The 72,089-nt window shown below is 30.7% G+C and overlaps 5 protein-coding genes across 5 annotated transcripts; 4 read left to right on the forward strand and 1 right to left on the reverse strand.

Moving 5' to 3' along the window:
* Nucleotides 1-11,040: 11,040 nt before the first annotated feature.
* Nucleotides 11,041-21,393, forward strand: LOC129320124 (uncharacterized). Its single transcript, XM_054965333.1, has 7 exons — nucleotides 11,041-11,085; nucleotides 17,421-17,603; nucleotides 17,706-17,825; nucleotides 18,077-18,114; nucleotides 18,862-19,033; nucleotides 19,457-20,887; nucleotides 21,127-21,393. Exons 1-7 carry the CDS (start codon nucleotides 11,041-11,043, stop codon nucleotides 21,172-21,174), a joined length of 2,037 nt encoding a protein of 678 aa, XP_054821308.1. The 3' UTR covers nucleotides 21,175-21,393.
* A 552-nt stretch (nucleotides 21,394-21,945) lies between these two features.
* On the reverse strand, nucleotides 21,946-26,247 carry LOC129303205 (uncharacterized). Its single transcript, XM_054942354.1, has 6 exons — nucleotides 25,407-26,247; nucleotides 25,124-25,314; nucleotides 24,934-24,979; nucleotides 23,620-23,702; nucleotides 23,413-23,529; nucleotides 21,946-22,302 (listed from the first exon to the last, which is right to left on the reverse strand). The coding sequence occupies exons 1-6, from the start codon at nucleotides 25,594-25,596 to the stop codon at nucleotides 22,231-22,233; spliced, it is 699 nt and encodes a 232-aa protein (XP_054798329.1). The 5' UTR covers nucleotides 25,597-26,247; the 3' UTR covers nucleotides 21,946-22,230.
* Nucleotides 26,248-48,115: 21,868 nt separating this feature from the next.
* On the forward strand, nucleotides 48,116-54,772 carry LOC129285672 (protein BTR1). The gene is made up of 8 exons (XM_054921445.1): nucleotides 48,116-48,467; nucleotides 50,302-50,540; nucleotides 50,626-50,732; nucleotides 51,155-51,348; nucleotides 52,547-52,671; nucleotides 53,986-54,081; nucleotides 54,164-54,225; nucleotides 54,333-54,772. The coding sequence occupies exons 1-8, from the start codon at nucleotides 48,383-48,385 to the stop codon at nucleotides 54,427-54,429; spliced, it is 1,005 nt and encodes a 334-aa protein (XP_054777420.1). The 5' UTR covers nucleotides 48,116-48,382; the 3' UTR covers nucleotides 54,430-54,772.
* Nucleotides 54,773-57,484: 2,712 nt separating this feature from the next.
* LOC129320148 (putative glycine-rich cell wall structural protein 1) lies at nucleotides 57,485-59,766 on the forward strand. The gene is made up of 2 exons (XM_054965374.1): nucleotides 57,485-57,740; nucleotides 59,666-59,766. Exons 1-2 carry the CDS (start codon nucleotides 57,485-57,487, stop codon nucleotides 59,764-59,766), a joined length of 357 nt encoding a protein of 118 aa, XP_054821349.1.
* Nucleotides 59,767-63,358: 3,592 nt separating this feature from the next.
* Nucleotides 63,359-71,243, forward strand: LOC129320232 (uncharacterized). Its single transcript, XM_054965566.1, has 3 exons — nucleotides 63,359-63,748; nucleotides 68,963-69,689; nucleotides 71,041-71,243. The coding sequence occupies exons 1-3, from the start codon at nucleotides 63,359-63,361 to the stop codon at nucleotides 71,241-71,243; spliced, it is 1,320 nt and encodes a 439-aa protein (XP_054821541.1).
* The last annotated feature ends 846 nt before the right edge of the window (nucleotides 71,244-72,089 follow it).

The raw sequence follows: 72,089 nt of genomic DNA on the forward strand, positions 1-72,089 counted from the left end.
TCTATGAGAAGCAATAATCCATTCCAACATAATAACTCAATTAAGATAGTAAAAATACTTATAATAATAATAAATCCATAATAATTTCTAACAATAAGAAAAAAAATATTTTTGTTATAGTCTAAATATTTAAATTTATAAACTTAATAAAAACAGTACTCAAAAAATTCAACAACACTTATTACAATAACAATTTAGAACAAACTTAATAAATCTTATGCAATCATCTCCTTAGCATCAATTACACTTTAAACATTTGTCAAAATAAATTATTATAATATAATAAAAAAATTAATAGGACGGACTGGACCAAGTGGTCCGGATGCCTGGTCTCTTGTCCAGTCCAACCCGAAAAATAGTCTGGTCTTTTTAGTCCTTTTGGTCCTGAAGGACCAGTGACTATACAGACCGAACAAGACTGAGACCATCTCGGGTTGGATTGGACCAGACAGACTGGGAGACTTTTGCACAGCCCTACCCTCAACCAACAAAAAGAATCCCATAGCTGTTGAAATTACTCATAAGGACAAACACTGTTTTTTTTGGGCCAATTGCTCACAAGGGCCCATATATTTTGGTAAGATTAGTATTCCACTATTCCTATTAATTAGCTTTAACCTCCAATCCTCACATTAATCCAAACTGTCCATATTTTGCTGGTCAAAACAGAAAACTGCCACCATTTTTACATTTACATATATCCGGATTTCTTAGGATATTTAAATAATTATACTTATTATGATTAATTTTAATTCCTATAGTGCCCATATGCAAAAGTGTGTGAAATCATTTTAATTTCTTTTAAAAAAATTCACCCCTTAGCTTGTTGTATCTTAGTAGAATTTAGATTATTCTGTGAAATACCTATATATATATATATATATATATATAAAATAGAATTTACCTCTGGTTCTTCTCTCGCCGTCTTCACCTTCAAACGCACGCTTTCAAAGCTTTCGCTGGACTAAAGTCTAGCTTCCTCACCCACCTATATATACGCACATACAACACGTACCTCAGCCCCCCACCGTTTTTATTTTTATTTTCATTTTCTCGCTCAATTTTGTTACCATCAAACACGTTCTCTCTCCAATTCCCACCGCTATGTCCACAGATCTCCAGCTCCTCCACGATCTCTCCAAACCACGAGTCTCCTCCACCGCCTCCGCCGTCAAAATTGAGCTTACCGATCTCGACCATGCCGATCGCTTAGCCACATCGGCGGAGGCTGCGGCGGTCCACAGCGGCAGGGAGGAGGACGAGAGCTGTAGAACTCCGACGTCCAAGGAGAACAGAATTCCCGAGCTCTGACATGCCCGCCGGCCCCGAAGAAGCGAAACGCGCCTTTCCTGCAAGAGAAAGCTTCTGGAGGAGTTTCAGTTGTTTGAGAAGGTGAATAAGGACGAGATCGATGGATTCTTCCGATCGAATTTCCCGAAGAGGAGCTGCCGGTGTACATGATCATATCATAGCATGAACCTGTTCGTGCTATTCACGTGGCTGTTATGAGAGTTTAACAAAGCCAGTGAATTCGCCATTTCATCATCCTCATCTTCTTCTTCGTCGTCGTCTGCTCTCTCTCCTCTCAATTTCAACCTGTTCGATTCGTTTCCTTTTTTCTTTCTTTAATTTTTTTTTTTTAGCCTTACACGTTAATGTTTATATATCCAATTCGCATAATATATATTAATATATGTGAAAATATATTAGATCCTGAATCCAGTATGTTCATTAATTACATATATCAACGAATTGTTGATTCAACCCCAACTTTATGATCTTCTCATGATCGATCTTCCTTCTCCCTTAATTTACGGTTTCTCATCAGTGCCAATTAGACTGCAGGTTCAATTCTTTCCGGATTTTATTAATTATATGATTATGATTGTCATTTTGGGATGTTATTACGTGCCTACTCATCAGATGATTAATTATGGCCTATATGTTGAATAACTGGGAAAATTTTGTCAGTTTTCTGAGTTTTATGCTTTTTCCTGTATCTCTTTCTGGCTTCTTTTCATCACATGCCTAAAGCTGTAAATTCTCTCGGAACCGTGAACGAAAAAGTTGATCTAATAAAATTTAAGCTAATTGTTAAATGATCGATAGAAAAATATCAATTAAATTTCTTACAAATTATTCAAATCTCTCGCGATTTAACTGCAGAAACGGATCTACATTTATATTTTGGTTAACCTATTACAGTTAATTATCTTGAGTAAAATCTAAAATATAAAGCACACACACAAGTGTATCTTGGAAATTATTGAAATTCTAATGATAAAGTGAAAGTTTTTTTTTTCTCGGAAGAAAAAGATAAAATTATAGCTCTCATCACCACGTATTTCTGTAATTATTATAATGACTAGTAAGATGTCAATTTAATTTTTTTTTTTTTTTTTTTTTTTGCTCTTGGAAGGCGGAAGAGGTTAACTAGGGTATATGGGTTTGTTGGCCTGTTTAGGTATCCAAGTTAAACACATTATCATGTGAAGAATGAGCTAGGTTAACCGGTTGATTATTATTCTTGATATAATATGATATTATTGACAACTAGAATTGAATCTAGCAGAATAACTATATTTTACCAAAAAATAAAAAAATATTATTAATGAAAAATAGACATACATACATACATACATATATATATATATATATATTATTCAGATTAAAATGTAAGTCATTTTTTTAAAAGTTTTACTTGATTTAAAATAATATATTGGTAGGTGTTTATTTTTTTTTACAAATCTACCCTTATTTGTTGAATAATTAATGAGATATTTTGAATAAATAAAATGTTATATCAATTACTCCCTCTAGTCCACTATATTGATCACCTTTAAAAAGGTAAATGATTTACTTTATAAATTATTGGATTAATAATGATATTTATTTTAAATAAAATATCTAACTGTTTCTAAAAGTAAGAGAGAAAAAAAATATTATATAATTTTTTACTTTTTTAAGTTTATGTTCGTAATTTTATTAATTTTATTATTTATATTTTTTTTATCTTGATATTAATAAAATTGATAGAAATAATTTATAAATAAATGTGAAAGAGTACACTTTAAGATAGGATTGGAAAAGCTTGTAAATTTTTCGAAAATCGAATTCTAATTTTTTTTAAAAAAACGTAAATAGTTCGCAATACTCAGTAATTTTATCGTGTCCATAAAGTATACATTAAAAAAATTGTAAGATTGATGCGTCAAAGCGGTTGACAATTTTATGAATGAATGTGTGGAGGGGTTGAGTATTTGACACGGCTTTGGGATTGATGTAAGAACCTGCTTGATTTTCTGTGTAAGTAAGAAAGTAGGAGAGATAATAGATATAACGAAGGGATATGGGAGAATATAATTGTAAATTAATAAATTTTGAAGAGATCAACATAGAGATCCATATGGATGCGAATTCTATGTAATGTGATGTGCCTTGTTATTATCAAATTCTATTGCCACCTCTTTTGTCTTTTTCGACAAAAATCAATAAAAATTATCAAATACCCACATGGCGACTGGCTAGCTATAAGATTTGATTTTTTTGGTGACGCCAAATTTGAATTCTCTCATGTGTGTAGGTACAATTGGAATTTAATTTTCTAAATTTTAGTTGCAACAATATTGCATGTGACCAGCTATATATTTTAGATGTTCACATAAATCTTTGAGATCATATTCATTCATTATTTTAATTGATTATTCTTATTTTTCGTATAAATTTATCATAATTAGTTGTTACAAAAAAAACTGGCTTTTTAGATGGCAAGAGCCGTGAAGGACAGGATTTGAGACAGAAAGGAACCTATATAAGTTTGACAGGAAGTTGAAAGGGACCATTTTTATTTTACTTTCACGCTTCAATTATTGTGTTTGTTTGTGAATATATATATATATATATATATTCTCTCTATTTAAAAATATAAGATATTTTAACTAAATCTCACTCTCAATAAAATAGTTACCTATTTTTAAATTAATCTTATCTTTTAATATTTATTCTTATTAAACACTCCACAATAAATGTAAAATCATTCATCAATAGAGTACTTTTGAAAAAAAATAATGATTACACCTCAAAAGATTAAAAATCTTTCATTTTTGAATATTCACCTCCTCAAAAATACCTTATATTTTTTAATAGAGGGAATATATGTATCTATATATAAACATAAACAATTATAGTAATTTATAATAAAGTAAAATTAATCATAAGTTAAATTATATATTACTTTCCTGAACTTTAAATCATACACACATAACTTCCTTAACCTTTAAAATTTACAATAAACCCTCTCATATTATATATTTATACAGATAATTCTATTTAATTAATTTTATACATTCATTGTTTACACATAACTAAAAATTAAAATAAGTTATTATACATCAATCAAAGTTTGGAGACTTCAATGCATACAAAATTAAAATTTAAAGGGATTGTATAATTAATGGCTAGGATTCATATGCATAAACCTAAAAGCTCAAGGCAGTTTATTATTGAGTTTTAAACGTTAAAGGGTTTATTTGTAAATGCTTCAAAATTTAGGATAGTTGTGTGTAATTTAGCTTGATTATATATAACTTCAAAAGAAGATCAATTTTATCCCTCCTCTCTCTTTTAAGCTCTTGATTTTTAATTAAAGGCAATTAATTTGTTGCATATATGGATATAGAGACTGTACTCTGATAAGCTGAACGTGACATTAATATAATAACACACTACACCTTTATTTAATTATTTTTTAAAAGCTATTAAATCAATTACTGCATTTTAATTTATTGTCATCAACATGAATTACTTCAATGAATAATGTTTGTTATATAATTATAATCAAGTGACGATATATGGCTGTGATTCTGGATGCATGGTAGTTAGAAGAAGTGATCAGCATCAATTGATTATATTAATGTGCTAATATAAGGTTGGATCTGAGGCATTGGAAGGAATGTGATGGTTGAAATTAGTAGTCAGTGCACATCACCAAAGGTAATTATGTGATAATTAAATAACCCTAACATCAATTTTTAATATATATATATATATATATAATAATAATAATAAAGATGAAAGGAAAAAATGGTAAAGAGAAGGAATCATTATGCCAACAAAAGTTGATCCAGTTAGTGAGGATTTGGTGGGTCAAATCTGCTATCAATATGAGGGCTTTTATTAGTGGGCAATCCATTACCTCTCTAAGTACTATTTAATTTAAATCAAAAACATGTTTTAGTCCTGGTGAGTTTTTGAAACCCAACTCATTTAAATTTTCATTTGTGTCAAAAGAGAGAAGGAATCATGATCAGCAATGGAAGTAAAAGAAATTTTTTTGTGGCCACAAGAAGTAAAAGATTAATTAAGAATAAATAAAGGGGAGAGTGAAACAATTAATAATTATGGATTTGTGTGTGTGTGTGTGTTGGGGGGGGGAGTGTAGATCTAGAGAGCAAGGGGGCATAATATAAACAAGCAAGCAGCCTTTGGTGGAATAGACATGATTAATAATTGGCTTCAAGTCTACGTTTCTTTGTCTCCACTCTTTACAATGTGCTAAAAGCTGTGAATCCAATGATACATGCCTATAATATTATAGTAACTACAATATAATTTAATCAGAATCAGAGACAGTGATGATCCCATGAAGATGCATGAGGATACGTTTGGAGGCAGGTCAAGCATTCAAGAAAGAGGAGACGAGTCTTCAAGTATAAGACTCACTTTATATGATTCTGCTCACCAATGTCATATACTCAACCTTGATGGTTATCAAGTGTGTGGGATATGCATTTAGACAACAATGATTATAATACTCATGATCTCAATCCATTTATGCATTTATGTGTGTGTGATTAATATTGGAATTAATATAGGAGAGGGAATTAAATTTATATACTTTCTCCGGTGTTTTCTATATAGTACCATTGGAGAAATTTCCGATTCCTTTTACACGAGATATTTGTTACATATTACTCTTATTGCTCTTTTTTTTTCCCAAGTTTACACTATAAGAGTTTAAATGAAGGGAAAATATTTTTGGGGCCAAGTCATGCGAAATTGGGGAAGGGAACAGATGAACAATAAGAAATGGAAAATATTATATCTTAGTTAAAAAACTGAAGACTCAAGTCTATAGATTATTATTTTATTATATATTACTTATTTCCTTCATTTAGTATTATTTAATAAAATATTTTAATCGAATTACATGTATTCTTAATGAGTTATTTAATGTTTTTAGAACTACACACTTTTTTATGTTTATTCTTACTTAATAGAGTATTTTAATTAAAAAATTTTAGTAATTACACTCTTTAATTATAATTATTATTGAAGGAAAAAAATCTTATCAAGTGCACATTGAAAGATCTAAGATACCTTATATTTTGTAATATGGTAATTTTTAAAAATGCATTATAATAATATTATTGAAGGGGAAACATACATTAAGCCGAATACAACCCGAAATGGGGCTTTTCACTTTCATATACATTAACCCCAAGTTGGGTGACACCAAGACATGATAATATTTAGGAATAAAGTGAAAGTGCTGTGAAGAATTAAGGGAAAGAGAAGTAGATAGTGAATAGTAGTGGAGTGATAAGGCACAAGTTTCCAAGAGGATCGGTGACTTGTGAGAGCTTTGCAATGCGAAATACATTGGGTAGGAGGACGAAAGTGGAAAGGCAAAATTGAGAGATATGAATTTTGTGGTTGCAAAAACAATGACGAGCATAGGATGCGTCCTTCTCAAGAAATTCAACAAAAAGGATGTCACTCTCTCTCACGTGCTCCTTCCATTATTACTCTCTCTCTCTCCCTCCCCCTCACTCTCTCATTCTCATTTCCTCTTTTTTTTTTTTTTCCTTCTAAACAAGTATATTATTCTTAATTTCTCAATTTTTTTTTATCTTGGAGATATCCAAAAATTAACATGAAACAGCCACATGACGCTAGTTCAATTGGCAAGGGTCGGGCAGGGTATGGATGGGAATTGAAAATTCATAAATTTTATGAAAAGCTTTTCTTTTTTATTTAACAAAAGATTTTATACTTTGTAAAAAATTATTAAATGAGAAAAAGATACTGAAAAAATCTTAAAAAATTCGTGAATCTTAACATGAGGCAGGATTTACTCTCAGGCATGGATAAAGTTCAATGATTCAAACCTTCTTAATATATATATATATATATATAAACATGAAACCCCAATCTTTAACATGTCATAACTCATGCCCTTTTTTTGTGTGTGTGTTATAATTGGATAGTGGATTTCATGCCTTACATAAAGTATTAAAATGACTTACGCTGTTGATTAAAAAAATGTGTACTATACATGTTGATTGTATTTAGTAGTAATTAAATGAGCAAATTACTTTATAAACTTTAGGTTAAGTAACACCATAAATCTTGAATTTATTTATTATGTAAATTATTTTCTCAAATTTTGAAAATGATTTAATTAAGCCCCTGCTAATAATAAAAGTTAACTTTGATCGTTAGTTAACTAAAAATAATAAAAAAAAATTTAAAAATTATTAAAAATAGCTAACAATTATAATAAAGGATCCAAAAATTATTGACAAGGACCTAAAAATTATAGAAAATGATTAAAAGAAAAATTTGGTTTTTTTCTGGTAATTTTCAAGATCATTTTCAATATTTTTTGGTTAACTAACAGTCAAATCAATATTTTTTGGTTAACTAACAGTCAATGTTAACTTTTGTTAATAGTATAGACTAAATTGTATTATTTTTAAAAATTAAGAAAACTTTGTATAATAAACAAGTTCAAAATCTATAATACTATGTACTGAACCTAATGTTCAAGAAGTAATTTACTTATTTATCCTTTATTAATAATTGAAGCTAATATTAATAAGGTTGAACAAGATTATTAAACTCGTGATTTTAAATAAACTAGTGAAAAGAAATAAACTTGAAAAGTAGACTCAGATTGTAAACTTATAAGAGTTTACCTCTAATAATAAATAGTTTTTAAAAGTATAATATTAAATAATTAAAATATAAAATATGATCGTAATTTAATTTAAATATATTTCAAATTTAAATCATTAAAATTAAGTACATCTACATTCATAAATTATTATATTCAACATTGAAGTTTCAAAATAAAGCAACTTGTTTTTCCATTTTTTGTTTCTTTTTTATTAATATTAGTTTTTTTATTTTTTTTATTGAATCAGGTCCTACCACTTTTATGAACTAAGTTCTAAATAATATATACCTATCTTGATCAATAAATATATGAGTAAATTGATATGATTTTATCAGTTATAAATATAAAAATGGTAAATTTAAAGAGTCAACTCGTGAGTTTAATCGATTCTTATCTAGTCTGAATTTATAAACAAGTTAACACGATTTTATGAGCTAGAGAAGTAAAAATGATAAACTCAGAGAGTTAACTCGAAAGTTTAACAATAATAAGGTTGAATGTAGTTTTAGTTATTTCTATTCTTTGTTGGAGAATAATTTAATAGTGTATATTTTTTTCAACCAACAATGGTGCGTTTTTGTTTATTTTATTCCTTTTATTAATTGTTAATTGAAGTAATATTGTCTCTCTAAGTATTAAAGAAATTACATTAAAATTAAATAACTTAAAATAGAACAGTAGATCCACTAAGCTAGACAAAAATAGCATTCAGACAATGCTGTTCTGATTAAAATTATAATAATTCAAAGGCTTCATTGAATGTATATTAGAATGACTGAAAGTATATTTATAATTTCAAAATAATAATAATCACTTCCCACCATCCTAACTCTGTTAGTGGGAGGAGGTGGCGGTGGGTATAAGCATATATTTACTATTATGGAAAATGCCTTTAGTTATAATTATTAAATAAACCATTATATATATATATATATATATATTGTTTCAGAAATTGTTATTACTATGTTATATATATTATGATCCAGAAATATTTAATTACTTTCTCAAATGATGACTTTTTTTCTTTATCTAATAATCTGAGTGACTAACATTAATTTTTCCTTTTGTTGTTAATTAACGAAATTACGTAATCATGTCCCTCTGAGTTTTATAGTTATAAAACAATATAAAGACAGAACAGTTTAGCTCAATTCAAAAATGATTTTGAGTTTCCTTCTATTAATTTCTTTTTAAATTATTTTCAGATAATCTTTATCTAGGTGGGCAATATAATGTTATTCTAGAATAAAAAGAATTAAACTACTTCATTGAGCAAATGTTTGAATTCATGACGGAGAGTACTTGAAATTTTCAAAATAATAATAATTACTTCCATTAACATCCTCATAACTCAAGTTAGTGAGAGGATATGGGAGTGACTATAGTGTTTAAAAATTTAAGCCCTTCTTAAAATTTAATAAGGAAAGTATCATTAGAAAATTAAGTCCTTCTTTCAAACAAACAAAAAATTGATATATTTTTTTATCAGAAAAAAATTGATATTACTAGCTAGCTATAAGACATGCATTCGGCATCCCAGAAAGTCTCGTGAGCAGTGTAATTTGAAGATTAAGAACATGAATAGAACTTTACCACATGCGCCAAAAATAATTAATTTCTCAAATTAATTTTGAATGAATTCCGATGTTATAATATGATAATATAAATAAAATGGAACTACAAATTAAAATTTATCGATATTATATAATGAATCAAATACTGTCATTTTATTCGCACATATGTAATTAACAAAATATCTAATAAAGTAATAATAAGGTCAACTAACATGATTTATACTTTTTTTAAAAAAAAAAATTAATCATTGGTCATATAATTTAACTCAATTATAATTTAATTTCCTGAAGTTTGACTTGTTATAACTCAGTTATTATAATTTTGACTCAATTATAACTGAATTAAAATAATAAGAACTGAATTATAATGAGTTAAATTTAAGAATTAAGTTACACTAAATTAAAATTATTAAAAATAGATATTAGTTTCCCTGCATTGTTTTACCAAAAGTAAATGTTTACTCTATTGACTTTATATAAGATTCCATTCATTTTTAGAAAAAACACTGTTGCAATTGTGTCAAAAAAAAAAAGTCCTATATTGCTCAAATGAATGGAGGCCTTATACATATATACTAAGGTATGAGCTTGGGCAAGTAAATGGGCTTAGAGGAGAAGTTGGCTCATGCAAATACAATTACTCACACGCGAGCTAAATGTGATATCAAATAGATGGGCATTTTTTTTTAAGTTTTGAAAACTATTATGAGGAGTTACAAATTATTTGTATAAAATAGTTTTCAAGAAAATTTTCCTTCCTTTTGAAATATGTAGAGAATTGTTGAATATTATAGAATATCTTTAATATTTGAAAAGGAGTTCTATGAATTAAATTAGTATTAATTACCATAACCCCCCTACTTAAATATATTTATTTAACCTTTTTATTTTTTGTAACTATTTTTTTAATTGTTATTAAGATGGTTTTATTGCCCGAGATTATGAGATCTGCCTATAAAAGGCAGTGCTTGCCACAGGTGCAAAGAGAGCTTTGGTACTCTCAAACATTCTCTCCTCTTCTATCATTCATCGTTGATGGTCTAAGTATATTTTGTGAATTTTGATTAGTCTGTATCCCTACTTTTAATAGAAAGAGTCTGTTTAATTTTAAGAGCTACCCGTGTGTTCAACCTAGTGTAGCTGAATAGCTCAAAGACAGTATCCTTAAACATGACTCAGACTATAGTTTTTACTGATTGGTGCCAAAAAAACACTACTTTTGGTCTCTATAATTTCATGGCATTTTGATAGTAGTCCTCATGTTTTTTTTATTGTTCCCGGTCCTTATAGTTTTGCCGTCCAAAAACGTTAGTCCTCCAATTCTTAACGGTGTTAATTTGCTGAGGTGTAATTAACAACATTAAATTTTCCTAGTTAGTATGATGAGTCATCAGATGAGTTGAATTAAACACGTTAGTCATCAAGTTTTTTTATTTCCCCCTTTTTTCTCAACACAAAAGATAAATCACACACCGCAAGAAATGATGCTTCAAAGTCGCTAGACGCATGATCGCCATTGGAAGACTCATGGGAATAATGCAACAGGAAGAGGTTGCTGATGAACTTAGGAGGGGATGTTTGTGATGAAAATATTCTTCATCACCATTCTCTAAGTTTTGACAAAGAATCATCTGAACTACTTCCACTAACTTCCTCCCTTTTAGATTCAATTTTCTAACAACTCTCGTTCTCCATATGCATATTATACATATTGCAACAAATCATAGAATAGATTTTTTTTTTTAAAAAAAAAGAGCAAGCCAACCACGCAAATGGAGCAAAAGCCATAGCCACAACAACCATACCCAAAATAGATAAAAAATGAAAAAAATTAAAATTAAAATTAAAATGAACAATCAAGCCACATGCTTCACAGCACCAAGGATTCAAAGGGATAAAAAATAGGGTCAAGAGACGGAAAACAAGGTCACATGCTTTGATTTTCAAATTTTATAATGAATAATCTCTAACATTCATTCGATGGATTTAGAGCGACGAAAATCCAGAATCGTTGCCATAAGAGAATCGTCGGCAACCATGTCTCATATTCACTATTTTGGTGAGCCTTCATCACTGTTCGACTAGCTTTTTGATGTTCGACTCAGGACAACGCAAGGTTGGGTCTAATGCCTTAGTGCATCATAAAAGGTCAATGCTTTGTCGTTTGAGAAGAGGCGGATACTCACTGGTCAAATAATTTCCTTTTTTCAGCCTCATTTTGATTTTTTTAATCCAGCTCATTAGATGACTCATCATGCCAAATGGAAATTTAAAAATTTTAATTACACCTTAACAAAATTAACACCATAGGGACTGGAGGGACTAACATTTTGGATGACAGAACTATAAGGACCAGGAACAACAAAATCAATTATAGGGACTAAAAGCAAAATGTTGTGAAATTATAAGGATCAAAAGTAGTATTTTTCTTTTTATTTTTTTTGACAATAAGGAAAGGAAAGACAAAACAAATTAAGATTTTTTTTTACTTTCTTAATTTTATTAAACTCTTTAACTTTAATACTATTAGGTTCTGTTTGGTTGTTAGAAAGGATATTGTAGAATAGAGATTAAAAAAAATAAAAATAAAAATGAATAAATCACCCTTCCCCCTTCTCAATAAGTATGATAATCTCAATATTATATACTATAAATGTGAAGATTATCACATTTTTTAAAAAATATCATAAATTATGATTTCTAATTTCATGAATTAAAATTACCCTTCTCCCCTAAGAATATGGTTCACCCATTCCCATCCACATTTTTTGATAATTTTATTTTTATCTTTATTTTTTAAATTTAATTTCCATTCTAACAACCTGATGGGCCCTTAGTTTTTATTAATGAAAAATATTAATATAGAATTTTTAAATGTTGACTAGAAAACATTCTTGAATATCGCTGTATTAAGTTTAACATTGAAACTAAAAATTATTGTTTGAAACTAATGGTATTAGAGTTAGAAACATAAAATATTTTATAAAATTAAGGGATTGGATTGAAATCTATATAAAATTAGAGGATAAAAAATCTTTTTTTGCTAAATGTTTTGTAACCCCAAAATTAGTATTACTTACTGATCCAGGATATATCAAAGTTGTTTAGCAATTGAAAAGAGTATGAAAGAAGGTGAAGGAAAAGAAAGATTACAAAGGTACAAAGCAACAAGCAGGCATAATTAAGGGTTGAGGAAACTTGGTGTTAAAGCTGAGTATAATGGATTAATTAAGGAAATCGTATTGATCACACATTAATTAATTACTTTGGTCAAACTCTTATATATTCTTGCCGTCCTTGTGCTGACTGATACTAGCATGCATGTTGTTGATCCCTCTTTTTTGCCGAAAGAAGAAGGAATATATTATGAGCGAAGTATTAGACTAATTAAATAGGGTAAAGAAAGGAAAAGTTGAAAAGAACGAAGGCGAGAGAGGAGAGAGAGGGTAAAAAAGGCACTAATGGTAGGTATGCTTAGGAATGGAATGAAGGACAGATGATATGGGCAAAGTGAGAGAAAGGTTTCTCAAAACTTTCCATTTTGTACTTAAGATTGTTGCCTCCTTTTTTTTTGTAAATCTGAAGTGGGAGGTTACTCTTTTTTTTTTTTTTTATAGCATCCAATCCCTTGACATGTCTCATCTTGAATCAAGAGAACTTTAATGAGGCCCAAATATTTTAAATTTAGTCAGGTTAAGATCCTTTTGGGTGGAAACTCTTCCACCAATTTTGCTATATTGTAGGGCTACACATAATAGGTTCAAGTTGGATATCACCCTTCCCGTGCCTAGCCTGACGCCCAAGTGTTCAAGGGTTTGGTCTGACTTAAAAAGATTTAAAAAAAAAAACATTTTTTTGAAAAATATATACAAAATTTTTTTCGAAATAAGTATGATTATCACTATTTGAAATATATTCTTTATAAAAATAATATTAAAATTAAAAGTATTTTTTAAAAAATTATATATTATCAACAATTGTCAATTATTTTTACATAAAATTAAATTAGAAATAAATTTTAAAATTTGAAAGAGGTTTAAACATTGTAATGATGAGAAATCAAAGCTTGTAATTCAGGTCAACTCGACGAGTCAATCTGAATAAGTTTTGAAAAATTTTAGGGTTAGGCTTAGCATTTTGATAAATTCTCTCATAGTCAGGCTTATTTGAGAATTAGCTTGAACAAATTCGAGCTAAACCCCGCCCACCCAAATTATCAGCTCTATAAGAAATATCTAGAAAGATTATAAAAAGATAATGTAGCTAAAATATCATAAATAATGTTATTCACATTTTTTTTTTATAAAAATGCATATGTTTGGGCTAGGCTAGGGTTGACCACTACCTGGTGCCCCTCGGTTAGATGATCTTGAATGCTCGAGTAGGGCCAGGTTAACCAAGTTAGCTCACTATGCCAATGTATATAGCCTTATTGCATTCCCAGAGTCCAAAAAATTAATACTCTGATTAAACTGATACACCTTCTTCCTTAATTAGTTGACCCAAGAGTCCTTGTTGAAGGGAGAGATTACTCATTATTGTTAATATTGGTAGTCCTATTTATAAGTCAATTAGCTTCCAACATGTTCTGAAATGAAAAAAAAAAACTTCATAATTTTTTCTTTTTTTTGAAAATTTAATAAATTGTTAACTTTGTGTCCAAGGCAAATTATAAATTTAATAACATATTTTTTTCACTAACATTTAATAAGATTTAAAAGAAAAAAACTTGCAATAAAAAGTCAATAACACGTCATATAAAAAATAAAACAACATTGAGGAAGTAAATAAAGAAGTATGGAGTAGTTTATCATGAATATTGAGGATGATTCTGGAAATTGAGAACTCGAATTGTTGGGAAGAAAAATCTTGTACGTACTTGCATGATATGTGGATAATGCAAACTCGGAAAAATTAAATCAAAATTAAGATATCAAGACACGGTCCAGATTTTCTAAAATGTGCAAACACTTCTTACTCATCATCTCTTATCGTGATTGTTGTTGATCGGCTCTCCCATACATGTTCTTGATTTAATACAACATATAATAATATAATATATTATTATAGTACATTGTAATCTATTTGTTAAAGGAGCAATTTTGTTTTTTAAGAGTTGAATCTTGATAGCTTCAAATTATAATATGCGCGCGAATATGATATGCATGGTCCGTAGTAATAAATAAATGGTTTTTCGGCGCCGCTTGGAAGTTAAAAATTAAAATTGAGTATTCTATACTGTAATTATTTAATTGAAGGATCAACCTATTACCTACCTAACATGATGTTCCTACTCTTAGCTCTTTCGTTAGTACTTGTTGTCTTGTGCCACAATGTATGAATCAAGCTTATCCAGTCACATGTTGTAATTGGCTCTCTCTCTCTCTCTCTCTCTCTCCTCGCTCTCTCTCTCTCTCTCTGCTGTTTGATCTGGATCTAAGCTTGCTTTATTCCCATAATATACATGATTAATTATTACTCTCTTTGTTTTTTATTGTATTTCAAAGGTAAACTGCTGTTTATTTAATGAATCAATATGGCATGATTAATTATTTTTTTTCAGCAGACCTCCCTTTATCAATCCCATTTTCCCTTCTTTCTTATTAATTAATTTACTCCTTTGGAAATTGTATTCTATTAAATTATCAAATGAATTCATGTTGAAGTAATAGTTTTGTTGATGATATTGTTGTTCTAAACTGGAGGGAGAAAAAAATATAGTTTTTTTTCCCAACACAAAATATTGAGTGGTAGAGATTTTTTTTTTTAATATGACTATTTAGTTCAGTTAGATTCAAGCATTGTAGAACAAATAAACATGAATTTTCACCCCCAAAAATGTTTTAATAAATAAGTTCAACACATGACCTGCCACTGAATGCGTACTCTCTTTTTTTTTTGGCAGAATACAAATACTTAATTAATAGCAGTGTTGATGGCCTAAATATTAGACTCCTAGCTCATTAGATTGGAGCCAGGACATGTCACCATGATGTATGACTTAGTAATATTAGTCCCTGGGAAGAGTGTTGTTTTTTGTTTAGTAATAACTTGGGATTGGGCCAGGTTTTGGGCTTGAAACATTTCATTGGTACCAAGTTTTGGCCCAATATGAATTGTTACTGAAAAAAAAAAACATATGAATGAAAAAAATCGTATAACACCATTTAGATTCCACTAGAAACTATTTTTAGACCCATGAAAGGTACAACATTGGGTTCAAAGTTTTCAAAAGAAAATCTAAAAATTTGTAAAATAAACAAATGGTCCAAAGCTCATTGTGTCATGAGAAAACATAACATCCAAACCCAGCCGTCCCTCGCAGTAATTATTATCATATTCTTGGTTCAATTCCCCCATTTTTAATTAAAAATACATCACACATTAATTTACCATATATGTTTAAAATAAATTAAATATCATAGAATACTATAAGGAGCTCGCTAAAAGGTACTCTATATATATATATATATAATTAGTTAATTCGTTTGTTTATTTTCTGGGGACAATCCACGTGGAGGGACGTCCAAAGTTAAGGATACAAAATGATACAGTCAACTATATAATTAAAAAAATAATTATAGAGTGGATTTTGAATTGATCGGTGTGTGAGAATGAATTAATTAATTAATAATTATAAGAATAAACTAATAAGAGAAATTTAAAATAATTGGACCGACTTGACTGTGATCACTATCAGCAAATGATCGAGCTTCAATTCAAAGGATTTACTGTCTAATTAGAAACTGCAACAATCTAATCAATGAAGCAAACATTTTGTAATTAATTTGTGTGTGTGTGTGTGTGGTGTGTGTATGCGTTTATATATAATCTCAGTGTTGTAGGAACCCTATAATACAGAGATCTCTGCTTCATTCTCTTCTTGAAGTGGAATGTGATTATGGCCTTGCCAGGTACGTACGTATACAATGTCTACTTTTAACAATCTTCTTACTTACATCGATTATATTTTTCTTTTCTTTTTGTTATTGAATGTTTGTGTTATAAATAAATATGGATATTGATATGGAAATTATACATATAGAAGGTTAATGTTTTTTGCTCAAAAAAAAAAAAAAAGAAAGGTTAATGTCGGGTTAATTATTTTGCAGTGGAAGGAAGAAGAAAAGTGCGAGAAAGTTAATGAGAAAGAGAAGGAATATTGTGAGAATGATAGAAAAAGGAAGAAGAGTTTAGGAAGCATTGCAATCAATGACCAAACCTCACCACACACACTTGGTTCAAGCTCCTCAAGCTCTCACTTCCATGCCATCAAGGTCTCTCTCTCTCGCTCTCTCCTCCCCTCTCTCTCCTCGTCTCTCTCTCCTCTCTCGGTTAGATATCTACCAGAATTGGAAAAAAAAAAGTTATGAAATGTTTGGTATGTGAAAAAGTGTTTTTCTAAAAGTATTTTTTTTTTTTAAAACATAAGATAGGTATATTCTTTTTTTTTTGAAAAAAAAAACATGTTTTTAACCTAAAAACATTACAACTGCTAATAGTTGCTTCTTTTTAACCTTTTCAAATTTTACCTTTTAATTTAAAGTCTCTCTTTGCATAAAAGGGGGTCCATTCCTTTCCTCTTTTTTTTTCCCCCTTGATGAAAAAGTCATCTCTTTTATCAGTCTTCATTAATCTTTCCGCCGGGGATATACCTAAAAAGTTTTTTTTTCTTAGTCATTTTTCCTAGAATTTCAAACAAGTTCTTATAAAAAGGGACTAATTTCTCCAGTCCTAATTATAGAATAAAATTAACTGATTTAAGATTCTTAAAAAGTGGTAATTGATAGTTGATATCTTATACTTCTAAAAAATATGTGAATTTTCAATTTCGACATTTATTGAAATTGATTATCATAATAAATTACTCTGCCTTGTGTATGCAGGTGCCACTGGGGTGGAACAAGCTATTCATTTACATAACAAGTGCAGAAAATGGGAAAACAATCAGCAAATTGGGGAAAGCATCAGTGCAAAATGGAGTGTGTCATTGGGAAGACTCTATTTTCCACTCCATTTGGATTTCTCAACACACTAATAATCATCTCATTAAGCTTGTTGTCGCCATGGTCTGCCTCTCTCTGCTTTTTATCTTCTTCTTCATCTTCAATATAACACACACGTTATTTTTTTAATTGATGATTTAAAAATTGACATTATTGGTATTATAGGGATCAGTGAGGTTTGGAACCCTTGGAGAGGCCACCATTGATTTGGCAAGTTACATCAAATCAGAAACTTCCACTCTATCATTGCCTTTGAAACATTGTTACCACGACACAATCTTACAAGTAAGACTTCCAGTAATTATTACCCTATATGGTTAATCTAAGTAATACTACTCTTATCAGATCTAGAAGAGTGCAAGACTTGAACAAGCAAATTGTGCAGAACTTGTTCAGAAGTAGTAATTTGAATCCATCAGATATAATAAGTTCTAAACATGTCAATTTAATTCCTGTATCATGATTCAATTCATACCAAACAAGTCAGTTCTTTATCATTGTAAAACAAGAAACACTAATCCTCTCTATTTTTTCAGGTTCAGATTCAGTGTTTGTCACCAGCAAGAAATATCAGGTTTGCAGCTTATGTGAACACTTTGGACAATTGAAGTCCTTGAGAAACGATGCGATCACCAATTTGATACCTGCGACTTTTCTGTATTGAAAATTGAAAAAATGACATTTGAGGACCCTCTAAAAGCATTAATTCCATATTTTCAGTACTTAGCTCCCAATTTTCAGTACTCGTATCCTAAATTTTCAGTACTCATCTTTAACATTTATAGTACTTAACTCTTCAATTTTTCAAAAGCCATTTTAGATATTTTCAGTACTCATCTTTTATATATTCAACACTTATTTTCAGTATTGAAAACATAAAAGATAATTGGACAAGTATTGAAAAAATTGAAAAACTGAGTAAGTAGTAAGTACTGAAAATTTAAAACATGACTATTGAAAATATGGTTGAAACAATTAACCCAAAAAAAAATTAATTCCAGCAATGACCATGACCCGTACCTGAAATTTCAAAATTTCAAGGTCCTTAAATGTAATTAATGTTCTTGGGGTTCTTTAAATTTTATTTTCCCTTGAATATCTGATCTCCTTTTTGAGAATCAAGTATTCTGAGCTGAAACATAAATATACTTCCAGTCCCAGATACTAAAGTCATACAGAAGATCATTGTGTCGAATCGATAAAGACATCGTTGGATGACCAAAATTGGATTTTAGTCAAAACCTTTAACTCAATGAACCTTCTGTATGCTTATGTTATGATAATAAGTTAAAGACAATGACATGTTACCCTAATTTTTCAGAGAAGAGCATTTGGACGACGAAAATTCATATGTGGAGGAAATGAATGTTGACTATGATGATCTAGACGATAAATCAGATGCATCTGATAGTACCGCATTCAACAATAATGTTAGACCGTCACATTGTAACCAATTGCACAACACAAGTCATCCTGCAGAACTTTGCAGTAATGTATGAAAATCTTTCTTTTTTACTGAAACTATATATTTTGCTACTCCACTCTTCTCTGTAAATTTACTTCTGTTCTGAAAAAAATTGTAGTTCTTATTTAGTAAAATCCAGACAGGAAAAGCATAGAAAATGAACTTTATAGATGATTGTATTGTATGTAAGATAATATATATTACTTTAGAATCTGCTTTTTCTTCTGAACTATTATTCCTGTCCTCTTGCCTCTTGGGACAAGGTTTATTTCAAAATGAATAATTTTCGATGTAGATCCTCTGAAGTTGAGAATCAGTGTTTTCAATGTTCAACAAAGATTCCTAGTATTGTACTACCACTCTAAAATCAACACCACCGACTATAACTTCAGAGGGTCAGTTCTCATAATTTTTGTCAGGAGGCTAAAATGCATTTTTGCCGTTGTTACAGGAAACAAGTCTACTTGCATCAGGTTCTTCTTCATCAGGAAACCAACAAGAAAATCACTCTAATAATGGCAACTACTCAGCATCAGGAGCCATCAATTCAGACATGAAACTTCAAGAACAAATCAACGACTTTGGGCAGCAAGTTTCACACCGCCAGCATGCAACATTGGCGAAAAGTCTTGGATCATCTACAGATCTTTTGGATGCTGCTGAGGTCACAATCAATTTACTTAATGCAGAAGCCAAAATGTGGGAGACAAATGCTAGGAAGTTGTTAAATGATGTGGAAAGATTGCAGAAAGACTTGTGCAGCAATTCAGACAAGGAGAAAGAGCTTGAAATGGAGTTATCAGCATTGCAGAAAGGATGTTATGGGTTGAAGGAGGAAATTGAAGAACTAAAAACTATGGTGGAGGAATCATCAATGGCAAAACAGAATGACAGTGAAAACTTGAAGTTTCAGGCTGAAGAGATGGGGAAAATCATAAAGGAGTTGAAAGATGAGATAGAGTATCATAAAGGACTAAACAACGACTTTGAATTGCAGCTCAAGAAAGCACTAAAGTCCAACATTGATCTTGTCTCTATTCTTCAGGAGCTAGAAAAGACAATAGAAAAGCAAAAAATGGAGATTATTGATCTGTCAATGACTAAGTTTCAATTTCAAGATGGAACAGATTATAGCCATGGGCATGATGACAGTGAGGAATATGACTTTCATTTGAAGAAGCCAGTTTTACCAGGAAAAATGAGGATGGATTCTTCTGATTCAGATCTTGATATGTCTAGTTCTAAATTTCCAATAAAGTGCCTCTATGAAGGTATTGAACTAAAAGAATTCTGGAGTTTAGAGCTGCAAGAGAAAATAAAGAACATGGAAAGTACCGTCAGATTTCTGGAGAAAAGTCTAGCAGAAAAAGATGAAGAGATGCTTAAGGAAAGAGGTTTGATGTCCAAAATTTTAGAGGAAAATGAAGCGAAATGGAAGCATAAGCTATTTGAGAAAGAACAAGAGATTATCACCATTGAAAAGAAGCTATATGAAGGTATTGATGCTTTTGAACAAGAAATCAGAACTTTAAAACAGATCATGCAAGAGCTTGAAGCAAGAACTTGCAAGAATCCTAGTGAACTATGCAAGGTTGAAGAAGAGATGAGCATGAATATCCTTGTAAAAGAAGTTTCTGATGTTTACCTGCTTACACAGTCCGAAGATGTTGGAAACATGCATTGTTTGGAGCTAGACTTTCAGCTTGAAAGCTGGAAGGAATTTTGCTCATATCTTGAAGATGAACTCAGCAGAACAAGAGCCCATTTGAAAATGAAGGAACTTGCCAATGCTGCCTTAGAAGAAAAGTTACAACGTTGTACAAATTTCTTGACAGCTGAAGTACCTAGTGAAGGTGACATGTACAATGCCCCAGTTCCTGAGGTGGGTAAAATTTTCTTACCTGTTTGATTTTGAAAGATATTCTTTTGCTTCCATGCTGATTAATGTTATTGTCTCGCTCCTCTATTGTAATTTAGATCCTTTGAAGTTGGCAACCTTAGACATAAAATACAAATACTATTATTCAATATGAATGAACATTGGTCATTGGCTTTGTGTGTGTGTGTGTCCTAGAGCCACTAAATTAAATAGTCTTAATACTTAATGCTGCTTGTGCTCAGATTGTTGTTGGAGAGGAAAACTTAGTGTGGTTCTCCTTAGAAGCTTAAAGCAAAAGAGGGACTGATTGACAAGGAAGATTACAAGTTGTGCTTAAAGCTATTGGGATTTCATGTCTCATTATTTATTTTCTACTAACCAACTTTTCAGGTGATAGCAATGAAGAAACAAAAGGAAAGAAGACAATTTGAAAGTTGTTTTGATGTGAAAAAGTGGTTTAACTTGTCTTAGTTTATGTATTTATTTGATGTAATGTGATTCATCAAGTATCAAATATGTTAGTAGTTTGGAGTTGACTTAAATCTTTTCTATTCATGAAAGCGAATGAGCGTAAAAATAAAGCGAAGTCACATTCTTATTTGTTAATCTCTTTCCGAGGGCATACATAACTCAACTAAAGTTTGCAATAGGCGAACTTGGAATGACAGTGAGCTTAGTAACTTGGTATGTTGCTGTGCAGAATCTAAAAGTTCTAGAGTATGAAGTATTTGGAATTGGAAGATGTAAGCATGTACTCCCCCTGGTCCATAATATATATCATTGGTAACTACTTCACATTTAAAAAAAAAATAGTAGAAATCTTAACGGATTTTCAATTAGATTTTTATTAAATACTCTATACAAGTGGCTTAAATGACAATTGAAATTCCAATTGACCCTTTTTTCAAAAAATAAATAAATAAATGAAGTAAAGATGTACTTGGAAAAACAATTATAAGAACAACCCAATGACTTAAATTTTAGATCACGCAGGGTTTCTAAAAAATGACCCATATTTTGGATTGGAGGGAGTCGTAATTATAAAGTTGGTATGCATAGACTGTCAACATGAAGCATCTGCTGGTATATTTCTTTCTTCGTGCTGCTGAGCACATTGGCACCATTCATTTTCCTTTACAATTCTATCAATTGCTGTATCATAACTGCCCATAACTTTTCTTGATGCCCTCCCAAGGATACAAAAGGAAAAAGAACCCCTTTTTATCCTTAATTTTCAAACCAAAAGGAAGTTATGTACATAAAATGAGGCAGCATTTCCACAACCTCAAAACAGGCACAATTTGATATCACCATCTTTGGCAATCACGACCATATGATCCTGGTCTTCAAATCTCACCTGTCCCTAAGGGCTGCCTCGAGGTATCTCCTGAAGCCCAGGCTTGGTAATCTTTCACGAGCTGCTAATGCAAAAGAGATTCAGTAAATATATCAAATTACACAATAAGTCAATGATTATTATCTCAAGTCAGAACTAGATTATGTGTCTATTGAACCATGATGCTCTTCAGATGATCCTTCCACAAGTCAATCTCGAAATTGCAATTGTAAGATCCTCAATACAGGAATAAGTTAATAAATTACATAGAAAAGAATAAATTTGAAGTTTCATGGGATGTTAAATACAATATATTTTGTTATAAAATTATGATCCTGTTGTTTGTCTGAAAATAAATTTGCCCCAAGTGCTTAAATTTTAAATTGTGTCATTTACCACTTGTTTTCAATTACCACTTAACCACCCCGTAACATTTTATTGCATCAATTACAAAATAATATACTAAGAACAAATAATTATTCACAGGCCAATAAATAATAACAGGTGATAAGTTTGTTCATCCAGAACTATTTTGGGTTTTTTCAAATAACACCAAATTACTAATACCACGATGCCTCAGCCACTTTTGTCACAATTCCAGAAAACAGAATTGAAGTTCTACAAAAAAATATTCAACCAATTGAAAATTTCATCTAAGTTTGTCATAATATCATTCCACCAAGCAGCTCAGACGATGAGGATGCAATGCATTGAACAAAAGACAAAAGTCAGAAACATTAAGCTGCTATCATTCATCAGTCCGCTAAGCTTTCTCAGACAATGAAGAGGTAATGCATTGAACAAAGGCCAAAGTTAACAGACATTTAGAAATAAACAACAGAATACACTTTGATAGGTTATCTCACAAGAATTCAAATTCAATATCCATTACATGAACAGTCATACATAAGCAAAGTCTATAACGATTGATATTTGAGCACACAGACTGCCAATGAAAAATTATCACTACCATACATAAAATTCATCTAGTTCATACGACAGACAATGGGCCATTCTAAAAGTTCCAACGAAAATTTTCTAGGATCTCTTAACAGTAGACTGAATCTCAAAAGGCTAGTAATCTTCATCGACAATTGTTATCTTATCATCATCGTATGATTTGACCAATAAACTGAAATAAGGAAACTTGCACTTTAAATGAAAGTTGTTATTACATCAGTCGTCCACAAACCTGTGCCATAAAACGGGGAAGCATAATTCTAAGTATTTGTTCAAGAACTTGAGTCCCAGCTGATTCAATTGCTTCCTTCGGTATTAATTGGAATGCAAAAGGAATTTCAACGGTTACCTGGAAACCACATATTGATCCAAAGATAACTTTAACTGTGGTCCATAGTTACGCAATCACATAAAATTGATATAAAACCAAATTTACTACCTCAATTATAGTGTCTGAAGAGAACTGCTGCACCAAGGCATTATTACTATTGCTATCACATGATATCCGGTTCACCATCAAAGCTGTGTTACCATATTAAAGTATTGTTAAAGCATTCCTGAAAGTAGCATAGCACAAGGATAGGATATTTTGGAAAAAACTTAGTCTTGCAAATCCATAGCAAACCTTAATGATCCCACACGATTAAACTTACTATAGCCTTATGCCACTTGTCCTACACTAAAAAGTTATTTAGTGCATTATACCAGTAAAATTCTAGAGATTTAGAAGTTTACAGCACAAAATTATGGGAGCAACAACTTTCCCAATAAAGACGAGAGTGCCGTGATATCATTAACCTTTTAATTCTAGTTACTGATTTGCTTGGAGCAGAATGCCGGCCAAACTCATTTGGCCTAACTTTCATCCCCCACAGTTTCTTATCTTCAAATGCAATTGGACATCCCAAATTCTTGTTTTGGCACAGTAGTTGCAGTTCAAGTCACTGGTTTGAATTGGGCAGATTGCAGGGCAAAGTCCAAGATGGCCTAATTTTCATACGCAATGCCAACATTTCCTCATCTAACTTTACACGTTATGTAATGTAGACTGACTTTCAAAATTCTTTATTAGTAAGAAATACTCTCTCCGTCTCAATTTATAAGACAATTTTAAATAAAATCACACATACTAATAAAACTCATTAAATACATTTTACAACCTTATTTCTTTTCAAAACAAAAATATAAACTTTCAAAAATGCCCTTCATTTAATACTCCATTTATAAAAGAATATTAAAAGTAGAATATAATGGAAAGGGTAATATAAGAAAAGCATCATTAATAAAACCTCATTTTTGTCAAAGCATCTTATATTTTGAAACACCAAATCTCTCCCAAAAGAGTCTTATAAATTGGGATAGGGGTAGTAGTATGTACTATATACAACCATCCAGCAATTGCAATTGCTGTGCTGCCAAGGAGATCCAAGCTACAAAATAAAGGTAGACCAATCTTACCATGATAAAATATGTCAAAGTTGGGACCAAGACCACGTCTATTCAAAATTGGCTTGGTCTACTTATTTTTGGCTAGCCTGGTCTAATTCATTAAGAAATACCACAGGTGTACTTCGAATGAAAGTCAAAGCTTAGAATTGGCAACGTGGATGTTGTTGAAAAGTTCATGTTTTATGCTACAATTTGCACATAAAAGGAACAACACAATTATGTATTTATGCAATGCTGTAACAAAGCTTATAAGATAAAACGAGTTCACATTTCTATAATAAAATATTTAGCCATTGCTCCTTACCATCGAACTTGTCATTCTGAGCAGCAACAATTGGCGAACCCTCAAGCTGTCACCCAACATCAAACGAAGAAGAAAGCAGACGAAATAAATCCACTAGAAATTCATACGCCCAAAAAAGAAGAAAAAAACACTACCAAGTCAACAGTAAAGTCAGGGGGGAAGACAGAGCTGAGGGGAAAAAATGTCGTACCTTGCAGGACAGGAGTTTAATACAACACCCGTCGGGTTGCTCTTCCACCCTAACCAGCAAAACTGGACAAACTTCAAAGGAGAAGAACTTAATTTTATACACATAACACCTAAAAGTGTTGTCATTCACTCTCTCAATCCTCTCAGCATCCAGAACAGAATATTGACTGGCAGGCAACCGCATATATTCAACTGAAACCAACAAAAACAATTTCAAATTCCGAATTAAATACACATCCAAATCCAAACGGGACGAGGGGTTATTAAATCTCTCTTAGCATTACCTAGGGGACGTTCGAGTTGCTGAACAGTAACCGACTCCTTCCGCCGAGCAACAAAACGAGCTTTGGGGTTTGGATTCGCAGAAGCTCGAAGTGAAAGCCCAGAGGACTTACAAGCAAATCTTGTACAGAATGATTTGCCATGATATGAAATGGGACTAATTCTTACCAATGAAGAAGCGCTCAGTGCCATCAAAACTCAGCCCCTCTTGAAGCTTAGCATCCAAACAAAACAGGGGGGAAAAAATATTGGCTCTGGTCCTAAGGATAGTTGTGGGGTGAGGTGAGACTTGATATTGGGAATGAGACCCGAGTGCAAAGAGAAGTTGTGGTCACGAAAGAGAACCTAGGATATGCGCACGTGAGTCACGTGACCCCAGCATTTACCGTTACCAGTTCTTCGATGACAAGTAGTAACACGAAGTTGATCAAAACCCTGGCGGATCCCGATTCCAGAACTTGATCCGAAATGAATCGCGACGAGAATTCGAGGGGTGAGGCATAGTATATAAGATTCCAATGAGTCAAAGCGAGGCAATTGGCAGAATGGGGTAAATCCAAAAGTTCAAATACTTAATTCAAGTTCAACAATCGCAAGACTGATCAGCATCACTGAAATCCGAACACTCGATGAAAAGCTTAAGATGGTAGGTCTTTGTTGTATTGAGCGAACCTCGGGACTCAAAAGAATTCGTTGATGAAGGTGGTGGTAATTTGCATGGCTCTGCTAATTAAGAATTGTGAAGATTAAATGCATTGCAGATCAGCAACTCTTCTTCAATCTGTCTGAAGACGGAGCTTCCTTGGCCATCGTCACACCAAACACGAGCAGATGGAAAAAGCAACTAAACTAGCCTACGGCTACACGTCTACACAAAATGGTTTGCTGGCAAATTACAATCATTTTTTTTTTTAAATATAGATGCATTGCGTATCATCACATTTTTTAAAATCAAGATCCTGAAATTTTATATTTTAAGTTTTTTAAAAAATAACAATAAAATATTTTTAAATTATTTAAATGATATATTGATCTTATAAAATGGTATAATTTTTCTTGAGTTTCAAGAATTTTTTATCATTAGAAAATTATAAAAAATGACACATTTTCCCTTTATTTAAATTTAAAAGAATTTGCAACTTTTCTTTCACAACTTTTATTCAAATATTAATAATTTTTATTTTTAAATTCACAACAATTTAATAGTTATTTGTAAGTTTTGATTTATAGGTCCTGATATGTATTAAGTGTTAAAAATTTATAATTTTTTATTCATAACTTTTATTCCTATATTAACAACTTTTATTTTTAAATTTGCAACAATTCAATAGACATTTGTAATTTCACATCTACAGGTTCTGATAGACATCAGGTATTAAAAATTCATAAATTTTGTTCCTATATTAATAACTTTTGTTTCTAAATTCGTAACAATTCAACAATTATTCATGACTCCGCATATATAGATTTTGATATGTATCAAGTGTTGAAAATTTGTGACTTTTCATTTACAATTTTTCTTCCTATATTAATAACTTTTGTCTCTAGATTCGCAACAATGCAACAAAAAATTATAATTTATTAGTATCTTTTATAAATTGAATAAATCAGTAAAAATGAATTACCACTCTAATCCAAAAAATAACAAATTTCATTAATTTAAATGATAAGAAAATCTTAAAAAATGACAACTATCTAAGATTTTATTATTAGTTACATAATCTACAATTTGCATCAAAATACCCTACAGCTCTTTTGAAAAAAATATATGAAATGTTGAATCTTCTAGTGTCATCCTAACATATTAACCATTTCTCATGCCAACCTAAAACAATAAAATAGTCATTTGTTAACATTTTTATTTTTCAAATATCATAGTCTTATATTTGTTATGTTTTATTCAACAACAAACATTCTTCTTATATTCATAACTTTATATTGATCATTTACAACTTTAGTTTATATATTTACAATACAACTGAAAATGATATATCATTTATCATTTAGTCATGAGTAAGGATCCATATCCATATATAGCAGAGAAAATGAAGACATCAATCATAAAGAGAAAATGAAAAAATCAATTATTTCTGCACATTAACTCACATTAACTTCAACTATCACGAATGGGAGGAGAAATTTTCAAGAAAAAAAAGAAACTTACTCATATACAACACAGCTAACAGAGGAATCCATGTACAGAAACTCAAAAAGAAATAAAATAGACGAGAAGGAGAGGGAGAAGAAGGAGAAAGGGATAGAAAAGGTGAAAGAGACGGATTGGAAGAAGAACACGAAGAACAGAAGAGGAGGAGAACAACAAGAAGAAGTAGAGGCAAGAACTCACAAAAATAGCTCTCCATTAAGGCTTGAGATTTTTATTTTATTTGAGAGAAATTTGGTCATTTCATTTAATTTTTTAATAACAAAAAAATTTTATGGGACTTCAAAAAAATTATGCCATTTTATAAAATTAATTCATCATTTATATAATTTAAATAAATTTTTCTGTCATTTTTCTTAAGTTTTAACTGTTGAATCCCCTGCCATTAAATTTAACAATTTTTGCCATCTCACTTTTTATAATTGAACATATATCATATCACTCTAACAAATGATACTTGCAATTAACGTGAAATTTTAATTATTTTATTAATATCTAAAAAATGGCAGGAGATTGTTTTGTCGTAATAAAATAAAACTTTTATATTTCGTTTGATTGAAGAGAAAAATATGGAGGAAATAAAATTAAAAAAATTCCTACAAAATAATAAAAAAATTAATATTTTTTAAAATTTTTATTTTATTTTCTCTCCTTAAATATTTTTTTAACTTTTTCCTTATCTTAGTGAACTCACAAAAAACTCTTAATATTTTTTAAAAATCTTAATACAATAATTAAAATATTTAAAATGTCATGTCAATACCAAGTGCTTTTTGTTTGAGTGATATGACATATTATTTAATTTAATAAAAAGGTGAAATGATATAAATAGTAAAATTTAACAGGGAAGAAAGCAGATGGTCAACATATAATCTAGGACATTAATTTTAATCAGTTAAAAGTCAAGCAATGATATGCAAGCCATCTGAAGCTCAAAATAGTTACGTATATTTTAGCTTTTAAAAAAATAATTATTTTGAATATTTTTAACTTAAATAACCATACCAAATTCTTGAGAGACTAGATTATAATAAAGTAAGGTCTAGACATCTAACATTATTTAAAAGGTGTTAATTTTCTATAGGATTCTATAAGCGTCTTGAATTCTCTTACTTAAAAATTATTCATACCACAGTTGTATAATTTTATCCATACTTAAAAATTAACGTTTGATTAGACACAAATGAAAAGGTGAGTTAAATGGCATATATATGGAAATGCATTTCAACTATTTTTCTATAATCACATCAATCCCTAGATTAAGATATAAGGTACAATAAAATGTAGAGTTCTATGTTGATATATTTTCTCTATATTTTATACCTACATGACAATGTTTGATTGTGCTACCATAAATTATCAATATCAATATCAATATTTTACCAAAATTTCATAAACCATCTACAATGCACTTTTTCTTTACAATCTTGAACCCCATTCTGATTGACTGTGAGTTGGGGGAATTATGATTTATGAATTGGATTCTATTTTTTTTTTTTACCTATGTGTGGTGTGCAAGGTTAGGGTTTCATTGGCCTGCAATCATAATAGGCTATTCAAATTTTGCCTCTCCCATTTTTCTCATTCTTCATATCAATACTTTTCTTGCCCTCATGACTTCTTTTTGCATCATCTACTTTGTACCCTATCCCATCTAATTCATTGTAGTATTGCCTTTTGCGTCTTCTCATCTCCTCTCCCTTATTGTGCCACCTATTACTACTTCAACTCATAGTGTCTTTGGTAAATATGGAAGATTGGAACTCACAATGTCTATCTTCCTTATCTCCCTGCTTCATTGCACCACATGGTCTATCTCCCTCCCTCGTCGTGTCACCTGCCCCTACTTCAACCTGCCATCCTTGGTCCCTAATCTGCCTTGTATCTCGAACTCACGATGTCTTCGATGGATCTTGTCGCACCCGGAAAAATGCAACGCGGACGGCGCGCGAGCGGAGGTCCCGGCCTTCGCGACGGGAACCGGATCGAACGAGGAGTCGCCACTAAGATTTTGAGGGAAATCTCGGGAAATCGATTAATGGAGGATAAGGGTGGTCTGCGAAATCAAAGAATAAGTTCGGGAGTCGGTTGAGTGTGGGGAAGGTGTTAGGCACCCCACAACACCCATTCGTCAGAACGGTTACCTGAAGTTTGTTGTACTCTTTTAATATGGTTTTATAATTATTTTAATTATCCCTTTTGTATTCATGTGTTTGATAAAAATAATAAGAATTAAGTGAGAAATGTTTATTTATTTACGAGGGAGGACGGACTTGACTCAGAATCTGACTCTAAGGCCTACATACCCTGTGATGGGGATCAAAGTCCACGTAGTTTGGGCTTAAAAATGTATTGGTGAAAATATATTTTTTTGAAGAGAAATTAATTAGAAATAATTCATCATTTTACAAATAAAACAATTTCTAAAATTTTGATATGTGTGTTTTAAATTACAAAAGGTAATTTAATTTTAATTATTTTCTTCATTTTTGAATTTTTAATAAAGAAAGGAAAGGGTTTAAAATTATTTTTCTTTATGTTTTATGATTAGAAATTTTAATCATAGTACTTGCAGAACCTTATTGATTCATGCAGTAATGTAATTGCTCTAAATATCTGTAGAGATTCTAAAATCTCACACGATAAAAGAGTTTAGCAATTTAATTTATTTATTTATTCTTATGTATATTTTAAGTGTTAAAAATATATTTTAAGTGTGTATATACATGTTTTAAAGGTTCTTAATCATCATACCTGCAAAGCTTTATTGACTTATACGGTAATATAATTATCCTAAATATCTGCGGAGATTTCAAAATCTCACACGATAAAGGAATTAAATTTATTTAAATACATCTTTTTAGTTTAATTAATGTAATATATAATTTATATATATTTTAAAAACTTAATCGTAACATCTGCATAGTCTTATTGACTCATACGATAATACGATGATCTTAGAAGCCTACAAAGATTCAAAAATCTCACATGACCACAAGATATGATTGGTAAATATAATTATAATTTAAATTCATTAATTTAATTAATTAAAAAATGTTTTTTATTTTATTTACAAAAATTTGTGTATGTATTTACCATACAAATTGTGAATCACGATATCTGCGAGGATTTATTATCCTACACGATAAGGTAATTAATTTAATTATTTACGAAGATTCTTAAAATCTTATGTGAGACTTAAATATTTATTATAAAAAGAACATTAATTTTAATAATGGGTCTTTGGAACCCATATTAATATATACAAGATTGATTCTCATACCTGCGAAATCTTATTGATTTACATGATAGAGGATTATTCTAAATGCCTATGGAGATTCTTAAAATCTCATACGACAAATAGGTAATTAGGAAATTTCCATTTGCAGGCAGTGCATAATATTATGGTTGGCTAAACGATTCATGCGATGAAAGCAATGGAAAGAATAGAGAAATAAATTATTTTGACAGTTCACTATTCTTTTAACCTGGGGATATATTCTAAAAAATTTATATTTGGCATAAACTTTAGCAAGATCATAACCATGATAGATACAGCTTCAAACCACAATTACCTAACAAATTATCAACGATATTCTCACAGGCTTCTTCTTCTTTTTTTTATTTTGTCAAACACCTCTCAAGTATGTTCTAAATTCTAAAGCAAATATTTGATTCATGAATTTCTAATGCCTAAACATATATATATGGATCAGTCCACACTCTTAGCATCTATCAATATATACATGTTTATCAATAATCAAATCCAAATTAAGGGAGATGACACGATTTAAATATCACCTGAGTAACTTGTGATTTTAGGTTTGCATTCTTCTTCTTCTCAAGACAACACTTTCATCACCTCAACCTCAAGTATTGAACGTGTTTTTGATTCTTTGTTGCTTGTAAAACATCCAGCACTCGTGTGACATCAATTCAGACTCTCACTCGGTATCATATGGTATGCCATCGTTGCTTGACCAGACATGAAGATATAACCCATGAACATCAGTAGAAAGTGGACGTTGAAGACTCAAAATTTGTTGAGAGAATCATACACCATCTCCTCGTGAAAACACAGCAGCCAGATGATCAGGAACATGACGATGAGGATCCCCAAACCATTTGAATCTCTCTCCCTCTCTATCTCTAGATCTTACCGTGAGAGAGTAATAAAATGTAAGATCTCTCTCTTTCCCTCTACCTGTGCTCTTTCACCCTCGGTCTCTCCTCTTTCTCCAACTTCTTCTCCATCCTTCTCTTGTTCGTTTTTTTGTGCTCTCTTCTCTACTTTCTTCTGGTCCTTGTTTCTTCTTCTTTTTCGTCCGATTCTCTCCTCCTCCTTTGCCGGTGTTTTTCTTTCTGTCTCCTCCTCCCTATCGTCCTTGGCTCTCTCTTTTTCCAGTTTTGGATCAGTCTCCTCCTACGTTTCTCTTCTTTTTTCTGTCTCGAACCTATCCGTGTTTCATGCTCTGTTTTTCTTGATTTTTCGGTCTTTCGTTCTGTCCTCTCTTTTTTTTTCTTCTCTTCCTGTTTTCCTCTCTTCCCTTCCAGCTTTCCTCTCTTCTCGTCTTAGCTCTCTGTTTCACGTCCTTCGGTCATCTCTCCGCTGTCACTGTCTTTCTTTTTTTTCTTCCCTTCTTGCTCTGTTTTTTAGCCCCTTCCGTCCTCTCTCATTCTCTGCTATTTTCTGCATTTTTATACTCTCTTTTATGCACTTGTCTACTGCCATCCCATGCGTGTATCTCCAGCTCTGTTTTTCTTTGCTTCTTCGTACGTGCATGCGTCTCTCTTTCTTCTTTCTGTGTATTTTTCTCTGCGCGTATCAGCTGGTGTGTTGGGTTCAGTTTCTGTGTTTCATGTGTGCTTCTTTTTTGCATGACTCTTCCTTCTCTTTAGTTCTACATCTCTCTTTCTTCATCTCTGTCTCTCTGCATTTTCAGCTGGCATATGCTCTTCTCCTTCTTCTGTTCTGTTAGTTTTTTTGTCTGGTCTTTTCTTTTGTGCTCTTTGGCCGAAAAGTCTGCTCTCTTTGTGTTGTCCGTAGCTCTGATTTTGTGTATTGTCTTTGCATGCATGCTTGTTCTTCTTCTACGTACGGTAGTCTGTGTGTGTGCACATCATAGTTGCTGCTCCTTCTTTTGCTGTGCTTTTATGCTCGCGTGTGGGTGTTGTTTCTGCATTTTGTGTCTCTGTTTTTGCTGTTTTCTCCTTTTCCTGCTGCATGGCTGAGAGACAGAGAGAGTGTGTGTGTGTATGCGTGTATTTCATGTGTTATGTATTTGTTCCTTCTTCTTTTTCTTTTTTTTCATTCTTTAATGCCCCTTTTTTTTATTAATTAGATTGAGGGGGAGAAAGAAAAGTCTAATTTTAAAACATATATTTTTAAATGAAAAACAAAAGATTTAAGGAGAGAAATTTAAAAATAGTTGAGTCTCAAAAATTGATTCCCAATATCTTTGAATGGTTGGGATAATTTGAGAGAGATTTTTTAAAAAATTTAAGCAAGATTTTTTTTGAAAATATAATCCTAAAAAAGGATTAAATTTCATTTTTGTATTTTTTATATTTTTTAATTATTTATTATTAAATTGAAAAAAAATGTCCGGACAAAATACGGTATTCACAGATCTGAACTATAAAGTTTACACTCAGACTAAGTAAGTTACCTGATTATGATTCATGTAATGACCTTTGTCATCAACCAATCATAAACTCACATAATTAAACCAATCACTAAAACTAAGGATCAACCTTGATTAAAGTTATTTTCTCAATTGACTTTAAAAGTATTAGGAATGATGGAATCCTAAAATTATTTGAAGAAGATTATGATGTATAAACACTTGAAAAATACTTAAAATCATAGTGTAGAAGTTTGCAAAAACATGAAAATAAGTTGAGCATTTAAACCTAGTTCAAATAAGGGCAAAATAGATATTTTAGCGAAATTGACATGTCCATCATAGCCTATTACATGTCCACCACGGCAAGTGGCAAAGAGGCCACAGCTAATTCATCATAGCGGCCAATTCATGTGTAACATCCACCCTAGCAGATGCACATTTACAACATATATCGAACAGCCTTAACTATTGACTTCTGAGGTACTTATTTTATAATTCCAACCTTAAATTAAGGTGATACAATTATCCACATGTAAATAATTAAGAGATTTATCTAATGGCTTCGGGTTTATCCTATTCCAATACCAAAAGGGAATTCTAAAATACTAGTGCCAAGGCAAGCTTTTAATACCACAAACACCACTAAAGTGTCTCCTCTCTTGATCCAAATTTTATTCACACTCCACATACATAAGCTGCAATCATGCATAGATCACATTATTTGTTTATATATATTGATCATAATCAAAAGACATTGCAACATCGACCCTTTCCAAAACATGAAGACCACACAACCAAACGCCTAAGTGTAAACAATAAAGGTCACAAGCAAATGTCAAATTAGTTAGCATGTTACAATCAATCTCCAAGTTAGCAAATTATGCATCCAATTACACTACCAGGAGACTAGAGACTTTACAACAACAAGTTCTAGTCATTGACCTTAAAGGATTTCCCTTCTCCTTTCGCCTTATTATCCCGTAACAAAAATGTTAACAAACAGGAGTGAAATTATACAATCTCAATAACTAAAGTACATAAATTCAAGTATATAAAAATATGGAAAATACAAGCGCATCAAGCAAGGAATTTGCCAATAACAACCTTTATGTATTCAACATGTATCATAAGACTAATGATCATTAACCAAAAGGCATATAATGCAATATAAATTATGCATGATCATAAGCACTCCATCCTTATATTTTTGACTGAATTGGGCCCACTCTCTAATTATAAAAGGTGACCCAGTCAAGGTCCCATACTCATTCTCGAATCATAGATTCTCTCATTCCAAACTCATAGAGTGTCATCCTGCCCAATCCAGGGCAATACCTAGTCCAAGGTAACACCCAATTTAAGGTAATAGTAAAGGACTAAAACAATGTGGCCTCATGATATTGGGGAGTATCACATAGATTTCCTTATCACCCAACTCTTTTATATGAACTCCCACCTATCTATGATCATGTAATATGCTCATGTTACTCTATGACATAACATGCATGCAAGTTTGATTAATTTATCTCATAGTCAAGTGCATTATCTAGCCATACATGAATAACCACTACTTAAGCTACATGCCAATATCATAAACTCATGCTCAATGACATATCAACATCATATATTTTAACAACTTTGATCAAGCATGAGATTACCCTATCAAGTCATGTATTCAACTTAATTCTTTGCATAGTGCCATAAACATTTAATCACTTTATCACATATTCACATTCTTTGTATATAAACTCATTAATTCACATGCTATAATCAATACTCATTAAGATATCAATAATCACAATACCATTTATTGAACTTCAATCATTCATACCATTTCATTTCATCACCAAACAAGCTCATGGCCAGAAATCATATAATTCAAAACAATCACTATCAATATGTTTGTATATCCATATTATCATTTTTCATTGCAATTGACAACATACAATTCATAATTGCAAACAATAATTATCTACAAGAATTTAATTTTTAGTTACCTTAACTCTTGTGTTACCAACACTTTGAATTTCAAAGGAGCTTTTATGCAATCAATCGGCTCCAAGAGTAATCAACTCTACAATTAAAATCATTAAACCTCATAAATGGCTAATAATAATTAATTATTCCTTAATCATGATTAAGTCCTAGTACCCCCATTAAACATGATTAAGCAAAATCAACCTCAAAACTCGCTTTCATTAACTTATTTAACCTTCATTAAGCTTAAACTTAATTAAGTAGTATTAATGTTAACTCTAAACCATTGTTTATCTATGTCATTAGCTTAATCTAATCCAAAACAACTTTAAGGTTTTGGATTTTAGCACCCCTTATGATAAAAATTATCAAAACAACACAAATAACACTTATTTGATCTCAAACAACTTATAAAATTTAAACATGATGGCTGACCATTCCTGAGAAAGAAAACTTAAACCAAAATAACAATACCTAGCTCAAAGAGAAAATTATACAGTAGGGAAGGATTAGAAGTATTACCTTAAGCCATTAGAGCCATAAAATCAAGTCTAATGGAGGAAATGTAGAAACCCTAGCAGGGCTCAAGATTTTCACACCTAGCCTTACCTATTTTTGCCTTTATGTTTCTATTTTGTGATCAGAATTTTAATTGAAATTTTTTATCATTGACCGCAATGAACATTGCTTTTGTGGTGGCAAATGCCTATTTCATTATGACAAATTGTACAGTTTGTAATTTCTCACTTAAACCAAATACCTTGAGCCCAAATTCGGCCCACAACCTAATTTAGACCCTAAATATCTCCCACATATGATTCTAGGCCCAATTTTGATTATAATTAAATGCCTAAACAATCAATTGATCTCAATCATTCATGATTTCTCAATTAACATCTTAAATCTACAAAAGTTTTAAATCAAATCCTCAATATACATATCTCCTTAATTACGTCTTTAAACTCTCTTAAATACTTAATTACTCTTATTTCCTCAATTAATTTAATTAATTCTTAAATTAAATTTTGAGATGTTATAATTCATGAAATGCTCTAATTCGTGATGCCCTTGTTAGTGATATTGAAGAATAAAGTTGACTTGGGATGTACAATTTAATTCATCTATCATGGAATTGAGGCACATCTTGGGTAAGGGATTTTGAGATGCTAAATATGCATGAGTCGCAAGATGAGGGATCTTGATTTCGTTTTTGTCACCTTTTGGTGCCCTACAAGATAGGCTTCACTGGCCTTAAGAAAATCATCCTGGAATCGGACTTGAAAATTATTGTGGATGCCCTTTATTCATAACCTGATTCACATTCTTGTCATCTTGGAGATTGTGAAGTTACTTAACTATCACTGGGTAATAAAATCCAGCATATTCCACATGTTCAAAATGTTGTTGCTAATAGATTAGCTAAAGAGGATTTAACTATTTCTTCCTTCTTAGATGGTGCCCCTCCTTATATTAGGGCCTTGATTCAAAATGACTATGGGATTTGAATCTACCCCCCTTACTTTTTAATATTAATGCATTCCTTTCTACCAAAAAAAAAAACCTTTAAATTCTCTATCAATGTTGTTCTCAGAGCTGCTAGCCATTGGAAGTTAGAATTGCATAAGGAAATATGGTGGAAAGGTTATTTGTTTAGTTTGAATGTTATGTGGTCATATGGTGATATTGATATATGATTTATAATTGGCAAATTGACTCCTGTACTACAAAAAAAAATTATTTACCTAGTTATTACATTTTTGAAAATATTTCACTATATGCTACAAATTTAAAACTAAGTTCATACTAAATCAAGTTTCAATTTTTTTATTTAATATTGTAGTACAAAATTCGATCTAGTAGAGACTGAGTTCTGTACTTATATAAAAAGAATAAATATTTAAGTGTAGTCTTAGGCTACCTCTGCACCCCACTTTCTCCATCCCTCTATGCTTTCCAATGATAAAAAATCAATGTGTGTTATATGTGGTCAGTTGCCTTTTTTCCTTCCAGCATATATGTTTCCTTTTTTTTTTTTTTTTGCCCAGGAGATCCCAACATATAATTGAATATCTTTATATAATATAAATAATATATTATGTATTAAATAATAATATATTATTTTATTAATTATAAAATAACTACATAATCAATAACAACATAAAATTACATAAATTTAAATCATAATATATAACTTTATGGCTAAACCATTAAAGATCATTTCCTACTGTATTAGGTTTTTGCTTTTGTCTAAATCTTGTTTGATGATATTAAGCGTGATGGTTAAAGTGGTCGCACTTGCAAATTTAGTTATTTATGCTCGTAAAGATTTATGTTCAACAAAGTATATGCCCTCAATAGTTCGCTTTTATTCTTTTGTTGCTAACAAATCACACCGTACAAAAGAAGCAAGCTGAAGGTGCATTATGATATTTTTTTTTTCCATTCCCATGGAAGACCAATTCTCTTCTTTTGATAACCATTTTGTTTTTGTTTTTTTCATGATTCATGAAGTGGTTGGTCGTCGAATTATTTAGCTATTATGATGTTGTTATCCTTTTTATGGTTTTTTTTAATCTAAAGTATTTATTATGAATGCTGTCTTAATGTTTCTTATTAATTGAGTAATAAGTGATTTCAGTAATCAATAATTATTGAAGTTTAACCACTAATTAATTGATCAATAATATAACTTAATAATCATTATTTTATGAATAACAATTTGCTTATTAATACTTAATATATTGCTTTTAGGAATGAAGAAAATAAGCCACGTGTGTATTTTGGAATTTTGATATCGCTCAGGTGAATGGAAGGGTAACTGCCAAGCCCATGCTTGAGAACTTTCAAGAGGCCCAACTTGAAGAACGTTATGTTGCTTGACCTGTTTCCTTTATGTCATTTGAAGTTTTTGTATTAAAATTAATGGATACTGGTAAAGTTAATAAAGGCTAATATCGATTTTTTTTAAGATGAGAATTTAAACTTTGAAAAATGATGGATGCAATAATTAAAACGATTTTAAAAAGGTCATTCTATCAGTATTTGTAACCACCATAAAGCTTTCAACATGGGGGTTTGAATTTAGTTTGAGGCAAATAATAAACTCAAAATATTTCAAGATATCAGGCGATCTAATGTCTAAAAAAATAATTTGTATATTGGATGATCTTTTTTATTTTGGAACATGATATTATGAAGTTTGTTTTGTTGTTTTGTGGACAATTTTACTTCATTTGTTTCAGAACCAAAAAAAAAAACCCGTTCTGCTTTTTTTTTTTTTTTTAATAACTCCTGGACTCCCATCTTGATTTCTTGGTATCGTTGTTTTTAAGGTGGTCCATTGTACTCCCTCCATTATTAGTTTCCGATTCCATTCATGTCAGTCAACTTAAATCTAAGGTATCGGTGTTAATAAGTTTTGGAATAAATAAGCATGGGACAGTAAATCTAACCTATTATTCAACATTCAAAAAATTATTTCTTTTAAAGATTTTAAAAATATTTTAAAAAACTCATGTTTTTCATTAAAATCTGCATTTTGAGCTAATGGATTTTGGTATAAATAAGCATGGAGTAATAAATTTTGAAGTCGTCAGGTAATAAAATATAAAAAAAATTATATTTAAGCGAGAAGACAACAACTTCAATTAGTAAAAGAAACAAGTTGTGAAACAAACAATTTGTTAATTTTTTTCCCCAATTTATATGGATACAAATAAGCTATAGAGTAGAATAAATTATTCTTTATATTTTGAATTTTTTAATTTAATGTTTATGTTTGAATTTAACTGTGTAACAAATTTTAAAACAAAACAAGTTATTATTATATTTTTATTTTAATCTAAATAAACTGCTGTTGATTACCATGTTATTGTTTTTTTATAAAATATTTATTTTTTCCATGTTGAAGAAATAATAACAAGTTCACTTTCCATTCATATTGTTTTTACCCCCACAATCACTAATGTATAGATTATAACTACGGGAGATATTCAAAATAAAAAGATGAAGAACAACGTATTGTTATGTAACAAAACACAACACAAACAAAGTAGCTCTAAAAAAACATGTAAGCATGAAACGGAAATATGTTGTAAACATAATTTGGTCAACCTTTAGAATAGAGATTTAACATGTACTGTAAACAAACTCGGCTTTGGACAAAACAACAAATTTGTCGGTCACTAGTTATAATTATATTTACCAATTATTAATTACTACTACTGTACAAAAGTAATATTCCATTGTGGCATTGTCATATATTTAATTAAGTAGTCAAATCCAATTTTAAAGTGCATGACAACAATTTGTTGGTCCTATACCTGACATCAATTTTTTTCTTTAAAAAAAAAAGGACATTACTAGTTTGAAATTTTCATATAATATAAAAAAATTAAAATATTAATCCCTTTAAATGCAATTGGGTGGTAACATAGACCTCAAGTTAATGCTGAAAAATGCTTCAAATTATTAATATCGGTGAGTGTGATTAATTACTTGTAATGGAGAACCATTGACCATTGCATGTGGGAAACAAAGTGCTGATCATCATGTGTATAAATATAATATAACAAACACTTGAGCCTCAAATTTGACAGAATACAAAAATAATCAAAAGAAAAAGATTGACTTAAATAGATCCCTTACTAGTCATTATTATCTTTAAATAGAATTTGAGTAATGATTGAGGATGATAGATGATGACAAAGAGTGAAATTTTAGTGATCAAGAATTCAACCATATCTTCGATTAATGAAGCTTTATGACATTTATTATTTACTTTGTTATCAATTGGAGAATCATAATTATGGATCTTTAGACCTTTGATGCCTTGATTCATTTGCTAAAATTGTAATTACCATCTACTGAATTTATTTTGAAAAATTATTGTAGAAATAAGAAAGGCATGCAAACTTATGGGCTCACTTGTAAACTTGTATACTAAGAGCCAACCTTCATCAATTGAAGCCCTTTCTAAGAAATAACTTTTTTTGAATAAAAAAATTTAGATTAGTTAGGTTATGATAATTCACTAACCTTGAACATACCTTCAAATTCAATGAATGTTTGAACTGATTGGTTTCTCACCCTTTTTTATTTGATACACACTTTGTACTATTTAATTTTAGGAATAACATAACTTCAATACTAAATTTTCTCTTAATTATTGATTTAATCTTTAAATTTTCATTCAACATAATTTAATTTTTCAATTTTATTGAGTTAAAGAATTATAAAAATTGAGTTATACCTAGTTAGAGAATTATAAAAACTAAGTTATTTTGAATCAAGAAACTATAAAGTTTGAGTTATCCTTATTCAAAGTTTAATAACTAAATCAATAATTAAATAAAAACATATGGGTAAAATTTATTTTTTTTCTTAATTTTATTTGCAACTTAAAGAATAATAATCATAATTAGTATTAATATTAATATTTTATAAATACCATGTTATGGAGAGGCAAATCAATCTTTACGAACGCGGGATGGCCAAGTCTATAGTGAATGAACAGTGCTTCATCTATTGCCTTTGTAACGTGGCCAAGGTCATTACCTGTTCCAGTTCTCCATCTATTGTTCTGTTATTATTATAATATAATATTATGATATTAGAGAAAGGGATTCGAATATTGTAGTATTAATAATTAATAATATTATTATAATTTTTGGTGATCCCTTTGTTTTTCCTCATGCAACTAATATTTTATATTTTATTTTGAATCTAACTTCTGTAACCCAAAAAAAGACAGAGAAAGGGGACGCCAGTCTTGCATCCACGGATAGATTAAATGGGAAGGTCGATGGGTCAGTTGGCGAGATTTCAATAATTTTCAAATTCTTGGTGATTTTTGTGTTGCCGTTTCGCACCACCAGGTGAAATTTTAAATATATTGTTTGCCCAGTGTGGTATTTGTACGTGCATAACATCGTCAGGTGAAATTTTTGTCATCATATTCGTGCATTTTTTGTCCTAGCATCTTCGTTTGTCCTTCTTTGGTTATTCTTGTGGTTGATCTTTGGGGAAATCGTGTGTTTATGTTGGTGGGTTCGTAAACGGTTTGTGCGGTCATGTCATTTGCTTGGTTGTGTTTTTTATTTCCCTGTCTTTTGTTCTTTGGATGAGGTGATGATTCATAGGTATCGGCGCAGAGGAAGAAGTATTATGAGATGATTGTATAAAGATGGGTTTGTTGATCGGAATCTACCACATTGGTGAGTTTTCGTATAGATTTTTTTCTTCCTTTGGTTTAATTATTGATTAATTTCCTATTTATAAGTGATATTTTCTACCCAGAGCTAATTGTCTGTCACCATATTGTGTTCATGGCCTGCTCAGTGAACTGTTCCACCATGTGAGGATTGCCCCTGAAACGTCTACATTCTGGACAAGGCTGGGGATCTTGGAAGTGACCTTTCCCTTTTTGATCGTTCGCCCATTTCATTGTTTCAGCTAGCGTCCCTCACTTCACTTGATCTGTCGGGTGTTCGTGATATTATGGTGGATTTTTTTTGTCAAAGGTCGTCTTCATGTGCACCTTCCAGGTGAGATTTTCGTCCTCCAGCTATCCTGTTGTGCATCATTTGTATCTGGTCTATTTTTTGTTCACTTTTTCCCTTCTTAGAGGATTTGTTTGGCTCCATCGATTTCAGTTGCATTCAGAGGGGAAGACTCGTGATGCCCTCGATGTTCTAGGTTTGTTTTATTCTTCAGGTCGTCTAAGCCTTGCACGGGCAATTCAGGGAACATTTATTTTTTGGCTTATAAGATCCATGCTATTGCAAATTTATACTTCTCGGGCTGATTTGAAAGTGAGTACTTTTTTGGCTTACGCATGTGTGCTTCTTTAATATGTGAGATTTGGTTTCTGCCTAATGCCGGGGTTGGGATTGCCCAATTTCCTTCACATTTATAGGGTTCTATGTAATTAAATGAAGTAGAAGAATATTATTTTGTTGACTAGCTGAAATTTGTGTCTACATGATGGAAATAAGATATTTATGTTTATTTTTCTCTCTTTTTTCTTTGTTTTTTCCCTACTGATTCAGATTTGACCATCTTGCTCTTGATATTGAAGGGGAATCTAATCGTTTAATCACCAGTGCTGATATTGGTAAGGATAAAGGTAATTGTAATTCCTCATGCCATGGCTACTTCACTAAAACTTGAAGACTCAACTATTTATTGCTATGCAGGTCACGCATTTAAGTCACTGAACACATTAGGATTTGTACCTAAATAAGGAAAGCTCATTGCAGATCGTATTGATGGAATCTGGTAAAGTGCTAAATTGTCTAATTGAATTTTTTGTCAACGATAAAGAAAGCATATTGGTAATGTCGCTTTTAACATTTTGGTGAATTTGTTATCATACAGGGCATGATCAAGAATAGTAAAATAGGGAAGCATGAGCTGTTGGATCTTAGCATCATTCATATCCTTGGCTTTAGCTTAGCAAATATCCTGTGAGCAGTCCGAAACAGAAGAACAAACACTCTGCTGTATTATGTAGTCCAAACTTATCCAGACTTGATATTGGGCACAGGAAGAAAATGACAAAATGCTTCATATAGTTGCGTAGTAGACATTTGAGAGACAGGTACCCAAACCCTCTTCTCGGTGAAAAAGTTATAAGAAAATCTCAATGATCACATATACCTGATACGTTCTCAACCCTAAGCTTTTAGGACTTGAGGTGTCGATCATTGACTTATCATATTATGTGCAAAAACTTTAAAGATCAGGAAATAGCAAGGACCAAATTCTGAAGTCTAAAAATTCCTGGTCACATAGACTTTGGTACTATTCCTAGAACTACTTGAAGCTTAGACAATATGCCATAATGGTGGTCTAATCTAGTGGTAAGAGTTATGATAACTAGCAAAAAACTTTTAGGCTCAAACCTCTACTTCAAAAAGTCAATGGATAATTTAATTAGGATTTCTGATGGACTAAGATAGGTTGAAAGACTAAGTTGGGGCTAAATTTCTTTCTGCTTGGTTTCTGGTGGTCAGATTCTCATGAGTCGTCCCAGGACATGTACTGAGAAAAATAATGTTGCAATTTGTTGTAATGTTTATTGAGCGGAGAACTAATAGAACTCTGCTGTATAATATCAAAACCTTAGAACTCTGCTCTATAATAAATTTCTAACAGGGAAATAAATGCAAGAACTAACCAAATATGGGAAATTTTGAGGTTTTGATATTAAATCAAACTAGCCGAATCAGTGTCACAAAAACAAAGGCCATTGATTCTAGCCAAAATCCTATTCCCTAATATTGAAACAAGATTACAACAAAGAGAATGAAAGCAACAACATAATAGCTCCCTCACTGGTGTTTGAGAGACCAGTATTCTTGTCATTCCTATCTAACAATCAAAACATGTCCTGAGTGCTATCCAAAACAACAACGAAATATTAAGCAAGCCATAAATGATGTGACTCCGACCTCTAAACTGAATCTATAGCCACCCTAAACACATAATGACTATATCCTGATTTGCTGGACCCTTAGGATAATAATTCTGACTTGCTGGATATTTCTTTTCCACTTCTTTCCCTCCCCTCAATTTCCTCTTATATGTCTGAATATATCTTAAGGTTACATCAAAAAGACGTTAAGTTTTAAACTCATCTTGAATTATACAATGAATTTCTCTTTTAGTTGCCAAGTTGGCAATATAAGTGAGTCATGGATGTGATTTTTAGAGTGTAGTGATTGCCATGTCGACAAAATCATTCCAGGATGCAGAAAATGTATTAATTATTTCATCATTTTTCTCATGGTAATTTTCCATGTCTGTGACGTGGTTTGCTTTTACCCCTTATGTTCTTCTTTTTTGCAAAGCTGTATAATATATTTACTTCTCCTACTGCACTTTGGTAAATACGGAGTCATGCACAGAAGTATTTCCTGAAAGTTCAGAGGAATGGAACAAGTGAACATGTACCTCCCCTTTGGCCGCAAAGAAAGGCTGCTCATTCATACCCAGAAAAGGCATCTAAAAATGGCTAACAACTTCACATAGTGGACCACTTTTCTTGTATCCGTTACTTGAATCCATTGTATCTTTGTTATTTATTTATTTTTATAATTTTCATTTTAGCAGCTCTATTTGTATCCCAAGTTAAATTGCTCCTTTTCAGCGTTGAGAAAGGTTAAGTCTTAATTTCATTCACAAAGATAACCATTTTATGATTCTTTCCTTCCAAAACTTCTAGGGAGTAAATTTTGCATTTGGAAAGTAAGGGATAGAGGAGGAAGCTATCAATGATTTAAGTAGAACAACTAACAGTTGTCCAGAATTTTCATATTCTTCATTGGTCCATATGCTACAAAATTTTATTTGCTACATTGGTTTATAACCTTTAGGTTTTGTAGATGCAAAGTTGTCCAAAATTTAATGGTCCATTAGCCACTATTGGTGTGTTCTAAAAAAGCCTTCCATGCATTGTAATAAAGATTTTGGTTAAAGTGTGATGTTTTAGACAATTCTGCAGTTTGTTACCCTTAAAAGTTCAATTACACTTTCCTGAAACACATGACTATAAAAATTTAACTCAAATTTTAATATTTACTTGCCAAATTACTTCCAGAATGAAAACTAATGGCTTTGTTGTCTCCTGCATTAGGAAGACGATACAATAGGGTCCTGAATCCTAATGATTGTTACGGTAGATGTGGAAGAAATCTTGTGCACATGCCAAGGAGTTCTTGTAATTGTGTAGTCTATCATATTTCACAATGCTTTCATTTGGGTGGCAATTGAATAATATATTACCATTTAATTTGACTGCTATTCATGATTAACTTCTCTATGAGAATGGTTCTTCCTTTTGTTCCTTATGTTCAAGGATTCACGATTAACTCATGCATTATAATTCACTACATTAAGATGTTATCTTATGAGTTCAACTCTATTGGTAACTTAATCAGTTACTTTATTTGGTTTATTGAATTTCTTGAATCAAAAAAATTTTATTTAGTCAATTATAATGGTTGATGGTAATGACATATTTAGCCCCATTAATTTCTTTTGAATGGGGATGTGTGTTTTAAAAATATGTCAAAGTGATTTCATAGTTTTATAATACATGTACTTAAAGCGTTTTATAATTTTGTTTTTAAAGTTTTTTAAATTACCTGTGTAAGCATTGGGATATTAACTCTCAAATTAAATAAAATAAAATGGAGAGAAAATATTTTTAATCAATTGAATTTCTAAGCAAAGTAAATGAGATTGAAAACTTTTAATAAGGAGAGATGGCAAAGGAAAATATAAGTGAAATTAATTATGTTTTCACAATCGTGCATTACAAGTATGATTAAATTGCATTACATATAAATTAATTTAATCATAATGATTAAATTCCTTTATGTATTACATGAAATACAAGTAATAATACGAGATATTGATAACTCATTTAATATTTTACTAATGAAATGAGAAAGTAACAATTATAAGTTCCTCTTTAAATTAGTTTGGTTAATTGGAAATAAGTTTATATACAAAAGGCCTATAGATAATAATTCATGATAAAAGTAATAAGGCATCTTAAAAAATGATCAATGTTGTATTCTAATATATATTTGAAAACTTTGACAACGGGCTATAATTTTTTTTGGTTATACCTTACACTAATTATTTGTTTAACTTTCTTTCTTATAGGCTATACTTGTCTATCATAATTAGTTGTGATTAATTGATTATATCATTCATATTTTTCATTTGTATGTTCAATTGTCTGCAGATAATAGAGTCTAGCTAAAGACTACATGCTTAATTTTTTTAAAAAAAACCCAAATAACACAAATGTTGATTTCAAATTATTAGTATGTAATAACAAAAATGTTCTACAATATAACTCATCTTATGAGAAGGTAATTTTAAAAATAATTTAATTTAATTAGACGACTTCTTCCTCACGAGTTGAACACTAGTTGTAATGTAACACAGGGTAAAGTAACATGGAGTAAAGCTGAAAGTATAGGTTGAATCACCATTTGAGTTGGCTCATTTGGGTTAGGTTGAATTCAACTCATTTTTATATGGGTTGAAATTATTATTGAAAGCTGACAGGTTAAATAGGCTAATTTGCTAATTTATGTTATTTTTTTTCAACTTATTTTTTAAAAATTTTAAAAAATACACCTAAATAAAAATAATGATAAATTTCAATATAATATTCCTTCATGTCATGATTCATTCTAAATGTACCAAATTGAGCTAACCAAGCTATACCCATCAATTTATCAAAAAATCATGAATATATCACGTTCTCCATTTTTTCTCCATTTTTTTAAAAAATAATATAAGCTAAACAGGCTAACTTGTGGATTGCGGGTGACTCATGATGGGTTGTAGGCTAACGTCTAACATAACTCTCATCATATATGGGTTATAATTTTGCCAACCTGCAAGTAAAACATATTTTTTTTTATAATTTTTTAATTTTAAAAATTATAAGTTCACCTCTTTTATTATTTTTTAGAGGTAAAAAAAATCATATATTGCCTCTAAAAATTAATTATTCAAATAAAAATAAAAGTTATTCTAATCAAGTCAAACTTATATCATCACTTAAATATAAATTAATTTGATTTTGTGATCTTTTTATTCTCTAGTTTTTGTACTTTATGCAAATTCTCTTTTTCATATACAAAAATTTCTTTTCTTTGTCTTGTTTAGATTTTAGCAATCCTCAACATTGAGAGAACAGAGATGACTAAGTTCAATTAATTATTGAAAATGGTTGGTAATTTATAAATCAAATCAGTGGACAAAATAAAAATGTAATATTATGATTTGTTATATTTAACATATACTCTCTCTGATCTTATTTATAAGGCAGAGAAAGAAGAAATTTTTTTGTTTATTTATAAGTTACATCATAAAATCATAAAATTTATTTTTTACCCTTCATTGAATGTTGGAAAGAGAAAATTTATTATTAAAGTGTGTATATTGATAGGGATAAAATTAAAAACTTATTAAATTTTAAGACAAAATTAATGAGTTTAAGGCTTTTTTTGATACTGATAAAATATGTCGGAAGTGGTTTATAAATAAAACTGTATCTAAGTTGTGTGTTTTTATTGTTTTTTGTCATAATTCAATTTTAATTAAACAAATGTTCAAGTGTCATGTATTTAAACTGTAATTTCATGCATGCTTATTTTAAATGCTTTATTTTAAATTTAATCTCATTTGTTTATTTTTTGTTTGTTTTTAAAATATAAGCAAACTAGCGTGTTAGTCAGCTACATGTTCAAGTTATGTGGTGTGAACTAAAATTGTCCTGCGTCTAAACGAATTCATTTTCTCTAACCTAACCTACCACTTTTTTATGTGTTAGCGGGTTGAGCTCATATCAACTCTATTCACAGGTTATTTGATTCAGGCATATTTTAATTTGAATTAATGTTTTTCTAACCCAACCCAACTCATGTGATTGGTTATTTGAACCAATTCATATAACCTAACTTATATTCTCAACTCTACTTATGGAGTGGAGGAATGAAAAAATTTGTACTCTCTTCCTCCTAAATTATAAGGTACTTTTAAATAAAATTTTATATGTTAATAAATTTTATTAAATATATTTAATAATTTTATTTCTTTTAAATAAAAATATAAACTTTTAAAAATACTTTTCATTAATAACTTTTAACCTTCATTTAATTAATATTAAATAAAAAGAAAAAGACTAATATTAAAATAAATTTATGTAATAAGATTTTAATATTTTTAAAGTGCCATATATTTAAAAAAATGAATTTTTTCTGTCTCGGAGGGAGTATCATTTTCTGATTTTGTCAGTTATTTAATAAATAATCATAATCATTATCATCATTAATATTAATAATTTAATAATAACAGAGGCGGTAATCACGCCCAAGCCACGACGACTGGCTCGTTCACTCACGCACGCACACACATGTAGGAAAGAGAGAGCTGCTGGATATGTAGTCGGGGTTCAATCTCTCTAATTCCATTCTTCACTTCGCTTTCACACCGTAACCCACTCCTTCTCCTCCTCCTCCTCCACCTCCATTTTCGGTCTTTGGATTTTGTAACCAAATGGAATTTGCGGCAATGGTTTGAGCTTCTTCTGTTGCTTTTGTTTGTTACGCTGTTTCTGTAAATTGCCCTTTCTTTCTCTTGGCAAAAGAAGGCAGGAAAGACAAGAGGTTGAAGGATAGTAATGGAGTCAACAGAATCTCCCTATGTGTCATCTCCTGAGGGACCCAGGAAACCCCCCTTGGCACAACCCAATTCCCATGCTCCAGGTATCTGATCCGATCTACTTTCTCTGTTTCGGTTTTTTTGGTTTCGGCAGTTGAAAATGGCGGTCCAGTTTGATGGCAATATGTGGTTACATCAATGGCAATGATGCGCTTTCTGGTTAATTATAAATGTCGGTAATGTTAACGTACGGTCACATCGGAGCCCAACTTTCCTGACCCACCTAATTCAGATTTTCTGAGCTGCGTATTGAAAATGTTTTCTTTAGTTCATCTCACGACTTTCGAGAATGGGAGGTGGAAAACTTGCTAAGTTGCTATCACAAATACTACTTTGTGGAATGCTTGAGTTTTACTTGCTTTCTCAGCTAGTTTTTTGTGCTGGAAAAATCGCAATGCAATTTTAACCCTCGTTTATAATCAACTCCCCCTGAAGGATCAGGGTTATTGCTGAAAATGAGGATAAATTACCAGAAAATAATGAGGGTTGATGCTTGAGTCAGGATTTTATTTTTGAAGGACCATTTACTTCTCAATATTTATAAAGTTCTAACTCTGGACCTGATAACAATTTGCGTCAGTCGTGAAAATAAAGCTTTTCTCCGATCTCAAAAAAGAAAAAAATGAAAAGGAAACTTGGGCTGTGGATTCATTATTTCTCTCTTACTAAGAATCCTCGTTATCTTCTTCAAAACAAGGACTCATGCCATCGTCACTATCATCTACTTGTCCTCCCAAATATTTTTAGTAATTGAATGATGAGCATTCTGATTGTTGTAAGACTGAATTTGTGTTCTGGATCTGATTGACTTTTTTTTCCTTCAGTTATTGAAAAATAAATTCCATTTTATGAAAATATGAAATTATTTTAGGTTTTACTTCCTTCATTCTTATTTATAAGTCAGCTTCTAGAAGTTTTTTTGTTTCATTTATAAGTTATTTTGCAAAATCTATGAAGCAATTGATATATTTTTCAATAGTGCCTTTGTCATGGATATTATTGAGTAATTATGGTGGAGAGGTATTGAGAGAGATGAGTAAGATTGGATTAGAATTAATTGCATTTAGTGGATGGTATTTTTTTGGGAAGATGGGATAACGTTAAGAACATCAACTAATTGTAACTAAACTTTTTTTATCTGTGCAAATTAGTTAAAGATGACTTGTAAATAGGTTGGAGTTCCAAATCCTAGCACACTACCCTATTGAGTGAATTTTATTGTTATTATTATTTGAGAACTACTTCTCAATCCTTTTGGTTTGGGACTAATCTCATTTGGGATTTTGGGGTACTGGGGTTGCCTCTTCCTAGAAGTGTTTTCTCATGGGTTTGAACTTTGATGTTGGAAATGCCCTTCGACCAATGAGCTCAAGCTTGATTACCGCTTGATCTGTTCCTCATGGATGTACGTAAACTGTTGCATATAGATAAAACTTTTGCTTTGATGGGAGTGGCATTTACAAGTAGTGATTTTGTTTTCGCATAAAATTTATTGTATAGTCAATTTAAGCTGGCATGATGAAGGTCAGAAGAATTGTACTTATGTAAGTCATGTCACACTAGTACGGTCAACCAAGTTTTTACAAAATTTGATTTTTGTTAATTTGACCCTTGGATGATGAAATTCTCTTTTCTGTCTATCATGCATGCCTAATTCCATATAAATTTGATATCAGGAAGTGAAAAAATCAAGTAGTCTATAATTTTTTACCTTCTTATGCATATGGCAAGTTAATCTTATGGACTATTACTAGAGCACAAGGCAATATTTTATAGATTACTTTTTTACCTTCTTACGCATCATATGGTAAGTTAATCTATAATTTGTTACCTTCTTATGCGTCATGCTTATTCTAATATAGTGCTTGCTTCTGCTAGATTCCACAGAGAAACCAACATATGTTCGGTTTCTTGTTTCAAACGCTGCAGCTGGTTCTGTTATTGGAAAGGGTGGTTCAACTATCACTGATTTCCAATCACAATCTGGAGCACGAATCCAATTATCTCGCAATCATGAATTTTTCCCTGGAACTACAGATAGGATTATTATGGTATCTGGTGCAATAAATGAAATTCTAAAAGCTGTAGAACTTATTCTTTCTAAGTTGATGAGTGAGGTAACTGCCGTTATGTAGATTTAATTACTAATGGGATGAAAGATTGCTTATGTGCTTCTGAAATTTACTTGGCTTCTGTGATTAGCTTCACAGTGAGGATGACAATGATGGTGAGCCAAAAACAAAGGTAAGACTCATTGTTCCAAATAGCTCTTGTGGAGGAATAATTGGCAAGGGAGGTTCTACCATTAGGTATGAGTACTTTTCTTAGTCAATATTAGATATAAAACTTTTTAGTTTGCCTTGTTTATAAATTAACTACTGATGGAAAAAGCAACTTCTAGTGCTTGAGGATCTTGATCTTTGTTCTGAGAATATTTCTAAACTCGGAGCAAATGGTGTGTTCTTTTCAATATTATTTTAAGGTTTGTTAAATTTACCAACCACCCATAACAGCAGGCCCTCCTGTTGGTATCAGGATGCTTTTTGCAATCGCTGAAGTCAGCCTAAGAAAATTGTTATCCATCACCTTTTCCTTCCCATGTTAACCCCACCTTCTTTGTCACTAAGAGATCGATTATTACTATCAGTTAATAATCCTTTCTATATGTATTAACATCGCTGAGAAATTGGGGTAAAAAGTTAACTTTATATGTACCTTTTTCTTTGAGCAGGTCATTTATTGAAGATTCTCATGCTAGCATCAAGATATCTCCTCAAGATAATAATTATTATGGACTGAATGATAGGCTAGTGACATTGTCTGGAACTCTGGATGAACAGATGCATGCAATTGATCTAATTGTTTCCAAGCTTGCTGAAGATCCACAGTATTCGCAGTCCATGAACACTCCATTTTCATATCCAGGTTTGTATTGTTTATTAATACCTGGGAACATCGGTTAGGATTCTTTCGTGTAGTAGCTTCTCATTCATGTTTGTGGTTCCAAAGAGCTAATAATAAGTCAAGTTCAATTCATATATAGGTAACTGCAGAGGTGGATGGAGGAAAAAAGTAATTTGAGGGGGCCATAAGTAATTTTAAGGGGACTTAAGGATTAACTGTTGTTTTTCAAGGGCAGTGCTTATTTTATGCTGAAAAAATTGCATATGTATATTTTCTCCAATTGCCCCCCAAATCAAAGGACAGGAGGCTCTGCTTAACGGAAAGAATGTATCCTCAATGTTTTTGTCAATCCAATTTTCTTTGCTTGAATAATTCTTTCACTTTGAAGGCGAAGTGTTGCTAAGTTTCTATTGCCCTGTATGCCATATATCAAGATGGTTATTAGTGATCACTGCAACAAGATGGTTATAAATACAAAGCCTGATTCATACACCTTTTTTTAATACACTTTTGCTCTAAAGACTAATGAAAGTTAAGAAATACTTAATATTTAAATTAAAAGTCAATGAGGAAATTGAGCATCATGTTTCCAGTAGGAAGACTATGAATGCATATTCAATGATAAAGAATTTTAAATTTAAGCTGAGACAGCCACCACCACATGTATCTTGGTTTTTATAAATTATTGTACTTTGCTTTATAATTGCACTTTTTGCAGGCAGCAATAATATCCATAAGTAATAAGTTTAAGATTCATAAATCTTGCTAATTTGCTTTAGATTTATTCTTGATTGTTGTTATTATATCTTTGCAGTGAAATTTTTATTTATAGTAGTCTGGGGTGATTAGATATTATATTTAGGTCTAAGGTGGTGTTTTGGTAATTGTCTTCCATGGTCTTCGAGTTTGTGCAGGCTATCACATAATCTTTAAGTTATTTGGGCTGTTGTTATGTATTTCAGGTGGCTGTTTGATTTGAGTCGAGCCTTAAATTGTGGCGTTCTTAGTCCTCAAGTTTGACTAGCCCTTCATAGTTTGCTCTTTCATTGCTGATTAATGTAGAAAAGGAAGACTTATAAGAAATTACAGCACCATATATGATAATGAAAGGGTGGAATCAAGATTCAATTGGCAATTTCATTTTTTACTTGATATGTTTTGTGAGGAATTATCATCATAAAATTGATGCTTAATATATTTTTCTTCGCTTGATTTTTAGGTGTTGTCTTCTCTGGTTATCAAGGTGTTCCCTATACATATGTGGTTCCTTCTGTTGCAACAACACCCTACAATGGAATTAACTATAGGCAAAATGGCGCGGGAGGAAAAGTCCAGAACAGCAAGGTTAGTAATGTTTCCTGATGTTGTAAGTTGCCTTGACAGACAGAACAAAGAATGACAACAAATTTTGCATATCTTATTGTGGAGGCTGAGCATGGTGCATGTTGATAGAGTCAGACTTGGATGAAGACCTTAGTCTTGCTATCCTGAAATTAGTTTTCTTTCTTCCACTTATCAATCCCTTGAACCATGTGATCCTGGATGGTGCCATTTTGTCATCTTAAAATGAAAGAGTGAGCACATTTCAAATGATGCGAGATGTGAAGTCATTTGTCATTAATGAATATCCGGTTGTAAATCACAAGTCACTAATAGGAAAGTAGGCTATTTTAGGTCATTGTGGTCTTTCCTGTGTTTTCATAAAGTAAGCACTTTTGGTGTTTTATGGAACTCTTGACATCTTGCTGAATTGCAATTCTAGTCAAATGGACTGCCCGTTTGCATTTTGGGCAAAAATAAATGTGAATCTCTGATAATTGGGAATATAAGGGGCCACTAGTTTTTTGGAATATGGTTGAGCTGAAGGTAATAAGCTTAGACATGAGAAGTAGGAGTTTCTAGGGGGCATCAAAACTGGGAGAAATTTGCATAATATGTAAGAATAGGAAATATGAAGGTTATTGAGAGAAGTTTATAGACTTTGGAATATCTCGAAAGGAACTTGTAAAATAAAATTTTCTTGCCTATAGAGCTCATTTGGACCTATCAATCATACAAGACAAATAGACAAACTGGGAACCAACTTCAGGCAGGTCAAATTATGGTGTAAATCGTAAATGAAAATACTGGTATCGCACTGGTAGATCCAACTGATACTTTGCATTTTGCTGCAGATGGATTTTGACCAAATTCAGAAGAAACGCTATCCTGGTCCATTTTGTATGGATTGACTGCCCAATAAGTTGAACTGTTCAATGCAATCACATCATAAAATTTGATAAGGACGTAGCTGGTTTGCTTGAATATGCAACCTTCTAAAATTATACGGGTTACAGCTATAACAGAAGTGGTATTTCACTTGGTGTTTGTGCTCTAAAAGAACCTGGAATTCCATTTACAAAATAAACAAAATCAATTGAGCTTCATGCCTAAGGGGTTGTTTACCATATTTGCTCACGCTTTGTGTATGTGTTTAATTCTTCGGACGTTTTTGTTTATCTTTTGCTTTATTATTATTATTTTTTATTTCTTATGATGAGAGATCAAACATACTCTCATGTATGAAAGAATAACAAGTTTAGCCGCCATAAATTTCGATAAATATGGTGGATTTCTTTGTTTCTCTGAACTGATAGGTGCTGTTGCATTGCTTGCCAGGAGGAGCGGAATAACTCACTGACAATTGGTGTTGCAGATGGACATATAGGGCTGGTAGTTGGTCGTGGGGGGAGGAACATAATTGAAATTAGTCAGGTTTTTCGATGGCTGATAGTCTTACTTGGTTCAATATGATTACTTATACAACGCACTAACTTAGACTAATTTGGCTTTTCAGATTAGTGGGGCAAGGATAAAGATATCTGACAGGGGTGATTTCATGACCGGAACAACTGATAGGTATAAAAATGAACTTGCTTTCTCACGATTTTGTATTGGATGACCGAGTCGTTGTTTCTTTTACCAAAGTTTTTCGGACGTGATTTTGCTTCGTCCTTGTTATGCAGGAAAGTTACCATAACAGGATCCCAGAGAGCAATACGCACAGCTGAAGCGATGATAATGCAGAAAGTTGCTTATGCAGCTGAGAGGGCCATGGAGTAGTAGGCAAATACACTTGTAGTGAACCTGCTTGCTTATTGCTTATACATTTGCTGTTTTCTTAGGTTTTTTTCACATAAACTACTTAGTTGATAAGTTGAGATCTGAATATTGTAGTTTGACAGGGAGCAAGATTTTGTTGTTAATTTGTAGGGAGAAAAATACTGCCAGATAAATTGATTGGGGAGGTACACTACTGCTTTTGACCATGTGTAGTAATTAGAAGCATATTCTTTTTGTTACATGTTGTAAGTCAACATTTACTTCATTACCTGGCCTTGAGATAGGATTTGAGAATCCCTGCTCCTTGTTAATGATTTAGGAATTGAGTATTCACTTGTGAGAATACCCCTCCTCATTATTGTTTGGCCTAAATTCTTGTTCTTCTGCCATGGCTTATGAAGATTGCTTATTAGTCCTTCTGCTTCTATGTACAAGTCCCTCCTAATTACCTCACTGAAACAAAAAAAAAAAGGGAGTTAAATTATTGATATTGTAAGAAAAAGAAAGAGATTTCTCAGTTTATACTTATTAAATGCATCATCTTTAAAAACAATTTCCCTCGTTTTTGTAATCTTTTTACTCAGAAAATTGTACAAGGGTAAAATTGGAATAAAGTAATTAATGATTCATCTTTATATGCAATGTGACTTATGAAAAAGATGATCAATGAACTCTAGAATATGATTTGTTTATAAAATGAAGTTGGTATCTTGTTCTTAGATTTTATTTTACTGATCGTATAGCTTTATGTTACATGTGAAAAAGTGAGCCCTTCTGGTCTTGCATTCTTGTCAAGTTCAACTTTTAATATATTCCACAAGCATTTTAAAACTATCCTTGAAAAGTAAAAACAATTTTCAAAAACTCATTTGGGGCCTGTTTGGATATTCTTTAAAATTAATTATTGGTTCAAAATCATAATTTTGAAAAAAGTTGTCCAAACACTCCCAAGTCTTCATTTTTACAAACTCTATTTAGTTTTTGAAATTTCATTTCGTAAAAGCTAACCAAACATGCCCAATTTTTTCAAACTTTTTTTGGTGCTTGAAACTCCAATTTGTAAAGGCTAAATTTTTCTCCATTTGATAAATCAATTTTAAAAATCTTATTCAAACACCATCAATTTTTTTCATAATTAGTTTTCTCCAATTGAAATCAAACACACCGTGGTTTTGTTCGTGTAAGTATTTGATTGAAATGAATCAGCTGGGTATGAATGTCAGATAAGATCCTAACGAGCTTCTAACTTTTTTTAAAATATATGATTATTTAATTGATAATGTCATGATGAGTGGATTGGATGATTTTCAATTGCCCCTTTTATTACAGCATCATTAAACAAATTACGGGTGAATGTCACAAGGATAGTGGAAAAAATTATCTTAAGGGACCATGAATTTATAAAAAATACAGAGAATTAAGGATGAAAATTCTGTTGTGCTGGTGGCAAATATATAGCTCTGGAAGTTGCAGAAGATATTATGTTGTAAATCTTGAAAAAACAGTCGTAGATCAATTATAGAGTAAATTGTAGATTGTCTGTAAATTAATTATAAATATTACAAATTTAGTTGCAAATTCTGAAAGATTAATTGCAGATTATGTAAGGTTATGAGTTTATTACTGATATAATACAATTATTCTATATTATTAGTTTACATTTGATAATCTTATTTGCTAAAATATACTCTTAATCCTCTAATTTTATATTAAATTTTAATTTGATCCTTTAATTTTATAAAGTATATTTTCAGTGTTTTTTACTCTAATAACGTTAGTTTCAAATAATTTTTGTGTGTGTCAATATTGTTATTTTTTTCAAAAAATAAACTTAATATGTTAATATTTAAAAATTAAATGTAGAAATTTTTTATACAAGAAACTAATAATATTAACATTAAAAAATTAAAAAGATACTTTATAAAATTAAATTATTAAAATGAAATTTTAAATAAAATTAAATCACTGAAGATACACTTTAACCCTCTATGTTATTGTAATATACTCCTATCATAATTAAAATACATGACATTTCATGGAATCTTCTCTCTGTCCTTAATTATTTCATCCTGTTGGAAATCACATCATATTCGATACAAGTGCATATGTAAAGCTACCACCAGCTTAACACGTAACAATGAGAGAACATTCTCTTAAGGATAAAAAGGGCAATATACGTCTAGATTTAAAATTATGTCAGGATGCGTCTATTAATTAAATTTTTATTTATATAGGCCAAGAAAAAGATTACTATTAACTAATAGCCTCACCTGTTTAAGTTTCTCTCAATTACTTCAAGGGAATTGAGAAAGGTTAGCTAACTCATTACATTTGTCTTGATATTAAAACATATTTCAACTTTGCCTAATAAGATGTGAAAACACAATATTTGAGGAGTCATATAGAAACATTAAATTAGAATTAAATTTAAAATATTAATTAATAATTTCCATGACTTATATAAAAGATCAAGATTTTTTTTTTTCTAAAAAAGAAGTCCTTTATAGAGAGAGAGCCAAGTAATAAGCCATCAGAACTATAACCAAACAATCATTAAGTCATAATATATATAATCAGTCACTAACAAGACAAATCCCCCCTCCAAAGAAAAGAAAAAAAAAACGTACACACACACACACACAAAAAAACAAAAACAAACATAAGACTCTTAAATAACAAGTAATTAAATTGAAAAGAGGTACTAAAAGAAATTGATAACACTTAAATGATGATGAACAGTGAGTAGTAGGTGACCTATCAAAATGAAGCTGCTATTATATACAAGTGCCACACTTTTCAGAGTCACTCGAGATTTAGCTTTACAATGCCTATTTATAGAGGCTTTTATTATTGTGATCACCTTGGCACCATACGACAGTGATAAATAATCGATTACCCACTTTCTTGGAATAATAATTATGTTGAAGAAGCTCATGACACAGGTACTTTAATTTTCACAAAAAAAGACTTTAAATGAAGCTTCCTATATATATATATATATATATATGGAACTCATTTTCATTGTTGGTGTCTCATTTTCATCGTGTTCTTAGAAATGGCGAGATCCAAAGTCTTAGGGTTTGTGTTCACTGTACTGCTCATTCTTGACTTGGCAGTCGTTGCTACGTCCAGGAGAGGAAAATCATCACGTGGCCGTTCAGGTTGTAAAAACGGCGGATTTAGTGGAGGAAGAGGCAGTGGCAGTAATGGTGGCGGTGGTGGAGGCGGCGGCGGAGGCGGAGGCGGAGGCGGAGGATTCGACGGGTCTGGATTCAGGGTTGAGAGCGCAGATGGAAGCGGTGATGAATCTGGTAATTATAAAAAAGTCAAAGGCAAACAAAATGGTAATGGAGGCTTTTAAATGAGAAGTGAAGCTTATTCCCAGCAGCTCTGATAGACGCAGGCATGGGATCTCTATAGTATTCTAAATTTTCAGTTGTGTTTATTTTTTTATTATTAGATTTTATATAAATTATAAGAGACATTTTGATATTTTATCATGATGAAATGTTATAAATTTGTATTTTTATGATTTTTATTAAAAATATTATCATTTCATTATCTACAAGATATAAAAATGTTTTTTATTTTATATAAAATTTAATAATATAAAAAAAGCAATTAAAAAGTTAAAACATTACAAAGACATTAGAGAACAAAGTATTAGAGGCTATAGCCCAAATAAACATAAATGCAAAAGTCTTGGGAAAAATTGGGGTGATAAAATAAGACGGAATGTGGAATATATTATTATATGTAATATATTCTCTTAAAATAAATTGCAGCTTGTAGCTCTAGGTTCATGTAAGTATATGTGCATGGTAAGTGGTGACGTTGACTTGCATATTGTAGCTTTCTCGTAAATAAATATTCCTTCTATTAAAAAAGTATAAAATATTTTTAATTTTTTAAAATATAATGATTGTCTTTTTTAAAAAAATATTTTTATTAATGAATGACTTTATATATATTATAGAGTATTTAATAAAAATAAATATAAAAATATAAAATTAATTTAAAAATAAATAATTATTTTATTGAGGGATAAAATTTAATTAAAAATAATTTATATTTTTTAATAAAAAGAGTCTGTAAAAGACATTTTGGTGTACCTGTGAGAACACTATTGTTAATACTGATCGCACGTAATAAAGGTTCTGGTCAATTTAAATGAAAGGTGATAACATTTCAAGATTTTTTAAGATTCCGAATGGAAAAAATTTTTTAAAAAAAGAAATGCAATATGACTCATGTTGTTAACAAAAATTTAATTTTAACTATTAATTGATTAAAAAATAATATAAAAAATTACAAAAAAAAACCAAAAAAATTACAATAAATGAACCTAAAAATTATAGAAGATAACTCAAAAAATTATAGAAAATGATCAATTATAAAAATAAATTACACATTTGTAATTTTTGAGATCTTAGAATTTTTTAATTAACTAATGATTAAAATCAATTTTAATTAATGGTAGGAGCTAGATTGCAACATTTTCAAAAGTTGAGGAAAATTTTTTCATAATAAATAAGTTTAATGTTTATGGTATTACTAGGTCTAAAATTCAAGAGACAATATCCTTATATATCCTATATTATACAATATAATTATATGTTATAATATATTAATCACGCGTTTCTTTAAATGGTCAAATTATTAATTAGAAGAGTAGAAGGTCTAACAGGACTCCATACATATGCCGTCAATTATCATTGCATATGGAACATATATAAATCATAATATGAGATCATTTACATGTCACTTTATATTTTGAATTTTATAATTAATCTAGACATCCTAACAATAGTTAATAATGTGAAATCAGGAATGTGTTTGGAACCACATTGGTTGGGTCAAAATCACATTTTGGTAAAAACAATGTAAAAATGGCGCTTTTACAGATGCGTTTTGACCAACCAACGTGATTCTAAACATCCATGCGGTTGGATTCAAATGCACAATTACACACGCGCACACAGAGTAGAAACTCCATTTGATTTTTTTTTTTTAACCACAAATAATTTGACAACTGGTCTAATACCGTCTAACATCACATGAATCAAACTTCTTAAATCATAACACTGTTTACAATTTAAAATAATCAATAAGGCTTTCTTAAAACATTATTAAATAATAGTAGATTGATAGACAGTGGATTAGATATATTTTTCCCATGTGCATAATAATTTAGAAGTTTTCAAAGGATTGTACTCCTTTTTTTCTGGATAATAAGATGGGATCATTGGCAATGGGCTCATTTACATTTTGTGGGCCTTGGAAACTGGGCCAAACTTGGCGATGATGGGCCAAGCATTTGCTTTCTGGGCCGACTGAAGAAGGGCTCAACACTTGGTATAAAAATACGGACTCTATTTTGTTTTACCAACTTTAAATTTTTTTTCTATGTTATGTACGTGTGTGCTTGTGCTTGTGAGAGAGAGAGGAGGGGGGGAGATCAAACGGATTTAAAATTTTTAAAATAATAAATAGATATGATATAAAAATTCATAATTAATATGGTAGTACAAATCTTCAATGTTCAATATGAAATATTAAACTTAAAGCAAACTATTATGTTCGTAAAATATAAACTTCATTTCTCAAATTTCGTCTACTATTGTTATAACATGATCACAGGGGTGGAGAGGGAGGAATCAGCAAGAGCCACAATTCCCTTAACTTTTTATATTTTTCTTACTAAAATATATGAATTATATATTTTTGACTCTTGATATATTATAAAAGTTATAAAATATTAAATAAAAATTTTATTTTAATTCTAAATGTAGTTTTTTACGTATGCATAAAGAAACTATTTCAATATTTTAAAGATATGGTTATTATATAATATACTTATTTTTAATAAAATGATATTATACATACTTTTAAAGTATTAATATTATTTTATTTTACTTTCATTTTATATTTAATGAAGTAAATTATGAGAATTATTATTAACAAACTGTTATTAAGCATTGCAACAATAATTTCAAGATATATTGAATGCTATATGGTAGATATCTGTTATAAAATTACTTATCCAAAAGTTAAGAGATTTGGTGAAGATATTCTTTTAAAAAAATTAATTTTTTTAAATAATTAAACTATTAAAATTTATAATATGAATGGTTTTTACTCTGATATAATTCGATCTTATTAACATAAAGATTTTATGATAATTGAATATTATTAATGTATTGATATATTTATTTACTACCATTATTAATTGAAATAATTAAATAATAAATTCAATAAGTAAGTAATAGAATTTATTACATTAAATAGAATTTTAGATTCCAATGATATATTTAAATTATTTAATATTCATGGGGATGATACGATTTTTACTAACTTAATGATAATTTATATTGAGAAAAAAATTCCTAAAACATTTATCATAGACATGATAACTAATTATTTTTATACCAAAAAAAATGAATGAACAAAACTTAAAATATATATATATATATATATATGTATAATTGAATATAAATATATATGTTAAAATATTTATGTTATGTCAGTGATATATATATATATATATTTAACTTTTTTTTAATTATCATATATACTTTATCATCTCAATTTTCTTAATAAAAATTTCTAACTCCTTTCCTAATGGTGAGGCCCTGTTACTCTATGGCTTTCATACTTGTATGTGTGTATGGGCCTAAAATGAATATTCCATTTTTTTTAAAAAAATAGCATTGTTTATTGATTTCAAAGGAATGTGCATATAAAAAATGTAATGTCTATAAATCTGAACCATCTCGCTTTGAAATTTTCAAAATCTGTATTAATTATAATTGGTAATTGCTATATCATCAATCTAACATTTTAGATTATTTATTTTATAGATTTGCAATCCAAACAAAACGGAGAAAACATAGTTATTACATCTCTGTAAATTAAGGGGAAAACAATACAATAACTCAAACTAATTAAATAGTTATAAATTGTAATTGAGACACCAGTGAATGTTGACCTTAACAAAAGGGGCTGGGCTTCAGTATGTATGATAGCTTATATTTGAGTTCGTCTGTACACAAAAGACTCTACTTTTGGAGATCATATCAATCACTCCCATTTGATGTTCAAATGGAATCCAATATGTGTGCTTCTAATTAACACTTGCTAGGTTGCTAAGAAAACAGATATTAATAAAGGACAAGTGAATATTATATTTCAAATTGAGTAGATGTAAATTCTTGAGATAATACAACTTTTAATTTCTAAACCCTCTCTCAATTATTTAGTTTTTAGAATTTTGACTCAGTGCAAGCAATCAATCCTTATAATTTATTAAGTTAAAGAATTATAAAAATTGGATTATCTCAAATCAAAAAATTATATGAAGTTTAAGTAGTTTTGATTCAAATTAAGTTAAGAGACGAAATCGGTAACCGAAAAAAAGTTAGGGACTAATAGTTATATTTTCTTTAAATTCTTTTTTGGCCAAGAGCATATGTAAGACTAAATTCGATGTCTGTTACTTTTATATATTCATAATTAAGATCCAAACGTCTTATATTCATCTGTCTCTGAAATTAAATAATGTTAATTTTGAAAGAAAACGGCAAGCAGCTAAATTTAGTTTAAAGTGACTTTTGTACGTTAACATATTGGCAAAACCTGAAAGTACATCAATGGCCTTATCATTTCCCAGACAAAATTATTTTCATACTTTGGACGATACTAATTACCTGCAACAGGTTAAAATTTCATTTTAAATGAAACTATATATTTTAGCATAAAATTCCGAACTTGCCAATGATTAATCCGTGTCTAACTATCTATCAACAATTTTCTTGTACCTAATATTTTAATAAGTGTTTGCTACAGATTATGACTATTCGTCTATATTACTTATATTCCTAATATAAAGCAGCAGTCTAAAACTATGGGAATTCCATTGCACAAAGAAATAAATAGAGATAATAAGAAGATGAAAGTCACGTATGACTAACCACAAACAAACCAGAAGCACCGCCATTAATATGCATCTTAATTTCTGGATATGGATTCAATGAGTATTCCAAATCCTCTTATCCAGTGAGTGTCCACACTATACAGCCACATGATTTCATCAACCTTGAAAATTCATACTTGACCGTAAATAAACAATACAGTGAGTTAAATGGCAATTATATGAGAATGCATATATTTCAACCATCTCTTTGTGATCAACGGATTAAGGTATAAGATACACAATAAAAGGCAAGGCTATGATGTTATTGGCCCTGTATTTTAGACCTACATCACTCTGGCAATCATTTGACAGAATCAACAATCTATTCTTTATGAGAAATTCTAATTGCAGTATGTCTAATTAGAATATCCAAAGTAATCTAAATAAAATCTTATGTGACATTATTTTAATTAATTTTATTCTAATAATATAATTCATATTTAATTTATTGCCTTTTCTCTCTTTATTATCATTAATCTGATAATAAACATGGTGTACTCAGTTACTTAAGAATTTCTCCAATCTTTATATGCCACATGAGATATTCACAAGTTGAGAATTTGAGGCACTGACCGAATCCGGATCATTAATTTCTTTAATATATATTATGATGGTTAATACTTTGATGAACAGTAGTAAGAAGCAGTAGGTGACATATCAGAAAGAACATACTCCAATATTATATTATCTAACTACTCATCTCAGTTAATATTGAGCTTTACCCTGTCTATTTATAGAGGGCCTTACCTTTCTCTTGTATTGTCACAAATACCACAAAACAGAAATTATCCACAGATAATTAAATTGTTAATTTAGTCACTCTTTTAATTAGTCATCTCATTTTTATAAATAATAGAGCTAAAGTCTGCTATATATATGGGACTCAAGCTTCATGCATTTCATCGCTCCCTTCATCCCACATTGAGTTTGAGCTTTCGGCTGTGTACACGCTTCAAAATGGCCACATCCAAAGTCATAGGGTTCGTGTTCATCGCTTTGCTGATTCTGGACGTGGCATTTGCTTTTAGGTCATCGCAAAAATTACAGCCATCGGACGACGACAATGATGATTCCAGTGACGACAGAGGGTCAGCTGACAACGGCAATGGGTCATCCGACGATGATAATAACGGTGATCAGTCCTGTGATGGGTGCGAATGCAATAATGGAGATGGTAAAAACGATGATTGTGGAAATAGCAGCGCCGGAGGAGGAGGAGGTGGTGGGGAGGAGGAGGATCAAATGGAGGAGGAGGAGGCGGCGGCGGCGGCGGAGGTGGCGGCGGAAGCAACAGCAACAACGGAAGGTTTGGATATGGTAATGGAAACGACAAAGATAATGGAACAGGTGACGAAGACCCACCACTTGTGTGAGGGATCATGTTGTGTATGCATGGGTCAAGTGGTTCCATGAATAAATTGATATTGATGCATATGTAATATATAAATATATATATATATATATATATTATATGTCATATATATATATATATATATATTAAAAAATAAATTGCAGTGAGTTCATCGGCTCCCTGCTCCATGCACGCACCCACCTTTGGTAATTGGTGATGTGGATATGTAATATTATTCATAAAATATCAGTAATTTTACAATTGAAACATGAAAGTAACGCTTTTGTCCGAGATACTTATATTAATTTTTTTATTTTTGTTACATATGTGTCAGATACTGTACTCCCTCCTGTTGCTAATATAAGATAAATTGTATTAATTATTCATCAATGAAAGGTAAACTTAAAAGAATAAAATAAAATAAAACGTTTCGGAGATGTTAATTCTAATAATAACCCCATGCTAATTCGTGTTAAGCTATTTTCTAGATTAATTAGTCATGTGTGCTCGAGATCAGTAATTCTCAATTTATTTATATGAAGAATGGACTTCCAGTCAAATAAGTATGTATGAATCAATTTAAATTAGCATCAGTTGCAAAAACTCTCATTTATTTTCTTTATATTCAAAAGATGAACCTGTAATGATGGGACGTGAAGTCGGAACAGTATGTACATCAAGCTACAGTATGCACATAAAGTTGCCAATTGAATGTTGAAAAAATAACAATAATTTATTTCTTATAAATTAATAACTCGAATGTGATAAAAGATTACTAATGTTTGCTGCCGTAGAACCTTTAACTTCCCAGAAGCCACTACCTCCAAAATAAATAAGGGGGAAAAAAATCACTGTTGAGTCCCACATAAAAATTCTAATCACTCAAATGTCCCACAAAATAGATCAATGATTTTGAAGTTCCAACGATTTTGGTGTTTTATTTGATCCAATAAGAATATATAATTTTGGTGTTAGATTTGATTTATGCCAAGTGGATACACAAACACGCATGATGTAATTCACAGCGTATATGCGAAACCTTGATTATTTTTAATTTTATTTCATTAATATTTTATATTATTCTTTATGGATTGATGTTTTCAATCAACTTCTTCATCGACCTTGCATCTCCTAGTGCTATATGCTTATCTTGTCATTATTTAGAGAGAGAATGACAATTATGACCCAAAGGAATGAATTCACAACAGTCAGGTCTTGGGCAAAATTTTTTGTAAAATAAATTATAAATATTACTTCCTTTGTCCCATATTATAAGATATTTTTAGACAAAATCTCACATATCAATAAATCTCATTAAATACACTTAACAACCTTATCTTTCCCAAACAAAATATAAACTTTCAAAAATGTCCATCATTTAATATATTGAAAAGAGAAGAGATAAAAATTAATTATAAAGAGAAAAAGGATAATATAAAAATCGATGCATTTAATAAAACCTTAATTTACTCAAAGTGTCTTATATTTTGTCTTATATTTTGAGATAGAAATACTTTTTCAAAAGTACCCTATAATTTAGGATAGAGGAAGTAATTCAAACAATTACAAACAAAAAATTTTATTACAAGTTAAGAGTTATATTTGATATTTATAATTAAAACTCTTAAATTTATAATAATTCAAATCAATATTTTTAACTTATTTTTTTAAAAAATTTATTGAGAAATTAACTATCGTTAATTTAATATTTTAGGACCTAATTGTTATTCTTCTTTATTTATAACTTGCGGATGAATTTTTTTTAATGTGCCAAAGGACAAAAATATCTTAAAATTTTCTCATGAGAAGCAATTCTTATTTTTTTTTGAAGCAATATCGCTTTAGAATTTTAAAAAACAGTTCAAGTATATTCCATTGTTAACTTTAAAAGAGGGAAAGTCACAATCAAGGACTTTGAAGATAATTAATTACGACCAAAATTTTAATATTATTGTGCAGGACCAAAAAACCTAAATGTAATTAAAATTTGTTATGAAAAGATAAAATTATTTTTGATGTATTTTTGTTGTGATGAGGGAATTGATTGTCATTGAAATAGGAATAAGACTCATTTTTTCCCCTTGAATGGAGCCCTTGTTCATTAGATTATGATAATTTCTCTATCAAATTAATAGTTTATATTTATTAATGAAAGAATTGATTGTTTTTAGAATAAAAATAAGATTTATTTTTTCTTGAATAAAAACTTGTTACATTGAATCAGAACAGTTGTTACTCTCTACCACCAAGTTAAATTTTTATTTATAAGAAAATTGATTGTTGTTAAATAAAATTTTTATTTAACTCAGTCCCTCGACTTTGATTTGTTATAGTTTAATCTTTAAAGTTTTAACTTAGTTATAAATTAATCCCTAACTTTGACTTTTGTAAGTTAATCCTTGAAATTTCAACCTTTTAAATATTAGTTCCTATATTTTAAAAATAAAATTATAAAAGCTAAAAATATTTTAAACTTTAATATTTATAATATTTATGAAAATTAAAAGGGTTTAATGATTTAAAATATTAGTGATAAATTTTAAATATTTTAAATCTTTATAAGTTTGAAATATTTTTAGCTTTTATAATTTTATTTTTTAAAATATAGGTCAATATTTAAGAGGTTAAAATTTTAAAAACTTAAATTATAAGAGACAAAGTTCAAGGACTGATTTACAACTGAATCAAAACTTCAAAAATTGAGTTATAACGAGTCAAAATTTAAAATTGAGTTACATTTAAGTCAAAATTATAAAAATTAAGTGATTAATTTTTCTAAGTATATGAAATACATATGAAGAGTGTTTTTATTTTTTTAGTATTTTAGTCTCGCAAAATAATATTAAAATTATTTAATCTTGAAATGTAATTAATTGTCTCTAAAGCCCTTGATTTTCCATTTAAAAAACGTTGACAGTTAAAAAGTTTGGATCCTTTGACAAAAAGATTGACACGTGTTATATGCTGAATGGTCTTCTTTTTCCTCAGGAGCGCGCACCCATGGAATTTACAATCTTTTTTGGGGGAAAAAAAGAGACAAGAAAATTCAGCAAACAAGAAATAGATGATACAGTAAAGTCCCTTTAAAAAAAAAAAAAAAGGAAGGCGCGTACTTCGAGCTATAACAATAGCAAGTTTTAAAATCGTCTACGCGAATTGGCAGCATGAAAAATCAAGGAAGACAGAGAGACATAATGACTGCATCTGGGCGAAATAGTAACGAGCAGAGCAGGCAAGCTATCACAAAACTAAGCAAACAACTGGATCATTTAAAACCTAAAACACACTTGGGCTTGGCCCATATGAGCTAGGTCAGCATCATTTCCTAGCTTTTCTTATCAAAGAGCTTCAAGTCTGGCCATTCAAGTAGGTTTTTAATTAAGTTTGGTTTAGAATCTCTCCTTCTTCTTATCATTTAATTAGTAATGATAAGGAAAATAGGTGTGGCAGATGTGAGTAAATATCTCAAATGTACAAACTCAAAAAAAGAATCTCTCCTATTTCATACTGCTACTAAAATACACTACAACATTTAAATTTTTTTAGTTTGTACATTTGAGATATTTACTCACACGTGCCACCTTTTTTCCTTATCATCAAGGATCTCAATTGCATTAGGGAAGCTAAAGAGAGATTGCACAGGAGACAATTTTCATTTTCCTTTCTTTAAGTTAGGTTATGTTAAGAATGAGGAGCAAACACTTGGAAATGAAAGAAATAACAAATGGGCAAGTGAAGTGAAATAACACACATCTTAATTCAAAATCTTATGACTTTAGTTTATACTAATCGTTATCCTTCGGCTCTTGCAATTAGGGCCAACCCAATAAATGGGCAAGAAAAATAGAAGGACATAACATCTTATATACTAATCATAATGGATAACATAATTATTAGTCCCTATAATTTTATCAAATTTTACTTTTAGTCCTTATAGTTTTTTTTCAGTTCTCATAAGGATTAAAAACTGAAAATTATAGGGACTTGAGTAACAAATATCACTCATTTTTATTGAAACTATAGAGATTGAAAACACTAAAAAAATTATAGAGATTGAAACTATAGGGATTAATGATTATATTTTTTCTATTTATTAAGTCCAACCTTTTTTGACGTGAGACTTCTCATATCAATTCAAGTCACTTACTTTTGGACAATCTAACTATAGGTTAATTGAGCTTATAATCTAACAGGTCAAACTCAAGCTTGAGCTTACAATGCAGGCATATTCCAATTTAGAAGCTTAACCTAATCTAATTATCCTATTTCTATTTAACCCTAATGAGCTTCGGAAACTCAACATATGTGAATTTTTCCTTATAAAAATGGAATTAAAAAGAATTGACAATCTATCAAGTAAACTTCTATATATCTCTACCAGAAATAAGTAATAAGCTATTAGTCTAATTTCTTGGGAATTGCATTATACAAAGAAATGAATAAAGATATATAAGAAGATGACGCTCACGTATCACCAACCACAATAGATCAGAAAAGCACTACCATCAACTAACATGCACCTTAGGTTCTTTCATATATACGTATTATGACGATGAACGTAACGGTAAGTAATACGTACGACTCAGTAGGTGACACATCAGAGGGAAGATACTCCAATATTATACATTAGCTAACTCCTCACACTCACTCGGTGTTTAGCTATACAATGCCTATTTATAGAGTCTCTTACCTTTCTCTTGAGTTATCACAAATACGACAAAACAGAATCTATCCAAAGATAAAGTTGTTAATTTCGTCACTCTCTTAATTAATCATCGATCTCATTATCAAAAATTTACTTACTTATGTGATGATTATCTCAAAGAAGGTCATATAACGAGCTGTTTTAAACGACTACATTTTCATCGTTCCTCTCTATATATATGGGTCTCAAGCTTTTTGCATTTCATCGGTTCCTCACATATCACTTTGGGTTTGAGCTTTTGGCTGTGTACTTCAAGATGGCCAAATCCAAAGTCATAGGGTTTGTGTGCATTGCTTTGCTGATTTTGGACGTGGCATTTGCTTCTAGGCCATCTCCAAAATTACGATCATCGGATGACAGTGATTCCGGTTACACATTGTCCCTCAACGGCGAAAACAACAATGGCAACGGCAACAATGGCAGCAACAACGGCAACAACAACAACAACAACAACAACAACAACAACAATAACAATAACAACAACAACAATGGCGATAATGACAAGGACAAGGGCGACAACAACGGGAAGGACAACGGCGACAACGGCAACGGCGACAACGGCAACGACAATGACAACGGCCAATGTGATGAGCCGTCGTCAGGCAATGGCAATGGAAACGGGACCAGTAACGGCAACAGCAACTGCAATGACAACGGCCAATGTGATGAGTCGTCGTCAGGCAATGGCAATGGAAACGGGACCAGTAACGACAACGGCAACTGCAATGACAACGGCCAATCTGATGAGCCGTCGTCAGGCAATGGCAATGGAAACGGGACCAGTAACGACAACGGCAATGACAACGGCCAATCTGATGAGCCATCGTCAGGCAATGGCAATGGAAACGGGACCAGTAACGGCAACGGCAATGACAACGGCCAATCTGATGAGCCGTCGTCGGGCAACGGCAATGGAAACGGGACCAGTGACGGGAATGGAAATGGGACCTGTAACGGCTCGTCCAAAGACGATGAGTCAGGCGGTTGTGAAGGAGATGGAAAAGATGATTCTGGAAATGAGTCTTCTGGAGCTGCTGGTGGTGGTGGAGGAGGAGGAGGAGGAGGAGGAGGAGGAGGCGGCGGCGGCGGTGGTGGAGAAGGGGAATTTGGCAGTGGTAATGGCAATGGATCAGGATCAGGAAATAATGGAGGAGGAGGAGGAGGAGGCGGCGGATCCAACAGCTTCGGGAGTGGATCTGGAAGTGGTAATGGCAACGGTGGTGATGAAAATGGTCAGCACAAGTAAGGAAATAGGGTTCCATCCTTGGTCCAAGATATACATATGGGTCAAGTGGTATTACAACATAAATAAAGTGATGGCGATGCATGCTTGTAATGTATATTATATGATATAATACATATTGAAAAATAAAGTGCAGTGAGTTCAGCTCCTGCCCCATGCACGTACGCATGCATGGGTTTGCTGTGATATTGTAATTCATAATATATCAATGAATATTTATTATTGAAAGCAATGTTTGTGTGGGATATCGATGTTATTATAATAATATTAAAATATTTTTCATTTGTGTTAAGCGGTAATAATGTTATTTATATATTAATCACTCTGTTCATATATTGTCGTTTATGAAAAGAAATGTGAAGTCTTCTATTTATCTTTTTTTTTAAAAAAAAAATTGACCCAAGAATTTCATGTGTGATTTTATGTTGGAATCTGTTATAGAATTCATTAATTTTTTTTTTTAAAATCTGTCATGAAAATTATTGACGTTTTCAATCTTCTTCACTTGTGCTATACTTATTATGCTTATGTAATAAGTTCTTCCATAGATTATTTTCTGTTTGTGATTTCGACAGCAATCTTTCAGATTTTAATCTTGTAATTGTGCAGTTTTGAAAAAGACAGAAGAACTAGATCTGTAGTCTAATATGCTGCTTGCGTTGTAAAATAAAATTATGATTACCAATACAATTTATGAAAATAGTGACTTGTCTTATTAATTTAAGTATGAGATATATTTATATAAGAAAAAAGATCTATTAAGATTTATTAGAGAATAAAATAAAAATTTATCAAGAAATAAAACAATAACAGAAAATAAAATAGTTATAACTAAATTAGTTATAATCAATCTAACTACACAGAATAAAATATATTAAAAAATATAATATTGTCATATGTTAATCACTCTAGCAAAAATAAAAAAATAAAATTATGATTATGTAATAATAAATATGAAAATCAATTTTGTTATTCTCACAGATGAAATAATATCTTTAATCCTTTGTAAAATTATGTCTCATTCTATAAAGGATCTTAAATGGAAATAGTTATATATCAAACCTTATATACTCTCTCTATTAAAAAAGAATTAAAGGGCTAAAATACTTTAAAAATTTTTTATGAGAGACATCTGATATTGTAAATTTTTTATTAAAGCAATATTGTTATAAAACTTAAAAAAAGAGTACAATTTTACTCTAGTAGTTTATCTACAGTCAATTGACTCTTAAATATTTTCATTGACCAATCAAGTTACAGTTGTTATTCTCAAATTTCTTCTTCTCTCTCTTCTACATGGCAAATGAAAATTCTTGTGATCGCATGGCCTGAATGTGCAGTCGTGAATACTGAATACCCAGTAACTATACAGTCTACAAAGCTCTTAGGCAAAGATAGCCACCGCTATGTCTACAAAGCCGTTCATCGAAGCCGTCCCGTCGCCATCAAGAGGCTGGCGAGGGCTCATGGTGCTGTTTGTTCTTCGACGACCCAGTTCATTGTTTTATTCGTCGGCGCCGAAGATTACGAACGAGGTGGATAATGAGATCGACATCTTGCCGAAAATTCAGAGCCCCATTTTGTTTTGAATGTCTAGAAGTGGAAAACACTTTGACTGCTGAGTAGCTGGAAGAAAAAGAGCGCCTACTAGAGGAGGTAAGTGTATTCTCTCAATGAACTAGATTTCAGCATCAGACTCCGTTTAACTTGGTTATCTGGTGAACTAGAGGGATTTTCATCATGGAGCCAAAGGGATTTTAACACTTTCATCAGGGCATGTGAAAACTATGGTTGAAATGATATAAAAAATATTGCTTTTGAGATGGAAGGTAAAAAAGAGGAGGAAGTTGAAAGATGTGTAAAGGTCTTCAAAGAGAGATATACAAAGAATTAAATGGTGCATAAAGGTATTATTAAGGTCAAAAAGTGAGAACTGATTATCTAAGCTACTTCCATTTGTTTATACGATAATCCTTAACATGTTTAAATGAGGTTTTGTCTCTGCAAATCAACTTTTTTGCTTCATTTTTCAATCGTTCTTTTCAATATATCTTTTGTTAAGTGAAGCACGAAATTAATAATATTAATGTTTTTAACTAGTTGGTTTTAAACTGATACCTGTAGATTAATATTAAATTATTAAGAATACTGAAAGAGAAGAGACAAGAACATCCTGTAAAGATGAAATTATGAAAGCCATTGGAAAGAAGTTGGACCGCTACAAGAATCCATGGCTAGAGTTGGGGATACAGTATACAAACAAATCTATAGTCAACGGATCGACATTCTAGAAGAAGAAGAGAGAGAAGAAGAAATCTAGAAATGACACATCAACAAAAATATTTAACGGTTAACTCACTATATATATATGGGTTAATGATTGATGTAA

The sequence above is a fragment of the Prosopis cineraria genome, unplaced genomic scaffold (genome assembly GCF_029017545.1).
Source record: "Prosopis cineraria cultivar Desert tree isolate PC_DT_omini unplaced genomic scaffold, ASM2901754v1 PC1, whole genome shotgun sequence".
Classification (NCBI taxonomy): domain Eukaryota; kingdom Viridiplantae; phylum Streptophyta; class Magnoliopsida; order Fabales; family Fabaceae; genus Prosopis; species Prosopis cineraria.

What these genes read in the sequence shown, in the direction of transcription:
- LOC129320124 (XM_054965333.1), top strand. Translation starts at nt 11,041, where the DNA reads ATGATCGCCATTGGAAGACTCATGGGAATAATGCAACAGGAAGAG. An exon ending in GAATAATGCAACAGGAAGAG is followed by an intron (nt 11,086 to 17,420) that starts GTTGCTGATGAA and finishes TTGTGTATGCAG; the next exon opens with GTGCCACTGGGGTGGAACAA. An exon ending in ACAATGCCCCAGTTCCTGAG is followed by an intron (nt 20,888 to 21,126) that starts GTGGGTAAAATT and finishes GCTTGTGCTCAG; the next exon opens with ATTGTTGTTGGAGAGGAAAA.
- LOC129303205 (XM_054942354.1), bottom strand. Translation starts at nt 25,596, where the DNA reads ATGGCACTGAGCGCTTCTTCATTGGTAAGAATTAGTCCCATTTCATAT. An exon ending in TTAAACTCCTGTCCTGCAAG is followed by an intron (nt 24,980 to 25,123) that starts GTACGACATTTT and finishes GTTGGGTGACAG; the next exon opens with CTTGAGGGTTCGCCAATTGT. An exon ending in CTTCAGACACTATAATTGAG is followed by an intron (nt 23,530 to 23,619) that starts GTAGTAAATTTG and finishes TGTGGTTTCCAG; the next exon opens with GTAACCGTTGAAATTCCTTT.
- LOC129285672 (XM_054921445.1), top strand. Translation starts at nt 48,383, where the DNA reads ATGGAGTCAACAGAATCTCCCTATGTGTCATCTCCTGAGGGACCCAGG. An exon ending in AAGGGAGGTTCTACCATTAG is followed by an intron (nt 50,733 to 51,154) that starts GTATGAGTACTT and finishes TTCTTTGAGCAG; the next exon opens with GTCATTTATTGAAGATTCTC. An exon ending in GAAAAGTCCAGAACAGCAAG is followed by an intron (nt 52,672 to 53,985) that starts GTTAGTAATGTT and finishes ATTGCTTGCCAG; the next exon opens with GAGGAGCGGAATAACTCACT.
- LOC129320148 (XM_054965374.1), top strand. Translation starts at nt 57,485, where the DNA reads ATGGCGAGATCCAAAGTCTTAGGGTTTGTGTTCACTGTACTGCTCATT. An exon ending in TGGAAGCGGTGATGAATCTG is followed by an intron (nt 57,741 to 59,665) that starts GTAATTATAAAA and finishes CTGGATAATAAG; the next exon opens with ATGGGATCATTGGCAATGGG.
- LOC129320232 (XM_054965566.1), top strand. Translation starts at nt 63,359, where the DNA reads ATGGCCACATCCAAAGTCATAGGGTTCGTGTTCATCGCTTTGCTGATT. An exon ending in CGACAAAGATAATGGAACAG is followed by an intron (nt 63,749 to 68,962) that starts GTGACGAAGACC and finishes GATAATGACAAG; the next exon opens with GACAAGGGCGACAACAACGG. An exon ending in CAACGGTGGTGATGAAAATG is followed by an intron (nt 69,690 to 71,040) that starts GTCAGCACAAGT and finishes CTGAATGTGCAG; the next exon opens with TCGTGAATACTGAATACCCA.